Genomic DNA, 71,535 nt, shown 5'->3' with positions numbered 1-71,535 from the left:
CCCACAGGGGTCCATCCCTCACACAACTCCCATAGGGTCCCCCTCACACTCACTCCCCCCCTAGGGCCCCCCTCACACTCCTCCCCATAGGGTCCCCCCTCACACTCACCCCATAGGGTCCCCCTCACAGTCACTCCCCATAGGGCCCCCTCCCCACTCACTCCCCCATAGGGTCCCCCCCTCTCCTCCCACCCCAGGGTCCCCCCTCACACTCACTCCCACAGGGTCCACCCTCCACCTCCCACTCCCCCAGGGTCCCCCCCTCACACCACCCCATAGGGTCCCCCTCACACTCACTCCCACAGGGTCCATCCTCCCACTCACTCCCCATAGGATCCATCCCTCACCTCACTCCCAGGGTCCCCCTCACACTCCTCCCATAGACCCATCCCCACACCACCCCATAGTATCCACCCCCACACTCACCCCATAGGGTCCACCCCTCACACTCACTCCCCATAGGATCCATCCCCACACTCACCCCATAGGGTCCACCCCATACCTCCCCCCATAGGGTCCCCCTCCGGTCCCTCACACCTGCCCCATAGGATCCACCCCCTCACACTCACCCCACAGGGCCCCACCCACACCTCCCCCATAGGATCCACCCCTCACACTCACTCCCCAGGGTCCCCCTCACACCACCCCATAGACTCCATCCCTCACACCACCCCCATAGGGTCCACCCCTCCCACTCACTCCCATAGGGTCCACCCTCACACTCACTCCCATAGCATTCCTCCTCACACTCACCCCCATAGGGTCCACCCCTCCCACTCACTCCCATAGGGTCCACCCCTCACACTCACTCCCATAGGGTCCCCCCTCACACTCACTCCCATAGGGTCCCCCTCACACTCACTCCCATAGGGCCCCCCTCCCACTCACTCCCATAGGGTCCCCCCCCCACCACTCACTCCCATAGGTTCCACCCCTCACACTCACTCCCATAGGGTCCCCCCTCACACTCACTCCCCACAGGGTCCCCCTCCCACCACCCCCCCTCCCCCCCCATCACACCCACTCCCCATAGGGTCCACCCTCACACTCACCCCATAGAGTCCATCCCTCACACCTCACTCCCCATAGGGTCCCCCACACTCACTCCCCACAGGGTCCCCCCCACACTCACTCCCATAGGGTCCCCCCCACCCCTCCCCCATAGGGTCCACCTCACACTCCTCCCACAGGGTCCCCCTCACACTCACTCCCCACAGGGTCCCCCCCTCACACTCCCCCCCATAGGGTCCCCCCCTCACACTCACCTCCCATAGGGTCCCCCCTCACACTCACTCCCATAGGGTCCACCCCTCACACTCACTCCCATGGGGTCCACCCCTCACACTCACTCCCCATAGGGTCCAGCCTCACACTCACCCCAGGGTCCCCCCCCCACCTCACCCCACAGGGGCCCCCTCCCCACCCTCCCCAGGTCCCATAGGGTCCCCCCCCACAATCACCCCTATAGGCTCCCCCCTCCCACCCACTCCCATAGGGTCCATCCCTCACACTACCTCCCATAGGGTCCATTCCTCACCCCAGCTCCCATAGGATCCATCCCTCACCCTCCCTCCCATAGGGTCCCCCCTCACACTCACTCCCATAGGGTCCATCCCTCACACTCACTCCCATAGACTCCACCCCTCACACTCACTCCCATAGGGTCCATCCCCCATCCACACCCCCATAGCCCCCCCCCCCCCACACACTCCCATAGGCCCCACCCCCCACACTCACCCCCAGGCTCCACCCCCCACTCCCCCCTAGGATCCACCCCTCACACTCACTCCCATAGGGTCCCCCCCCCACACTCACTCCCATAGGGTTCCCCCCCCACACCCCCCCCATAAGGTCCACCCCTCACACCCCCCCTCCACTCGGGTCCCCCCCCCACCCCCCCTCCCCTCTCCCCCCCCCCACACCCCCCTCCCCATAGACTCCATCCCTCCCACCACCCCACAGGGTCCCCCTCCCACCCCTCACTCCCCCATGGTCCACCCCCACCACCCCCATAGGGTCCCCCCCCACACTCCCCCCACAGGGTCCATCCCTCCACTCACCCCATAGGATCCACCCCTCACACCACCCCATAGGGTCCCCCCACACCTCACCCCACAGACTCCATCCCTCACACTCACCCCCACAGGATCCCCCCACACCACTCCCACAGGGTCCACCCCTCACACTCACCCCACAGGGGTCCATCCTCACACCCTCACCCCATAGGGTCCATCCTCACACCCCGCCCCCCATAGGATCCCCCCCCACACTCACTCCCACAGGGTCCCTCCCTCACACTCCCCCCCATAGGGCCCCCCCCCACACTCACCCCCATAGGGTCCCCCCCTCACACTCACTCCCATAGGGTCCCCCCTCACACTCCCCCCTCACTCCTCCCATAGGGTCCCCCCTCACACTCACTCCCATAGGGTCCATCCCTCCCACTCACTCCCCATAGGATCCACCCCTCACACTCCACCTCCCACAGGGTCCCCCCACACTCACTCCCCATAGACCCATCCTCACACTCACCCCACAGGATCCACCCCCACACCACTCCCCAGGGTCCACCCCTCCACTCACTCCCATAGGATCCATCCCCACACTCACCCCATAGGGTCCACCCTCACACTCACTCCCATAGGGTCCATCCCTCACACTCACTCCCATAGGATCCACCCCTCACACTCACTCCCATAGGGCTCACCCCTCACACTCGCTCCCATAGGATCCACCCCTCACACTCACTCCCATAGGGTCCCCCCTCACACTCACTCCCATAGACTCCATCCCTCACACTCACTCCCATAGGGTCCACCCCTCCCACTCACTCCCATAGGGTCCACCATCACACTCCCTCCCATAGGCTCCCCCCCCCCCCTCTCTCCCCTAGATTCCCCCCCTCACACTCCCTCCCATAGGGTCCCCCCCTCATACTCACTCCCATAGGCTCCCCCTCACACTCACTCCCATAGGGCTCACCCCTCGCACTTATAGGGCCCATCCCCAAAGTTAAGAATATATGACATGAACCAGAAAAACCTTCGGAAGCACATTTTTATTTGCTAGCTAATGGGGCTGGGGGCAAGCTATGGCCTCTTTATGTCTCTGTAGCTGTGGGGAGACCCTTGGCAATCAACAAATGATTTTTAATAATAATAACAATCATATTCTGTCTGAGGGCAGTAAATACTGAGAATGCCCATTAACAGAAGCCTGCCACCCTCTCTTGAAATTGCCTTCTAGCCAGTTTCAAACTTGGCTCTATTAAACCATTAAATAAGAACAGAAGAGTCGGTGTCATAAAACGAGAGAGGGGATTGTGTTGAAGAGGAAGGTTGGAGGCTAAATTATAGTATCTACATTTTCTTAAAGCAATGATAAAATTTTATGACCCACAATCCATAAGTTATATGAAAAACACTTAGGCTGGATCACGCCAGCCAAAGGGATGATAAGCTAACATAAAATGCTTCGTCCTACTCCTTTTTATTTATTTATTGGCTTCCAGGGGTGTTGGCTTCTAGGATTTCTGTTTGTGGGTCTGAGACAGGGTCTCACTACATAGCCTTGGCTGACATGGAATCACTAGGTAGCCCAGGATGGGCTGGAACTCATAGAAATCCACCTACCTCTGCCTCTTAAGTGCCGGGATTAAAGGCATGCACTGCCTAGCTTCATTATTTTTTGAAACAAGGCTCTAGTCTACAGACCAGACTGGCATTGAGGCTTCTACGTAGTCGAGGCTAAACTTGAACTCATGTTATCCATGCTGGCCTCAAACACTCAGTAATCCTCCCTCCTCAACTCTGGGAAGGCTGAAATTACCGGTGTGCCTAGCTAATCTGATAGACTTTGACAAGGGGACGAAAGTCTGACAAAAAGTAGGAGGGTGGAGTTCTGTGAGAATCAATGTCTGATATTCCAGAAGCTGCTGACCGCAGGGGATGAGTGCTAAGGAGGGAAACACCCAAAGCCTACTACCAGAAAGTCCTCCACTCTCTTCTAATAGGTAGGACACAAAGGTCCATCAGAAAACCCAGCTCAGACACTTTCCTGAAGGTGGCCCAGGAAAAGTAAGGGCAGTTGTGCCATCTGGTCACGTCAGCGTGGAGAAGACCAATGGGAACGCTACAAGTGGGCGGGGCTTTGTTTCAGAGGAGAGCGTTCACGTGACATGATTCAGAAGCCGCTGAGAGTCTGAGGTTGAAGACAAAGGTGTCTTCACCGAGGTCCCCGAAAATAGCGTTAAGCCTTTGAACTGAGAAGATGGCAAAGGCAAGATTGGAGTGCTCCACAGTCCAAGAGTACAAAACAGAAACTATAAATTGTGCTGTGAAAATTCATCTATAAGGTAAATTGTGTGAAGAGAAAAAAAAAAAAAAAAGGTAGACGAGAGGACCGGGACATAGCTGTTGACAAAGCACTTGCCTGGCATGGATGAAAGTAAGACCCTAAGCTGGGCTCGGTGGTGCGTGCCTGTAATCTCAGGCAGGGGGATCAGAAGACGTTTGAGGTCACCTGAGTCTATACAGTGTGTTCCAGGCCAGCCTGGGTTATGTAAGACGCTATCTTTAAAAAAAAAAAAATCCGGGGTTGGGGATTTAGCTCAGTGGGAGGGCGCTTGCCTAGGAAGCGCAAGGCCCTGGGTTCGGCCCCCAGCTCCGAAAAAAAAACCCAAAAAAAAAAAAAAAAAAAATCACATCACACAAACAAACAAAACCAAAAAAAGACTAGTGGTGTCGAGATGGCTCGTCAATAAAAAGCAGAGAAATCTGGTTCATTCAGTTCCCAGAGCCCACATAATGGTTCACAACTGGCTGTAACTCCAGTTCTAGAGGATGTGATGCCCCCTTCTGGCATTCTAGGGTACTGCGTGCACATGTGGTACAAAACACCCATACCCAGAAAATAGAAATAAATACATCTAACTTTTAATAAAATAAAGGAACCAGAAAGATGGCTCAGTGGGTGAAAACACTTGCAAATCTGATGACCTAGGATCCACATGGTGGAAGGAAAGAGCTAGCTCCCACAACTTGCCCTCTGACCTCCATACATGTGCAACCATAAACACACACACACACACACACACACACACAAAATAATTTTAACTTTTTAAAAATACCTGGGCACTGTTGACACACATCTTTAATGCCAGCAATGGGAAGGCAAAAGTAAGTAGATCTTTGTGAGTTTGAGGCCAGCCAGATCTACAGAGTGAATTCTGCCTATAATTCTTTCCAGCATTCGGAAGGCTGAGGCAGAAGGTTCACTAGGCTACATATGAGGTTTAATACCAACCTGAGCTATATAGTAAGTTCTAGGCCAGCGTCTTAGTCAGTGTTCTAATGCCGTGAAGAAACATCATGCCCACAGCAGGTAACTCTTATAAAGTATTTAGTTAGGGCTGGCTTATAGTTCCAGAGGTTTAGTCCATTGTTACCATGGGGGGGGGGGTGGGGGGAGCATGATGGCCTGCAGGTAGAGAGAGAGCCACTGGGCCTGGTTTGGGCTTCTGAAACCTCAAGGCCCACCCCCAGTGACACACTTTCTCTACAAGGTCACACCCCCTAATCCTTCTAAGTAGTTCTATGCTCTGATGGTTGAGCATTCAAAATAGATGAGCCTATGCTTGGGCTACATTGTAAAGTCCAGGCCAACCTGAGTTACTTAGTGAGTCATTAACTCAAAAAATAAATAAAACAAAATTAGAACTTTTTAGTAGAATCAGACTATTTTTGGCGAAGGAGGAGGGGGGGAGGGGGAGGGGAAGGGGGAGGAGAAAGAAAGAAAGAAAAAGAAAGAAACAAAGAAAGAAATAAAGAAAGAAACAAAGAAAGAAAGATTGTCCTCAGTTATTTAACCTAGGCCCTTGTTTTACTCTTTATTGTTGGCAGTGCTGAGGTCCAGCTCAAGGCCACACATATTTGCTCTATCACCAAGTCACATCTGCAAATGGGAAAGGCCTTTAATATGAAAATGTGGCTGGGGAGATGGCTCCGTGGGAGAAGCACTTCCTACACAGATGTGAGGACTGGAGTTCAGATCTCCAGCCCCCTTGGCACACATCTGCAATCTCAGCACACTGGTGGTGAGAGATGAGGTGGAAGACATCAGCTCCAGGGGTTCAAGGCCAGCCTGAGGTGTGTGCATCGGGGAACTAGAAACTCTGCCTCTGACAAGGTGGACAGGAAGCTGGGAAGCCTGATGCCCAAGAGAGGCCTGGTACCCAAGGGGTGTCCACACACCAAATAATAAATAAATTAATGCATTTTAAAAATAAATAAAAACCTCAAGGCAGCCCATATATTTTGTCTCGTGAAAGGGACAAGTTCCCACAGATGTGACATTTCTTCTCCCACAGTAAAGGAATAACAGAATGAATACAGTCTAGTTTAACTTGCCATTCCAACCGCACACTGGGAACAGTGTGTGATGACTCTTGCAGGTAATCCCAGCACTTGGGATGTTGAGGAAGGAGGCTCGCCTTGTGTTTGAGGCCAGCCTGGGGCAAAGTATGAGAACTCATCGAAAATAAACCAAAAGAACAATTTAAAAAATAGTAAGAAAGTGTTATGGTGGCACCTGTAATCGCAGCACCGGGGAAGTGGAGGCTGGGAGATCAGAAGTTCCAGGCTAGCTCAGCTACATAGAGGCCAGCCTGGGCTACATGATACTTTGTAAAAGTAAGGAAATAAATATACTAGTAACAATAAATAAATAAATAAGTAAATAAATAATAAAAGTAACATGCTGTGATCCAGCACTTGAAAGGTCGAGGCAGGAGGATTCTGAGTTTGAGCATCAGCAGTTTGAGACCTTCTCTCAAAAAACAAACAAAACAGAACGACCCCCACCCTGGTTCATGCAAGTTCATCTTACTGAAAAGTTAGGTTACTTCTAACACCATAAAACAACTCAAAACGTGCCGAAGCGTTGTGCTTGCTTGGCTTGTTTGTTTTGTAGAATCATCCTAGCTGCAGGCATTGAACTGACAACCTAAGAGCAGTTTTAATTCCAAAAAGGCTTCAAGTCTGAAGCAATCTTGTAGGATTAAATATCAAACAGAAAGTCTGACATTTTAATGCCCAGAATTAATGAGTTTGAACTTACATGATCCTGAAGAATTTCAAATAGAATTCATTACAAAGTCTCTGAGACCTGGAAAGCTCGCACACATACTCGCCAGGAGAGACTGAGGTAGACACGCAGCTAGCTACCAAGGACACAGGAGGATGTTGGCTTGCCAATGACTGTGACAGGAGATCCTGGAGACCATCGAGATTTGAACCTCACAGCCAGTCACAGTGATATCACACACACAGGTCCTATTAAAACAAAAACAGGGGGGTTGGAGATTTAGCTCAGTGGTAGAGTGCTTGCCTAGCAAACGCAAGGCCCTGGGTTCGGTCCCCAGCTCCGAAAAAAAGAAAAAGAAAGAAACAAAAACAAAAACAGGATTCCAATGAAGCTGTTAGTGCTCCACAAGGAGCTTCCTGGGACAGCTAGTTAGCTCCAAAGGGAAGGTGAGAGCTTTCAGGAGAGCGAGCCAACAGGAGCTGCTGTTGTTAGCTTGCCTGCCTGGTTACCCTTCATCCTCCCTCACTCCCTTCTTCCTTCAGCATCTTTCCCTCCCTCCAACAACCTCCCGCCTTTCTTTCTCCTTTTACTTTTTCAGGGGTTGATCAGAACAAACAGAACTAAAGCTGCCCAGGGGCTGGCCTTGAACTGCCTGGTCTTCCTGTCTGCACCTCCCAAATGCTAGGACTACCCGTGTGGGCCTCCTGCTGAAGCTTCCGAGGAAAGCCTTGAGATCTGAGGATGAGGACAATAACAGTAGGCGTCTTGAAACAATGTAGCAGAGTCACCGGATCCAAAAGAAGAGAGGTATCAGGGTCCTCAAGGTGGCCCAGAGGGTAAAAGTGACTTCCACGCCATATAAGGCTGACAGCCTAAATTCAGGGCTCGCAGAGAGAAAGGGGAGAGAGAGAGGGAGAGAGGAGAGAGGAGAGAGAGGGAGAGAGAGAGAGAGAGAGAGAGAGAGAGAGAGAGAGAGAGAGAGAGAGAGAGCGAGCGCTTGGGTTGGAGAGACAGAACTGGCTGCAAGTTCACAAGCCAGATACTGTGGAACAGAAACAAGTTAGACCCAATTTAACTAATCTGACAAGAACCGACTGCTGATGCTTGCCGTCTTACCTCACAGACACACCTTGCTCCACCACACCTGCACACATGTATCATACACAGACACACATGTAACAATAACATGTGATAGACATCAGGCCAAGGCTACAGTTGCTGGGCAGATGTCTTTGTAGAACCTTTTCTTTTTAGCCAGGCATGGTGGCTCACACCATTAATCCCAGCACTCAGGAGGCAGAGGCAAGTGGATCTCTGTGTGAGACCAGCCTGCTCTACATGGTGAGTTTCAGGCCATCCAGGGCTACAAAGTTGTAATAACAACAACAACAATGTTTTAGAAAGAAGTGCTTCTTGGGCCTGAAAATGTAGGTGAGGGGTGGAGCACACACCAGTCATACACAAGACCTTGACTCTGGGCCCCGGCATAACAACAGAAGCTGATTTTATAGGTTACAGTGGTTCCAGGCCAGCTCATATCTAGCAGTCTTTTCTTTGTTTTGCTGTGTTGAGATGGAGTCCCATGTAGCCCAGGCTGGCCTCCAGTTTACTACTGAGCTCACAATGACCTTGAACTTCTATTTTTCCGGCCTCTCCCTCCGGAGTTCTTGGTGCCAGGTGTACAGCATCACACCAGGCCTCTCGGTCTTTTGAGATGTCTCACGATTACACAATCCCACAGAAACGCCCAGCTTTTTTTACTTCAGGGCTGGGCTGTTACATGCAACTCCCTTTCCAAGGCTGCTCTCAGAGCAGGGCCTGCACAGCAGGAAGTGGAAGACTGGACTTGGGCTCCTGCCGTTCCCCTCCAATCCTGCAAACAGGGTCTTAGTGAAATAGAGTCAGACCTCCAGAAGCAGAAGCCTGAAGTCAGGGAGAACAACAGAGACCAGAGGGACCGGTGACCCAGGACTCAAAGAGTCCAGCTTCATCTAGGCAGAACCTAGCCAGAGCCAGCCTCCTCCAGCCACGCCCATCCCAAGCCACCCTGGGGGACAGTGGCCAAACAGAGGGTGAGAGAGAACTGGAGTCAGTCTACACCAAGTGGGGTGGACAACCAGAAGTAATTCACTCACACCTTGAGTGTTGGGGAAGAGAATGATAGAAGTTGCCAAGAAGAAAAATGGAATTTCTTCTGTGAGAACGTGGCTCCTGTCACAGCGGTCGGGGCGGGGTGGGGGGGCTGTGATTACGTTGTGGTTCTCTATATTTTTTTCCAATTGCCGAAGGCTAGCCAGAAATACCGCGGTGCACGCATGCTTTCCCTCTATCCAAGGTGGTCGAATGTTTGCTTTTCTAATGTTTTTAAACCCTTGTTTATTGGTGCGGGGGACTGGATGGGCCACAGGCGCATACACCGTGCCACAGCTGTGGAGTCCACAGGATAATCTTCAGTGACTGGCTCTCTCCTTCCACGCCATGGGACCTGGGGATGGCACTCTCAGGTCCTCACGCCTGAGGGTGAAAACCACTTCACCCTCTGAGCCATCTCACCAGCCCAAGCAGTCTTCAGTGACTTCATCCTTGCCACCAGGAAGTGAGGATCTTTGTGTTTCCTTGTTCCTCCTCTGTGCTCCCCACCCCCACCCCTGCACAGGCTCTCACTGTGGAGCCCAGGCTGGGAACTGAACTCTGATCCTCTGCGCAAGTGGCGGGCACCTTTAACCAAAGAGCCACCCCTCGTGCCAGTGTTAAAGTGCAGTTGTAGACCCCAGCAGTGTTCTGTTAATATAAGCTGTCCACTGTGTATGCTAGCAGGAGCTATATAGCTCAGGCTGGCCTAGAACTCACAACCATCCTGTCTTCACCTCTCACCTACTGTAATCATAGATGAGTGCTATCACACCTGACTTTGTTGCAATTTTACACACACACACACACACACACACACACACACACACACACACACACTCTGTAAGCATTTTCTGCTGCTGAGTTGTTGGGAGTCCACTTTGTAACAGTAACACCCATTTTGGTTAGAGTTTCAAAGTCCTGGTCTCCTTCAAAGGTTGGGCAGAGGCATGTCCTAACTCCAGGGCGCACCCTGAACTCCAGATCTGACTTGGGTAATTTGTGGCCATCTGGTTCTCTGGCCCTCTCTCCTCCCTGCCCCCCTCTTATCTTAAGACCTAACGCTTGGTGTGCACCTCAGCTGATGTCCCCCCACCACCCACGCCCACACACAGAGTAGGACTTCAGAATTTATTGCTAGGAACTGAGGCTATCGCTCAGTGGGAAGGTACCTGTCTAGAGGGAGGCCCTCACTTCCATCCCATTCGTGAAAGCAAGTTTGTTGAATTGTATTTCTTAGTTTTATTACTATAGTTTTCCTTAGCATTGTGAAGCCCGCCCTCATCAAGAGAGGGCCATGGGCAGGGGCGAATGTGATCCATGTACCGCTGTGTCATAGTGCCTGCAGGATGCCATGGTACATACCTGTAACCCTAGTACCCAGGAGCCGGAGGCAGGTGATCTCTTCGAAGCCGAGGCCAGCCTGGTCTGTATAGCAGGTTCCAGGCCAAGTGGGGGTACATGGTGAAACCCTGAATGGACGGATAGACAGATAGGTAGGTAGGTAGGTAGATCATGAGTACACTGTCGCTGTCTTCAGACACCATGTGGTTGCTGGGATTTGAACTCAGGACCTCTGGTAGAGCAGTCAGTGCTCTTAACCGCTGAGCCATCTCTCCAGCCCTGTTCCTACCATTTTAAAACAGGGTCTCACTATGTCACCCTGACTGGCCTGGACTTCCTTACTTATGTAAAGCAGGCTGGCCTTGAACTCACAAAGTTTCTGCCTCTGCCTCCTGAGCGCTGGGATTAAATGTGTGCACCACCATGCCTCGCTCCTCTTCTTAGCATTCTCAATGAAATTTACTTCCATGGCTACTGGGCTACTGGAGGTGGGGTATGGCTCAGCCAAAGCACTCACCACAGATGCCGAGGGCCATGAGTCCAATCCCTAATGCTGCAGGCTGGAGATGGCAGCCTGCATTTCCAGCACGTGGGAGGTAGAAGCAGGAGTTCAAGGCCAGTCTTGGCTACATAGCAAGGTTGAAACCATTCTAGGCTACACGAGACCACGTTTCAAAACAAAACCAAGGGTGTAGAAATGGCTCTGTAAGAAGGGGTGCTTGCCGCACAAACATGAGGGGATGGGTTCAAATCCCTAGCACCCAGGTACAAAGTCAGGTGTGACCACACCCTCATATAACCTAGCACTGTAGGGGGCCTTGGGAGAATCGTCAGGCCTTGCTGGATGCCAGCCTCGTTCCAGGATTAGTAAGAGATCCTGTACCGTTTAGTTTTAAGTTAACTTGATACAAGCTCTAGTCATCCTAGAGGAGGGAACCCTAGATCCGGCTATGGGCAAGCCTATGGAGCATTTTCCTAATTAGTGATTGATGGGGAAGGACCCAGCCCATTCCTGGCGGGGCCATCCCTGCGCTGGTGGTCCTGGGTTCTATAGGAGAGCAGACTGAGCAGCCATAAGGGGGAAGCCAGTCATCGGCACCCTCCATGGCCTCTGCATCAGCTCCCGCCTCCAGGTTCCCGCCCTGCTAGAATTCCTGTCCTGACTTCCTTCAGCAGTGGGCTATGTTGTATATGCGCAAGCCAAATAAATGTTTTCCCCCTCAGGTTGTTTTTGGCCCTGGTGTTTTATCATACAGTAGTAACCCTGATTAGGACAGACCCTGGTCTCCTCCGGCCTCCTTATGCAAACTGCTGTATTCATGCAATACACATGTACATACATACATACATACATACATACATACATACCGTATTTAAAAGTTAAACACACGTGCATTTAACACAGAGCCCCACTGTGCAGTTAATGAGCAGCAGACAAAGCTCCAACCCACGATCAAGTCCTCTGCGTGTGACAAATCTCCAGACCTGAGCACGACCCACCCCATAATCAAAGCACCTTTCAGGCCTTAAAACTCAGCAGCTGCACAGCACCACCCGCTGAAACCAAAACGAGGGCCCGAGTCCGTAGGGCTCTGGGGAAGTCTCTACATGTACTAGCCTTGATTTTTAGCTTCTGAAATTCTGCTTCTGGCTAACTGATCTTGTTAGCTGAAGTATGTCAACCCAGAATATGGATTTTTTTTTTTTTTTTTTTTTTTTTTTTTCTTTAAAGCTCACCCTGAGAAAGGCTCAAGGCTACACCGGGATACCCAATACTAATAACGGTTTTCAATGGACTTAAACCTGCGTCCAAGTCATCTTCTCCGGTGGATACTTCACAGCATAACCGCTTTACCGGGGTGCTTCCAGCCAACAGACGTTCCCTTCTCCAGCCCGGTTTCTCAACTGTCAGCCTCTCCTCTAAATGACTGAGACCTCAAAGGTCTTCCTTGGTGACTTTCCTTGCCGCTGTGACCAAATAAATGCTCGATAAGAAGCAGCGTAAGGGAGGACAGCCTCTCCAGGCTCACAGTTCAAAGGGCTACAGTCCACTGTGGCCGGAGGATGATGCAGCTGGTCACACCCACTTGAGCAGTCAAGGTGCAGGGAGTTGACAGGGAATATCAAACTTCAAGGCCCATCCCAGTGACTGACTTCCTTCACTGGGGCAGCATTTCCTAAGGGTTCCACAACTTCACACAGTGTCACAGGCTGGGGATAAAGATCAAACACCAGGGTGAGCCCCTGGGCAGCTTTTGACAGTCAGTTCACAACACACGGTCTTCTCCCTCAAGCACCGTTAGTGCAGCTTGGCTCTTGTCCACACACCCCCAAGCCCCACACTACAGCCCCAAGAGCAGCAAGGCCCCCTGTAAAATGGCTGATCCGGTAGCTCTACTGTGGACCTGCACAGTGTGGAGTAGCACGGAGAGGGTCAGACATGTGGCTGGCACGCGTGCCCTCAAGTCTAGGGCCCGAGAAAACACAACCCATGCAAAGGACACAGCCCTCGCCATAGTCCAGATAATTGTTGGGTTTTGTTTTTGGTTTTTTTTTTAGCTGTTTTTTAGTGATGCAGTAAGATTCAAATATCTCATGGTGACATCAGGAGGTTAAAACCAATGACATTCAAAACTGTTCACCCAGATAATGCTTTTTTAACTTTTTAAAAAACGTCACTATGATCGTGTGGGTACAATGTGTGTAAGAAGCGCCATGGCTCATGCTTGGAGGTCAGAGTACAACCTGATGGAGCCAGTTCTCTCAAGCCAGCTTCATGTGGCTTCTGAGGATCGAACTCGGATCCTCAGGCTTGAGGGCTAAGTGTCTCTACCCACTGAACCATCTTCCATCTTCCTGGCCCCTGAAAGCTCGGCACCTGAGGAGACCCTGATTCTTGTGTGGAATGCTTGCTATCTAACTATTAGCAAACCTCAAGGTCACTGGGGACGGATCCCTCCTTGGAACCAGCTTTAAAGTCTAGGATTGGAAACTATGAGACTCTGATTACCCTTCAGGAGAAGGGGGTCAGGTCGTGGACCCTGGGTGGGGACATGACCTTCTGAATTGCCTGGAAATTCATTAATAATTATGCAAATAGCCTGATAAGATTGTGGTCTAGGAACTTCGAGATGCAAGTTTGATATGCAAGCATTTGACGCCAGTTCCATTCCCAGTAGCTACCAAAGCCTCTACTCCTAGCTCTGAAGATGGGTCAGACCGAGGGTCAGAAGTTTAAGGTCAGCCTCAGCTACAGAGTGAATTTGAGGCCAGCCTTGGCTACAAGATTACAATTAAGCCATTGTGATCGCCCTATGTCTGGCTTTATTTTCGGGGTGGGAGATTTTTATTCCACCCGTTTTGTGGGGAGAAAAGGGCAGAATGTGGAGAAGGCAGCTCGGTGGGTGAGAGCACGGCAGCAGGCGTGATCACGTGGGTGCCCTCCTCTCTGTCAGCTCGAGCTGCTGTGCACACAGCTGCAGACTGAGCATTCACAGCACAAGATCGGCCTGAGTCCCAGACTTGCCTCACTCTCCAGTGAGGTCCTCACAGGGAGGGACACTAGCCGATAGCAAGGCCTTTGATGTCTCTTTCCATAAGACAGGCAGTCAGTCTACGAGCCCTCTCCCCTCAGACCCTATTTCCTTTTGGAAGCCAGATCTCCAAGTACCACCACCCCGGGGAGCCCTGCTTAGGTGTTCCAGGCCTCCTCTGCCAAGGTGGCGGTGGCAGAGTTTGCTTTAGTTTGTGTTTCGAGCCAGGCTTCCTCATTCTTTTTCGCCCAGGCTGGACTTGAACTCAGTCTTCCTGGGGTTGAGATGGCCGCTGTGCGCTACCACACCCGCCTCCTGATTAATTCTCTTCAGAACTGAAGCCAGCATGGTGCGGAACCCTGCAGACATGAGCCATGGGCGCTGTTAGTGTGGCCGGACACCTGGGGACACACTAAGCATTTGCTGCCCTGTCCCTTTCACCTAGTTCCAGAGTAGAAGTGATATATGTCACTTCCTGTTGAAAACATTTAAGGGGCCAGTAACGGTGTGCTGCTGGGTAAGGAATATGGCTCAGGGAGAAAGGGTGCTTGCCACCAAGCATGACAACCTGAGTTCAACCCCCACAAGCTACCTGGAGGAAGGAAAAAACTGACTCTCGAAAGTTGTTCTCTGACCTCCACTTGTATACCAAGGCATAGATTGTTGATAAAATTCCTTCCCTGGGGAAGACACAAACATCTACCCCTCCCCCTACGGTCCCAAGTCAAACAGAAGCAGGATTCCGTCAACGGTACCTACACTCTGGTGAACTCATGGGTTTATGGGGCTTCCTTACAGAGTTGGGGTGACCCTCACAAAAGGCTGCACCCCAGCAGAGATGATGATTTTCCCATAGCAGCATAGGTGTGGCCCCTCACCCCACAAGAGGCCTGTTCACCCTAGCTCCTCCCTGAGAGCCCACACAGCTAGGCAGGCTCCTTACAAAGGGTGGAAGGGAGTGGCTGGAGACTGAATTGAGGGTCTCCTGACCCTCCCTCCTCCACGAGGGACATAAACAGTCATCAAGGCCCGTTGGAATGTTCCTTTGCAAGTGAGCGCAGCCGAATGACCCAAGGCGTTTATTTGGCTGAGAAGATGGTCCTGTACTGTGTAAGGGCCTTTTCCACTCTCCCACCACACCATTCGTAAAGAAATGAGTGCAATCCTTTAAAAACTTTTATTGACTTGTCCTCCTCCACGACCCCTTCCCAGCATTGCAAAACCGAGTTTGCAGTCCTGGATGAGGGAAACCAAATCCACCACCAGCCTTCAAAGTGTAGGTATCACGTGTTCTAAAGCAGCCACTGAGAACTCAGCAGAGCGAGGGGGATCTCTGTGAGTTCCAGGCCAGCCAGAGCTACGGAAGTGAGAGATAGGAAGGGAGGAAGGAAGGAAGGAAGGAAGGAAGGAAGGAAGGAAGGAAGGAAGGAAGGAGGAGGAGCCTTGAACTCAGAGATCTGCCCTACTGAGTCTCCCAAGTGCTGGGATTAGAGGCTGTGGCACCACCACCCAGCTTTTATTCCGACATTTTTACACATGTGTATCAAGTACTTTTCTAATATCAAATACCCTCCATTGCCATTAATCGGCTTCTGGGTCGCACCCCGTCCCACTCCTGCCCCTTTCGCTTTGCTTTAGATTATGCCGCTGGATTGAGCAGGAATTTATGATCCTCCTGGGTCAGCCTCCAAGAGGCTGAGATTATAGGCAGGAGCCTCCAGCCCTGGCTTTAGGGGTTTCTATTAGAAAGCCTCCACGTTCTTAGCCAAGTATGTAGTGCATAACTGTAATTCCAGCCCTCAGCTAACCCAGATAGGAGGAGCATGAATTTAAGGGCAGCCTGGGCTACATAGTAAGAACTTTTCATACTAATAATAATGATTAATAATGATGATTGCGATGGCCAGGGGAATGGTACACACACACACACACACACACACACACACACACACAGAGGGGGGGGCAGGGAGGGAAGGAGGGAGAGGAAGAAGGAGGGAAGGAGGGGGAGGGGGGAGAGGGAGGCAGGGGGAAGAAGAAGGAGGGAGGGAGGGGGGAGGGAGAAGGAGAGAGACTAACTTGGGGGGTTACAGGGGCTAGCAGATTTCTGAGAGTTGGAGGGGGTTGGATCCCCTGGACTGAAGTTAGGGATGATAGATGATTATGAACCAACATATGGGTCCTGAGAATCAAACCCAGGTCCTCTGCAAGAGCAACAAATGCTCTTAACCACTGAGGCATCTCTCAGTGGAGTCCAAATGCCTGCCTACTTCATGGCTAAGAAAACCTGTGTTCACAGTTGTAATCCCAGCACTTGGAAAGTGAAACCTGGAGGGTCGGAAGTTCAAGGCCACCCTTCACTACTTCACGGGTTCCAGGCCACCCTAGGTAACAGGAGGCTCTGATAGATACATACACAAATACATACATACATGAATGTTATAATGGTAGATTGTTTTGTTGTTGCTGTTGTTGGTTATTGGGGTTTATTTGTTTGTTTGTTTTTTAAGACAGAGTCTCACTGTGTAACCCTGGCTGACATGGAAATCACTATGTAGACACTCTGCTGGCCAGACTGGCCTTGAAGTCACAGAGCTCCGACTGCCTCTGCCTCCCAGTGGTGGATTTTTAAAAGCAAGGTATTTTATTATTATTTGTAGTAATGGGGATTGAACCTTATGCCTCCTGCTTGCTATATGCTCAGCCCTAAATTTTGATTTTACTTTTTATTATTCTTTTTTTTATATTTTTATTATGTTTATTTGTTTCAGGGGGGCACGAATATGTCATAGAATTTATGTGGAGTTCAAAGGACAACTTTCAGAAGTCCATTCCACCATGTAGGTTCTGGGGATCGAACTTAGGTCATTATCAAGCTTAGTCGCAAGCACCTTTACCTCTAAGCCATCTTGCCAGCCCCTGGAGTTTTGTTTTGTGATCCAATCTCTTTAGGTCCTTATGCTGGCCTTGAACTCACTCTTTAACCCAGGAAGCTCTTGGATTTGCCACTCTTCTGTCTCCTCCAAGGAGCTGGGACTCAAGCATTTCTTCAGGCCTGGCTCACCGTGAGGTTCTTCGTTGCTTAGTTTCTCAAGATATAAGTTTCTTTCACAGCCTGGGCTGGCGTCCTAGTTCAAGATGACCTTGAACTTTTTTTCCCCAGAGCTGAGGACCAAACCCAGGGCCTTGCGCTTGCTAGGCAAGTGCTCTACCACTGAACTAAATCCCCAACTCCTTGAACTTTCTTTTTTAATTTTTTTTTAACTTTCTTTTTTATTTTTTTGAACTTTTTTATTTTTTGAACTTTCTTTTCTTTCTTTTTTTTGGGGGGGGCAGTTTTTTTTTTTTTTTTCGGAACTGGGGCCCGAACCCAGGGCCTTGCGCTTGTTAGGCAAGCGCTCTTCCCCCGAGCTAAATCCCCAACTTTCTTTTTTAAAATGTTTATTTATGTTTATTTCATGTGCATTTGGTGCCCCGCTTCCATGTCTGCGTGAGGGAGTCACATCACGTGGGTGCGGGGAATTGAGCCCTCGTCCATTAGAAGAGCAGCCATGCTCCTAATGGCTGAGCCGTTTCTGCAGCCTCAACCTAGAATTCTTCTGCCCACATCTCCCACATGCTGGAACTACAGGCATGTGTCACCAGGGCCCATTTAACGGTATCGTTTTTATGTGAGTGTAGCTGTGGTCCATGTAGGCATGCATGTGGACATGTGCATATGTGTATGTGGACATGCGTGTATGCACGCATGCTCAAGAGTGTGCCGTACTCATAGACTGGAGGTAGATGTCCTCCGGTGTCTTCCTGAATTGTATTCCACCATTCCACCTTATTATCTTTTTAGATAGGGTTTCTCACAGAACATGAGCTCACTGATTTGGTTAGAGTGGCCACTGAGCAAGCCTGCTCTATCCCCAACGCTAGGGTACAGGTGTACCTGGCACTTGTGCCTCATCTTCACAGGGGTGTAGGGGTTTGAACTCAGGTCAAGATTCCTGTGCACTTAACCCGCTGAGCCTTGTCCTCAGCCTTGAGATATGCTATATTAGCTTTGTATTTTAAATCTCTCTCTCTCTCTCTCTCTCTCTCTCTCTCTCTCTCTCTCTCATTGAATAAAACCCCAGCCACAAACCACTTTGATAACTTAATGATTCTCGATGTCAGCAAATGACAGTTTGATGCGCTCCGCTGTTAAGTGTCCTGGGCTCTATTCGGTTCTCGTGAGCTGACAAACCTGCCTTTCATCCACTGCGTCTGTATTTCCCTCATGAAGGGAGATAAAAGCTCTTTAGAAGTTCCTAGGCATTGTTTCTTCAGCCAAAAAAAAAAAAAAAAATGTAATTGCTCATTGGACTGTCAAGAGCAATATTGAAGATAGGCAATCCCACTTGTAGCCTGCTGTACCACGAACGGAGATCACACCCTGTATGTGGGGCACGCTGACTCAAAAAGTGGCGGTGGCCGCGTGGCATTGAGAGTCCGTCACAGCTTCATTTCAACATCCTGTCCAAGGGGTTGGACAGACGCTCAGTCACTAAGGGCACTTGCTGCTCTTCCACAGGACAGTTCAGTTCCCCGTACCCATGTCAGTAGCTCCAAACCGCATAGAACTCCAGCTTCAGGGGGATTTGACGCCCTCTTTTGGCTTTCATGGTCATTGCACATGAGTGATGTGTATATACACACACACATACATATGCATGAAAATAATATAAACCTTAAAGCGGGGGGATAATAAGACTGGGGCAATGACATGGTGGGTAAAGTGCTTGCTCTGCAAGCCCGAGGACCCAAGTTCAAATCCCAAACAGCCACTTCAAAAGTCCTGCAGTCCCTATGTGTTGGAGTTAGAGGCAGGAGGATCCAAGGGACCTTGCTGGTCAGCCAGCTGTAAGTGAAAGACTTTGTGTCAAAAACTAGAGATGGGGGTTGGGGATTTAGCTCAGTGGTAGAGCACTTGCCTAGCAAACGCAAGGCCCTGGGTTTGGTCCTCAGCTCTGAAAACAACAACAACAACAACAAAAACAAAAACAAAAACAAAAACAAAAAAAACAAAAACAAAAGCAAACTAGAGATGGAAAGAAGAAGGCGCTTAATAATAACCTCAGGCCTGTACATGGCCACTCACTGCACACCAATACCAAATCAAATTAAAATAGGCAAATACTTTAGGGTAGACTGAGAATCTGGAGTGGTGGCTACATAGCTAAGTCTAACACACACACACACACACACACACACACACACACACACACACACACACGGCCTAAGAACGAACCCCAACACCACTGGAAAAAGAAAGAAGGAGAGAGAAAGGGGGGGGAGAGAGAGAGAGAGAGAAAGAGGAGAGAGAGAGAGAGAGAGAGAGAGAGAGAGAGAGAGAGAGAGAGAGAGAGACTCATGTTTTCTAATAATTCTGACCTCACGGAGAGCCCTTCACTCTGCAGTTTGAGTCCCAGCAGCCAAACTCACGACTTCACTGTCTATATCAACGCCTTCTGGAAGCACCCACTTCCGAAGGAAACAGACCTGAAGTGATCAACACCCAGGGCTGGGGCTGCCCACACGGACTTTCACTTCATCGTGACGGACGATCCTTTCCATCTCTTAGAAAATGGCCACTTTAGGTCACCGATGTCCCCGAACCCAGTGGGGAGCCCTCCTCCATGGCTCCTTTCTCACCCACTCGAGCTGCGGGAGGGGGAGAGGGTCTCCTGTGACCCCCCACTCCCGCGCCAGGCCGGCCTGGAACTCACTATTCGGCCACCATGCCCTTCTGATCTTCCTGCCTTCACATCCCAGGCACTGAGATTACAGTCCCCGCGTGCCATAAGTAACCACCTTTGCACTTTAAGAACTCAACTTACATCCCTGGGGGCTCTGATGGAATTGTGTGAGGTGTTGCCTAGACACAGGATTAATGGTTAACATGTAGCAGTTCGAGAATTCTAGGTCTGGTTTTCTATTTTCTTTCTTTCTTTCTTTCTTTCTTTCTTTCTTTCTTTTTTCTTTTCCTTCCTCCCTCCTCCCTCCTCCCTCCCTCCCTCCTCCCTCCCTCCCTTACTTCCTTCCCCCTTATTAGGGCAGAGCCTCACTGTGTAACCAAGCTATCTAGATCAGGGTGGCCTCCGATTCACAGAGACCTGCCCACTTGGGGATTAAAGGCCTATATCACCACACACACTTTGACTTAGGTTTTTGAGACGGTCCCAATATTTGGCCTTGGCTGACCTGGAACTTGCAATGTAGACTAGGCTGCCCTGGACTCATAGATACTAATTTGCTTCTGCTTCTAGAGTGCTAGAAATAAACCTATTTTAAAATTAAATTTATTTTAAACCAGGCATTGGTTAAATATATTTAACTTAATCCAGATAATTGCCTTTAATCCCAACATTTGGGAGGCAGAGGCAGGCACATCTCTTCTGAGTTCGAGGACAGCATGACCTATAAAATGAGTACTAGGCTGGCCTGGTCTTTAGCATGTTTCAGATCAGCCAGGGCTACACGGTGAGACGCTGTCTCAACAAATGTATCAAATGTAAACTGTTTTCGTTTACTGTTGTCAAGCTTGTGAGACAGGGGCACTTATATGGATTAGCATAGGGAGGGTTTGAGGACAACTACAGGGAGTTGGTTCTCTCCCTCCTCTGTGGGCTATGGAGATCTGACTCCAGTTCTTAGGGTTACACCTTTCCTTGCAAAACCAGCTCGTCCTCCCCACTCTTGTTTTTGCTTTGTGACAGGGTCTCATGTGACCCAGGTTGACCTCAAACTCACTGTGTAGCTAAGGATGACTTTGAACTGCCGATCCTCCTGACTCTACCTCCCTGGCGCTGAGATTACAATACATTCCACCATCTCTGTTTTCTGTCGCCTCGGCGTGCACATCTGCAATACAACAGCTTGGGTGGATATTTTGTGAGCAGAGGTCATTGAAGCTCTGGCAGGGACGGGAAAGAAGGATGTCCTGTCCTAAGAGTAACCATATGAGGGGACAGTTCAAGTTTCTGTTTTGACCCTGTGTAGGCAAGTTTTACATCCTGAAACACAAGGGTGCTGGCTTGTCTGAGACAAGGCGACAAGGTGGCCTCTCATTTTTATGCTGGTCAAAAATAACTTGGGACTTCAGATTCTCCACGTGCTGTGATTACAGGCCAGAGCCACCAGGCGCCGGGGATTGAACTCCCTGTGTTCCATCTAGCCCTCTACCAACTGAAATACGACCGCCACCCTTCTATAGCAGATACTACCAGATCTAGGGCAGAAGACATTAGATTAAAGCTCCAGGCTCGCTAGGAAATTCATAGGTGCCCGGACCTGTCCTGTTTAAACGAATTTGGCAACCGTTGTTAAAGCAGGTGCAGGCTCCGAGCCCAAATCTGGGTGAATTCACAGTCAACTATTTAGAGCTGTCTGGGCTCCACCCTTAAGTGACAGCTGTCCCTGCGCAGAGAGCAAATAGGTGACACTTCTATTGGTTGGGGCAGGCTTGCTCTGTCCCGGATAGTGACACACAGCAGTAGGACCTCAGGGATCCTGTCAGCGCAATAACATTGGCCTGCATGTGGCCCGCCTGGAACCGAAAGGGAGCCCGCTGGGAGAGGGACTACACATCCCAACATTCCTCGGGCAGGGGTGGGGCGACACCGGAGGCTGACCAAGCTACCAGCCCGGACCAGGCGTGCGCAGTGGTTCTTGGGAGTGGCGGGGCGGGGCGCATCCTCCGGGCTGTCAGCTGTGGCCCTAGGCGCCTAGGCGGGTGGCGGTGGCCATTGGCGGACAGGAGGGCGGGGCGGGGTCGCCCGGAGCGGCTATACTAGGCCGTTCCAGTGGAGGTGAGCAGCCGGCCCGGGAGGCACTGTGTGTGCTGCTGCGATCCGGCTTGCAGCAGCGATCCGGCTTGGCCCTGGGAGGAAGGCTGTGTACAGCAGCTACCCGGCTTGGCCATGGCAGCGGCGCCTCTGAAAGTGTGCATCGTGGGCTCCGGGAACTGGTGAGCAGAGGCGGGTGGGCGGCGCGGGCTCCGCCTCCAGGAAGCCCCGGTTCCGGGAGGGTCAGGACTGCTCGCTTGCTGCTTCAGCGTGGACACCAGGGCACCGCGGGTACGCAGAGAGGCGGGCCTGCGATCGCTTGTCCCGGTTGGGCACTGCACACACAGAGGCCACGCCGAGGCACCAGTGCACGAGGTGCCCGGCCAAGCTGGTCTGGGTGGCAGCGTGCACGGCGCCCGCGGGCACCTGTCTGCGCATTGGTAACCCTGCGGTTACGGCCACCTGCTCGCCATGCCCTGTTACTTAGCAAAACAACCTAAGGGCGTTCTCCATTCTCCCCTGCCGATCACCCCCGTGGAGGAATTTGCAGAGGCTCAGTTCTTACTGCAGTTTGGTGGGTGGGGAAACCGAGGCACAGAGAGTGATAAGGGTCCTTGCTACCTGGGGCAATGCTCTCCTTCAAGAGACAGTTCCCACTTCCTGTGGCGAGCGGTTCCCAATCCTGCTATCGAGAAGGGGCACCGAGTCCCCAGCGTCCTGGCTGCCGGAACATGAGGGTCCTAGGGAAAGGTGTTTGCAGAGCTTTGGGGTCACCACTGGGCTGGATTTGACTTCACTTATAAAGCGCTTGGTGCTTTGGGGGCTTTCAAGCTCCCAGTAGTTTCAATACCTTGGTGATCCTTAACACAGGAGAAGTTAGGGTCTCTGTGAGAAGGAGGCAGAATATGGTGTGTTCCCGCGGCCCAGGGGTAGGACAGTTGAGGGACATTCTCTTGGCTCCTGTCCCCTTCTGTTTTTCCGTGGTCTGACTCACACCACAGCTCAGGGTGCTAGAAGCCGTTCTGTCCAGGAGTCGTAGGAGCCACCTGACTGGTGTTTGAAGACTTGGCTCTGAAAGTCGTTTTGGAGGAAACCTTAGCTGGGTGTTCTTTTCCATTGCGGCTGGACCGGTGGCCTCTCCCCGGCCTCCTGTTGCTGACCCTTGCGTTGGCCTCATCTTTTAGTTGTCTGTCTCCTGGGAGCTCTCTCCTCGGGCCCAGTTCTTTACCTGGTGCCTGGCATGTACTAATTTTTTTTTTTTTTTCTGTGTGTGTGTGTGAGACAGGTCTTGTTTCAGCTCTGGCCTGATCTACTCACAGAGATCTGATTGTTGCTATTAAAAAGGGGATGCAAGGGCCTCATAGACCAGCTTTTTTTTTTTTCCCCTTTCCTTTTGGTGATGGAGATCGAACCCAGGGCCTCTTGAGTCATAATGAATGCTCTATCAATGAGAAGACACCCACACTCAACGTAAAACTACTCTGTTGCTAAGTTAATACATAGACTCCAAGCTGCTGTAGATCAAAACCCCGGGGCCTTGCTCCTCCTGGGAAGCAGCTCTACTCCCAGTCAGACTGCCCTGTGCTTTAAAAGCCAAGCGTTGGAGTAACGCCTGCCTGGAATTCCAGTCCTTAGGGCAGGCAGGGGAATCAGAAATTCAAAGTCATGCTTTTTGTATTTTTATTACAATTTGTTTAACTTTTATTCATATGGGTTTGAGTGTTTTGCCTGCATAAATATGCAAGTGCCCTCAGTGTGCCCTCAGTGCGCCCGGTGCCCCCAGAGGTCAGAAGAGTGCAGAGGATTTCCTGGAACTGAGTTACAGATGGTTGTGACCCGCCAGGCAGGTGCTGGGAAAGCCCTCTGCAAGAGCAACAAGTGCTCTTAACCATGGAGCCGTCTCTCTAGCCCCTATTTTATTTCTTTTTTTTGAGACTGGGTCTTGGTGCTTGCTATGTAGGGCCAGACTGGCCTTGAACTCAGAGATCTCACAGCCTCTGCTTCCTGAGTGCTGGGATTAAAGGCATGTGTCACCACATCTGTCTATTCCTTGTGTGTGTGTGTGTGTGTGTGTGAGAGAGAGAGAGAGAGAGAGAGAGAGAGAGAGAGAGAGAGATCCTGCAGAAGTCAGAGGACAACTTTTCAGAGTTCTTTTGTAAACTCTGGTGATCTAACTCAGGCCATCGGGTTTGTGCAGTGAGCACTCTTTTACCTGCTGTCCCACTATGTGCTTTTAGTGTGCTATTTGAAGCAACAGCGGAAAGCTCTGTACCACATTCAATAGTATTCCTATCTGTCATCCAGAGCTTCACATAGACCTTCAACTTGGCTTTACCACTTACATCAAGGTCACTGCAGAGAAATGTCAGCGGCCTTGCTGGTTCTGCCACTGGACAAGTGGGTGCCACGGTGCCCCCACTGAGCACGTTGTTGTTGTTGTAACAGGGTCCCATTTAGGCTGGGTTAGCCTTGTCCTAGTCGAGGATGGTTTTGAACTCCTGCTCCCCGTGCCTCCCACCCCCTGGTGCTAGGCTCACCGACAGCCTTTCCCTTTCCTGAACAACTCCACAGAGGGCAGCCCTTCTGCCAGTTTGTCGGGGGCAGGCAGGAGTGGCCATGCTAGACTGAACTGGAACAAGGGCTGTCAAGAGAGCGTCTCTGGCCTTTCATGGAGGCTTGGCTGCTGGCCCGAAGCATCTTCATTCTGATGTTCTTGGCTGCGCTCTTGGTCCGATCCAGCTTCGGGAGTGAGTAGAACTTGGCCCCGTGACACAGCGATTGAGAAATGTTTGGGAGGTTTGGGCTGGCTGCCTGCCTCCATTAAGTACGGGATCGGACAGACAATTGTTGGCTTCAGGCCATAGCCTTGGGTACAGAGTCACCCAGGTCCTAGACAGAGGATCTCCGCTTCCTGAGAACTTCCCCATGACAGGGACTGAAAACAGGGAAGGGCCAGAAGGGGGCAGAATGGCTGAGTCTGTAAGTGCTGCACATGAGGAGCTGAGACTGGAGGAACACTACAGCTAAGAGGCTAGCCTGGGCTACATAGTAAGTTCCAGATCAGCCAGAATACAATGAAATTATGTCTCAAAAAAATTAAAATAACCAGGGTGGAGATAGTGTTCAGCTCTGGACTGTATGTACTCCAGTGTTTGCCCCTGGTGGGTGCTATGTTCCTTAGGGTACTATGCCTTTTCAGGAACAGGACATGGTCTCTTAAGTGACTCTGATGTGAGATAAACAAGGGCATAGAAGATTCAAAGATACAAACTGTGAACTGGGGTCTGGCACAAGCCTACGTGTTACATTTTACACAGGGTAGTTTCTCTCTAGTTTCTCTCCCCCCTCCCCCCGCCTCTCTTGGAGGGGCTTTTATAGCCCAGGCTGGCTGTGAACTCAATACAAGGATGACCAAACTACTTTTTAAAAATATATCCTGTAGGGTTTAATTTATATAACTTTAAGAAAAGAGATTTATGTGTTTCGTGTGAGTGTTTTGCCTGTATGTATATCTGTATACCATACCATACGTGTGTCTGGTGCCCTTGGAGGCCAGAAGCAATCATTAGATCCTCTCTCTGGCTGGAGTTAGACAGCTGTGAGGCACCATGGGGTGCTGGGAATCAAACCCTAGTCCTCTGGAAGATTAGCGATGCTCTTAACCTCCTGAGCCATTTCCCCAGCCCCAACTTTGAACTTCTGATCTTTTTACCTCTACTTCCCCAGTGCCAAGACTACAGGGACGCCACACCATGTCGGGGGTTTCGTTGGTTGTTGGTTTGTTTTTGCGAGACAAAGATTCACTCTGAAGACCAGGCTAGACTTGAACTCAGAGTTCTGCCTCTCCTCCCCATGCGCAGCACGTGGCCGAGAGACTCCGTACACCAGGGTCGCCTCTGCAGCTAGTCTTGGTGAACTGCTCCTTAGAAAAGGGCAGATCTCCCCCTGAAAGGCCTTTTGCTCATTTTCAAACACAAGCCAGACCTTCCATCCAAATCTGGTCCTCGCCACAGGAATGTAAATATTACTCAAGCAGTCTTTACCACCAGTGATTTGAGTATTTATGTAAACAGAGGTGCAGTCACTTATAGCTAAGAGATGTAGCCATACCTTTCAGGTCAGGCCCATGTGTCTCCCCCATGTCACCTGATACCAGTGACTGTGAAGGTAGGCTAGGTAAGGTACTCTTGTCCTGGATGTGGGGTTTGGGGGCTGGGAGTGTAAGTCAACTAGATTGGTGACAGAGAGGCCAGAGGAGCCTTGAACCCCATTGGAACTGCGAGTGTGTGCAGGCAGGCACACGCGCGCGCACACACACACACACACACACACACACACACACACACACTCATTTCTAATCCCAGTGGAGGTTGGAGGATCATAAGCTCAAGGCCAGCCCGAGCTACACAGTGAGACCCTGTCTCAACATTTCTAGGGCTTTCCTAGCACATGCAAGAAATGAGCGTACTCCATAATTGTTCCAGGATATTTTAACCTGTTTATTGTTAGGGTGTGGGTCAGCCTTTAGCACACACCTTTAATCCCTCTGGCTAGAATGCAGACACTAAGTACACATCTTTAATCCCAAACAATGAAGGTAAAGTTAGTTTGTAGAAGGAAGCACCCATGTTTGATGTCTAATCGAGGGGCAGGCAAAGTGATGAATCAGAGATTTGACAGAATAGGGTATGCCCAGCTCTCAAGGAGAGGAAAGGGAAGCTATTTAAGGGGGAGACAGACGGTACAGGAGGAAGAGAACACAGCACAGGAATGCAGTAGAGTTCATGGAGAGAGCAGTGCAGTAGAGTGGAGGGGGAGAGTAGAGCGGCCCAGAGAGGGAGAAGGAGGCAGTGTTACCGGGAGAGTTTTACAGAGACAGATCGAAGAGAGAACAAGCTAGACACAGGTGAAGACAGAAAGTCAGAGGATGAGAAGAAGCCAAAACATTGGAAAAGATTGTTTAGTTTGAGGCCAAGCGGAACAAGTCAGAGGCTGAGAGAAAAGCCGATTGAACCAGTCAGTTGGGAGAGAGTTTGAACCAGAACAGCTGTGTTGACCAGCCATCAAGAGCTCAGAAAGAACAAGGAGAACAAGAACTCATTCGGCAGTAAATCTCAGAGGCTGGAAACAGTCTAGGCCTAGAGTAGATTGTATGGAGGCTCGAAGCTTCCAGAACTAGGCCTGGGTTAGCAGACTGAGGCGGTGAGCCTCCCAGACAACGATTACTACAGGAGAATGAAAGTTATATTTACACACAATACAGCAAAAAGTAAAGGAGGAGGAGGGGGGAGGAAGAAAGAAAAATAATAGTAAAATATATAATTTTAGTACTAATCAAGGGATGTAGGTAGAGAGACTGCCCAGAGTTTGAAACCAACTTGGGCTATATGGTTTTACATAGTGATTACCAGGCTAGCCTGGACTACATAACATTGTTTAAAAAAATAATATATATATACATATATATACATATATACATATACATATACATACATACATACATATATATATATATCTCCATCCAAAACCAAATACCAAAGCAAAACATGTCTGGTGCCTGCTTTTAGTCCAAGCCAATAGGAAGCAGAGGCCGGCAGATCTGTGAGTTCAAGGCCACCCAGAGCTACATAGTGAGGCAGTCTTGTGATGTACTGTGCAGCCAGTCAGGCTTCCGATTCTTGTTGGTCCTCCTGCCTCTGCCTCCCTGATGGCTGGGGTTACAAGCATGAGTCACTCCGCCCAACTTGGACGTGACCTTTAGTTGCTGATATTGGGCAGTTAAGGACTTCAGGATGGCCCTGGTCAAGGGCGTTGATCTGAGTGTCCTGGCTGCTGACACTGAGAGCTAGGACACCATGCTCTCCCTCCCATCCCTTCTGATGGCTCCCTAATTTCAGACACACCTCAGAATACCTTTGGAATCCAAGTAAGGATTATAGATGCGATTTGTCCAAAGCCTGCTGCGAAGCTCTAAGCTGCTCCTTAGGCTACCACCCTACCCTACTTGCATGGGAGGATACGGTGCGCTTTTGGACATATGTTCCCTTTCGCAGTGACCTGAGGTCATAGTTCACACTGTTCCTGAGGGATCTTCCCAAGGAGGTGGGGGATCTGGGAAGCTGGCTTTTGTTGGCAATTGGCTCTTAATATATTTTTTTAAAGATTCATTTATTTTATGTATGTGAGCACATTGTAGCTCTTCAGACACACCAGAAGAGGGCATCAGATCCACCATGAGGTTGAGCCACCATGTGGTTGCTGGGAATTGAACTCAGGACCTCTGGAAGAGCAGTCAGTGCTCTTAACCGCTGAGCCTTCTCCCTCCAGCCCTCGGTGTTGCTCTTGTGTGTGCCTGGAGAGGACGGATCCTCCCTCTCCTGGCAGCCACTAATTGCCCAGGTAGGACCTTGTGAGAGGTTCCCATCCAATTTAGGGTGTCAGTTGGTGTTGTCATTGTGCAGGCCTTGTTTATGTGACCGTATGTACAGGTCGTGTAGAAGAATGCTCCTGTGTTGACATAGTTAGTGTGCTGGGATGTGTGTGCTCACCACAGTCCATGAATGTTGTGCGTCAGAGGACAACTTTTGGGAATTGACTCTCTCCTTCCGCCTTGTGGATTCTGGGGATCCACCTCAGATATTCAGGCTCGGCCCCAAGTGCCTTCACCTACTGAACCATCTCTATGGCTTCTGTTTTCCTCCTTGTTGTGTTTGTTGCCTTGTCCTGGGCCCACAGCTCACTGAGTAGGTCCAGGCTGTCTGGCCAGCGAGTCTCGGGAGCCCACCTGCCTCCCCTGCTGTCCTGGGTTTAAACTCAGGTAAGCAGGGCAGCAGACAGCCATTGCCCCAGACCACTTTGCTTGCTTTTCAGGCTTGGAGTTTTGTTGTTGTCTTTGTGTTTCCGGGGGATTCTCACTATATCGGAGCCTGGCTTTGATCTTCCAGCCTTTTCTCCTGTGTGCTACACTGTGTCGGTTTATAGTCTCAGGCTTTCCTGGGTTCATGGTAGACCTGCGTTGCACCAACCTAGCCCTGGCCCAGACTCTTGGTTTCTAATTAACTAGCATCCAATGGCATCGTGCCCAGGAGCGTAACATACAACTGGAAACAAGTTTCTTTGCCCTGGTGTCAGTGGGTTGAGGAACTGGGCCCCTATTTCCCCTCTGTTTTAAGTCCCCGCCTCCTGCCAAACTTGAGAAATGCTGTCCCAGGGGGTGAAGTAGCTTCTCCCTCTCATCCTCTGGTTGCTTTTACCTGCTTTTCCCCAGTACTAGAAAAAGGAAGCGGTTTGCATGGGCTCAAAGCAACAAAACCAAAGAGTGCATTTCTTCAAGAATTCTGACCTAACAGCCCGAACTCTCTCTGGCCACGTGCACAGAAAAGCCTGAGTTCCGTCCTAAAACTCTAACCCCTCCTTCCTTTAAGACTAGGGGCATCCTCTGTAACTCATGGGGTCTTTTTCCTTTGTGTGTGTGTGTGTGTGTGTGTGTGTGTGTGTGTGTGTGTGTGTGCTTGTGCATCTGTATATGCATGTTTGCATGTGTGTACACATGCATGTTGAATCTTGAAGCTAGTGTCAGCCGTTGTCTTCTATCTCAGGGTTGCCATGCCTACGCCTAGAGATCACACATTTTGGTTTGTCTAGCTACCCAGCTTTCCCTGGGGTCCCGTCTCTGCCTCTCCTGAACTGGCCTGTCATGTGGTCACCTCCCCTTCCTGGCTGTACGTGGGTACTGGGAGGTCTGAACGCCAGTCCTCACACTGTGTGACAAGCTCTTCATCCATGAGCCGCCTCCCTTCTCCCCAGCCCTTCTCTGGGGTTTTTAGATGGCTTGATGCAGCCGTAGGAAGTATCTTACAAGAGTTGCGTCTCTGCTCTCCCGACACTGAGTGTCTGCTAAGAGTCTGTGTGTAGAGGACACTCAAGTGGTAGCGGGCTTGTCTAGTGTGCAGGAAACCCTGCACTGGGTTGGGATTTAGCTCAGTGGTGAGCGCTTGCCTAGGAAAAGGCCCTGGGTTCATCCCCAGCCCGAAAAAAAAAAAAAAAAAAAAAAAAGGAAACCCTGCACAAACCGGTGATCCTATCCCTGTGGAGACAGAAGAGCCGGAAGTTCAAGCTCATCCTCAAGTCGTGAGTTAGAGAGCAGCCTGGGCCATATGATACTCTGTTGCAAAAAGGGAGGGAGAGGAGGCTTAGCAGGTAAACGAACTTGCTGCTTAGAAACCCAGTTTGTGCTGTGCTGGGGTTTGGAACCAGGGCTTAGTGCTAGGGTACTTTATCAACTGAGCCACCTCCCCCGTGTGCTGTGCTGCCTTTTGTGGAGGGTATCCTCATGTGGTGCACAGTGAGCACTGCCCTGAGCAGTCACCAGAAGCCCTGTGGTCTCCTTGTCTTTTAAGTGAAGCGCTCACATTGATATCACCCTCCCTCCCCCGTCTCTGCTTTCCTCTTTTGGTTTTAAACTCGGAAAGCTTTTGTACAGAGACCAAATAAACATGGCGCAGAATTGAATCTAGTCTTAAAAGTCTTTGGTCTTTCACATTTGTATCTGAGTCTCTGGCACTCCGTTGCACTTTCAAGGCCTTTTAACTCAGAGAACCACAGGCGGTGTTAGTCATGGCTCTGCCTGGGTGGTGAGATGGGGTTGTTTATGTTTTGACCTCCTTCACGTATTGCTTTTAGGACTAAAGCCTAGACGTTGTTTAACAGAAACTCACCAATACCCCTGATTGCCCGGTGAACCTCAGCTCTGGGCAACCCTGGGAGGGGCAGGGGCTCAGGCCGTAGGAAGCATGGCCGACGCATTGTCCCCTCTCCCTTTCCTTGGTTAAAGGAGAAAGCAAGAGGCTGGGGGATGGCTCAGTTGGTATAAAAGTGCTACCGTGCACACAGGAGGGCCTGAGTTATGTCCCAGAGCCCAGTAGTAAACCCAGAGTGTGATAAAACCTCCCTTATATATTTACACACTTTTAAATTGCATTTAAAAGTTACCTTTACTGTGTGCGTGGGTGTGTTACGTACATTCTTCATGGAGGTCAGAAGAAGGCATCAGAGCCCTGGGGCTGGAGAGAACAGACAGTTGTGAGCCCCAGGTGAACACTGGGAACCAAACCCTGGTCCTCCGGAAGGAAGAGTAGCCAGGGCTCTTAGCACTCCGGCCATTAAATTGCATTTATTTATTTAGGGTGGGGAGGGGAACGCATCCCTCAAGTTGTCAGAGAACAACCTAGGAGCCAGTTCTCTCCTGCCACCACGTGGGTCCTGGGGATGGCTAAGATCACCACACTTGTGCCCACCCTGTAACACATCCCCTTTAGATGGAAAACTGAAGCCAAAGATCTGCCCTGTCCAATTCACACCCAGGGGTGGAGGGTGGGGGTCCTTCTGAATGGCACTTTTCCACCATGATCAGGTTGTTCAGGAACCCACTTTTATCAGTGACAGACATCCTCCCGCCTCAGCCTCCTAAATGCTGGGGTTACAGGGAGGAATTGCCACACCTACTTTCTTACCACACCGTATTCCCATACCTGAGCCCACACCATGGCTTTGTGTGTGGAGGCAATCACACTACTGACTGAACTACACCCCACACCCCAGCCTCCTGACTTATTTTTAAACTCTGTACCAAATGCTGCCATTTTCCCAATAACAGGGTTGGTTCAGGGGGGCATTTCCTATAAGAACAGAGTTTTCAGTGGCTGGAGGCTGATGTGCCTCTCACCTTGAGCGGACTCCTGTGGACTCAGAAAAATCAAAAACTCGAGACTTCTGCATTCCAGTCGAATGTTTTTTCTCTTCTCCGGCGAGCTTACGGTTTTTTGCTCTCCTCATTCCAGGGGATCGGCTGTTGCAAAAATCATCGGAAGCAATGTGAAGAACCTGCAGAAGTTCTCCTCCACGGTCAAGATGTGGGTCTTCGAAGAGACCGTGAACGGGAGGAAGTTGACGGACATCATCAACAATGACCACGAAAATGTGAAATATCTCCCGGGACACAAGCTGCCAGAAAATGTGGTAAGACTTGGCAGGGGTGGGGGCACATTCGGTTCTGTCTCCTGGCTGGCATTGAGTGGCACCAGGGTCTGTATGTGGTAAAGCGACCTTTGACTGGCTCTGATTTTCTTGGAATCAGGTTGGCTTGTTCTTTGAGATAGGGTCTGTGTGTTTCCTGTGGATACTGTTGTTACTGTGTTGCTGCTTCTTAAAATGAGTGTGTGTGTCCACGTGTGCTTGGAGCTCAGACATTGAATTCCTTGGAGCGGGAGTTACAGGAGGTTGTGCTGGGAACCGAACTCTGATCCTCCTGGAAGAGCCGCAAGCTCTCTTGACCATGTAGCCACCCCTCACCCCCTCATCACTGCCTCTTCCAAGGACAACCATATTGGATTAGAGCCCTCCCCACTCTCCCTGATGTTAGTTAACTGACAGTCTTTTCTTTTGCATTTTTAGGCCTCCCCACCCCCAGCCCCCAAGACAGTGTTGCCTGCATGTAGCCCAGGCTGGCCCCAAGCACACGTGGCACTGAACTTCGGGGTCTTTTTGCTCTTACCTGCCAGGCGTTAGTACCACAGCTTTAGGTCAGGCAGGGCTGAGAATCAAAACTCAGGGCTTCACCCCTGTTTACTGGGGCAGGGGAGTTAGGAGGTCACTGTCATACTCCTTTCTTTGTACCAGCAACAAGGAACTTGCTCCCCCTGTCTGCCCTGTGCCTGGAACTCTGGCTTTCTGCTTTTGACTTGCTAGGCATCCGGAGTAGCCACCCTGGTGCTTTTCCTTGTTGAGTCATGACCTCCCTAGGTTGCCTAGGTAGGGCTTAAACTAGCGATCCTACTGCCTCAACCCTCTGAGGAGCTGAGATTGGAAATCTGTGCACCGGGGCCAGGCAGCTTAATCCTGGGGACCATGAATCTGCCAAGTGGCTCTAAGAAGCAAGGGCCAATGCCCTGAGGGGGAAGGGAGGAAGCTCGCATGTCAGTGGGGGAGGGGCATCCTCACTGGCCACCTCCCTCCCCTGGCTGAATGTAGACAGGCGGAAGCCTACTCTCTGCTCAGCCTTGCTGTTCAATCCAAATGTGCATTTGGTCTCCGGAGTGGACATTTATGTGACCTCTCTTCTGGATAGCGCTCCCAGAAGCCACGCAGCCCTCCCCTCTGCAGCCCTCTCTTCTCCGGCTTCTCAGTTTTAGCGTCTGTCTTCTTGTGAATTCGAGAGGACACACAGGATCGCCAGCCATTTATTTATTAATTTCTTCACTATTTATTATAACTAATTTTCCAAAACTTACATATATATGCATGAGGATGGATGTCTTGCCTGCTTGTGTCTGTGCGTGGCATACATACCTGGTGCCTGTGGAAGTCCAAAGAGGGTGTGGATCCCGTGGAACTGGAGTTTGAGATGGCTGTGAGCCACTGTGTGGGTGCCTGGAATTGAACCCTGGTCCTCTGCAAGGGCAGGCAGTGAGTGAAAGCTCTTAGCAGCGGAACCAACTCTCTGGCATCCCTCAGCACTGCGTCCCCATCTTTTCCAGAGTGGCCTGAATTTGGTATGTAGCTGAGGATGAGTCAACAACTGATCTTCCTTGCCCCATCTCCCCATCCAGTTACCCCTGGTTCTGGGGAATCTAACTCAGGGCTTCCTGCATCCTAAGGAGGTTCTCTACCCACCCAGCCCCGTCCTCAGCTAAGCATTCCTAGGTATGTCTGTCGGTGAGGCTGAGACTTCGGAATCCAAGGCTACCTTGCATGGATCCTAAACCAACCACTGCATGCCTAAACCTGCCTGAGGCCCGCTCAGGAACCTTCCGTGACAGTGACTGCCGTTTCTCCGGCGGCTCTCTGAAAGCTGGCAGGTCAGAGTGTGTGGTGTTGACGGACCTGAATGGAGAGGAGAGTGGTTATTTCCCGCCCTTGCAGGAGCAGTGGCCCACCTGGCTTTCCGGCTCTTTCCCAGGGGCTCAGCAGGTGGAGAGAGGCTCTCCTGCTGTGGCGCTCTGACTTCAGCTGGCCCCAGCGTGACATGGGAGCCAGCATGGCTCCCTCTGGGATTCGTCTCATTGTCTCTCTCATCTTGGCCTGCTGAGCTGTCAGATTTTTCAGAAACACCGTTCTCGTTAAATCTGCACATCTACACTTGAGTGGGGTTTCGGTTTGGTTTCTGGCCTTCTGAAACAGTCTTGTGTAGCCAGGGCTGGTCTCAAACTTGCCAGGTGGCCAAAGGTAGCCTTGGACTCCTGATCCTTCTGCCTTAGCATCTTGGTATCTGGGACGAAAGAGGCTGAGGCAGAAGGATGGCGAGTTTGAGGCCAGCGTGGGCTACGTGGTGACTTCCAGGAGAGCCTGTATAGTAAAGGGCCATCCTGTCTCAAAAAAGCAGTGATTAAAAACAGCAGCAGAGCAGGTGAGATGCTCAGTGGCTAAAGGGGTCTGCACACAAGCATGATGTCCTGAGTTTGATTCCCAGGACCTACCTAGAGAAGGAGAGAGCCAGGCTGCCCTCTGACTTCCACACGCATGCATGCATGCCACACATACACACACACACGCACACGCACATGCACACGCACACCAGACATAATTAAGACATAATTTTTAAGATTTAGCAATAATTGATTAACAGGACACATCAGGGTCCGTCAGGAAGAGTGGGGGTGCGGATGGTGGCACCTCAAGGCAGTCCGTGTTTTGAAGGGGCGAGGGAACAGACTGGAATTTCTGCAGGGGTTATCGGTCTCCTCACTTCGTCGCAGGTCGCTGTCCCAAATCTCGGCGAAGCCGTGCAGGACGCAGACCTGCTGGTGTTCGTCATTCCCCACCAGTTCATTCACAAGATCTGCGATGAGATCACGGGCAGGGTGCCCAAGAAGGCCCTGGGAATCACCCTCATCAAGGTGAGTACCACGCGTGCGGAGCAGAGAAGGCTGGACTCGGTTCCTCCAGGGTTCGTGCCCTCTGTCCTCTGCTCGAGAAGTTCCTTTCCTGCTAAACACCTGACAGGAAGCAGCTTCAGTGGGGAGAGGGTTATGCTGGCTCCCTGTTTGGGGCAAGACAGTCCATTGTGGCCAGGGAGACCAGGCAGGCCTGGCTGTGGGCAGCTGCTAGCTCACAGACCGATAGGCAGAGACTGTGGAATCTGCTGGCTTGCCGAGTCTCCATTGTTTGGTTTTGTGCTGTGCTGCTGGAACTCATCACCTGGTGCATGCCGGGCAAGCACTTAGCACTGAGCTGTGTCCCCGGCCTCCTTGTCTTTCTTACTCAGTCTGGGACTCTGGTGGTGCTCCCATTTTCAGTTAATCTTCTCCGACACTCAGGTGGGCATTGCCTGAGACTAGCGCAATCGAGGTGACAGTTGAAACTAACTATCCATGGTGGGTGAGATGGCTTGGTGGGTCAGGGTGCCTGCTGTGAGTCCTGAAGATCTGAGTTCGATCCCCGGTACCATGCCTGGGAAGGATGCTGTGCAAACCTTAACACCTGAGTTCGATCCCCGGTACCATGCCTGGGAAGGATGCTGTGCAAACCTTAACACAGCTAGTGCTGGGGTCTGTCGTAGTGGTGGATTCTGAGCTCCTCATTTCGGAAGACCATGCATCAGGGGACAGAAAGGTCAACGTACATGTGTCCATGCATGTGAGTTTCTAACGTAGTTATGTAGCACCAGGCAGAGCGGTGTAGATGGACATTGTAGTGACATCTATCAACTTTCAAAATGGTGTCACATTATGGTGGGACAGTTACATGTGATAAGATGATGAAGAGAATCAGGGTGAACTGGACAGGTGGCTCAGTGGCTCTTGGATTAGGATTAAAATTTTGTGCCTAGCACTCACCAGGAGGCTCCCGTCTTTAACTCCAATTCCAGGGGACCTGATGCCCTCTTCTGGCCCTTTTGGGAACTGCACATACATGGTAGACGGACATACTCTCCAGGCAAAGCACTTATACATGACACATAAAATTAACTTAATAAAGGGAAATTGTGTGAGGCGTAGAAAACATTCAGGATGGCTGTTCTGTCAGATGGGAAAAGGGTGGGGAGAAGAAGAGAAACATAGAGAGACATACACACACACACACACACACACACACGTTATGGGAGGAGCTAATACAGTGGTTAGCTAAGATTTATTTTAGTATGTATGTGGTGGTGGTGGGGTCTGTGTCTGTGCGTGTGCATGTGTGTGCACAGATCTATCTCCTCAGCCCTAGAGAAAAGAATCTTTCTGTCCCATTCCGAATGGGCCAGCTGGTGTGGCACCAGCTTGTAGTGGGCTCCACACTCTGTGCAGCTAAGCCAGAGCCAGGGGACAGCACGACTGTCCCTCTTCACAGATGCCGAGCACTATTCACTGCTGATAATGGACAGAGCTAAACTGAGGTCTTCCTTGGTGCCTGAAGCTGACTTTGGGGGTGCTTATGACAGCAATTTCGATCTCCCCGACATCTGGTCCTTATCAATGGGAGCCACCAGAAGCCCTAGAAGGTGCCACTGGACCTGTGCGCTCTCGGAGCCTTCCGGGCCAGTGCCGCCATTCTGCAAAGTAACCAGTCTTGTGAGGAGTGGGGGTGGGGTCTCTGCAAACGCCTTGGCCAGCCGAATGTCGAGAGATAAAGAGATAACGGGACTCAGCGACAAGACTTGACTGTCAACTTTGTAAAGCACATGAGACATCTTCCATAAAGATGGATTCTATAGATTGGGAAAAACATGCTCATGATAAGGGTTTGGGTGAGGATCTGGTGTCACCTGGTGGATGCAAAGGTCACCGGGCTATTAACCACATCTGTTCCCAGACCTCTCGAGAGAAAACAGGTTCTATGTCTCGCTTTGAGACATCCCTGTGCATTTAATATTCCTGGTCCCCTAGTGCTTATCTCTGAGCACAAGCACCTCTGTGCCCCCCACATCATCTTACCCACATCGTTCTATCCTGTCAGTGCCTGATAGAGAGAGAGTCTCACTCTGTAGCCCAGGCTGACTTCCAACTTTCTATGTGGCCGAGGCTGGCCATGGACTCCACGCAGTCCTCCTGGATTACAGGTCTGGCGGGATCACGGGTTGTGAGCCACCACATTCAGCTAAGATTACTTACAGAACAACTGTCTCTTGCCTGTTTGATTTGCAAGTCTCCTGACTGGTGCGAATCCTTCTAGGGCATAGACGAGGGCCCGGACGGGCTGAAGCTCATCTCTGACATCATCCGGGAGAAGATGGGGATTGACATCAGTGTGCTGATGGGGGCCAACATCGCCAGCGAGGTCGCCGCGGAGAAGTTCTGCGAGACCACCATTGGTGAGGCCGCAGAGGGCCCTGGCTGTGTTGGGTGCTTAGGGAGTGCGGTTCCTGCCCCCACTTGGTTCTTCCCGGCTCTGCCTGGGGGCTCAGGGCCGCATTGCTACACATGGGGCGCCAGGGAGACGGTTCAGTTGGTGAAGTGTTTGCCTGCGGACCTGAGTTCAGATCCCTAGATCATGAAAAGCCAGCATCCGTTGCCTCTAATCCCTGTGCCAGGAGGGGCCAACCAGAAGATGCCAAGGGTTTGTTTGCTGGACAACTAGCCTACCTGGTCAGCGAGCTTCAGGTTCCATGAGGGACACTGACTGGAGAGATGGCTCAGCACTTGTTCTTGTAGAAGAGCCAGGTTTAATTCCCAACATCTACGTGGAGGCTCAGAAATGCCTGTAAGTTCAGTTCCGGGGGATCCAGTGCCCTCTCCTGGCCTCCATGGGCACTAGGTACATCCACGGTGCACATACAGACCCATAGACACAACACCCATACACGTTTATGAGAAGAGAAAACAAGTGCAGAGATGGTGAGATGGAGTGTGACTGAGGAAGATACCCAATATTGCCTTCCATCCTCCGCCTTTCAGATTGGTTTTCCCTGTACGTACCCGTGGAAGGGTTGTATGCACATAATGCAGCTGCCCCTAGAAGCCAGAGGTGTAGGATACCCCAGGAGCTGGACTTAGGGGCGGTTTTAAACCACCTGATGGCTTCTGGGAATTGAACTCGGTTCTCAGGAAGCGTTCAACTGCTGAGTCATCCCTTCAACTCACTTTATTATCTGATGGTGCGGGGCCCTGGGCATGCTAAGCGCTCCGTCACCAGGCTACAGCCCTTCCTCCTGGTCTCTGGGTTGATGACATTAAGGACCAGCTGCTGTTTAACTGTAAAGTCGGAAGTCTCTTGTCCCCGAGTGTGAATTCTCTGGAGGGGAAAATCACCATAATTTATAGAGCACCAGATGGAAATGCTGCCTTCGAGAATCTGCTGCCCCCTTGTGGTGAACATGATGCCTTCATGCTCCTGATTTTACAAAACCAGTGTTTAAGTCGTAGTGCTCTTTTAAGCAAATAGGACTCCATATTTATTTATTCATTCCTGCAAAGGCCACACACCTAGATATATAACATAGTTCCTGATGTATAGGTGATCTGGAAATAATATATGGAATCGGGGGATGGTATCAATGACCACCTCCATATGCCAACAGATGTCAGCTAGCTTCGTAATTGTGGGGCCCAAGCTCTGTTCCCACCAAGACTGTTTTCCTTCTGATTCTTACTTAACTTTGAAGCCATCCCGGGAAGGCCAAATGTTTCTTTCTCAGGAGGGAGCTGGAGGAGGTTAAATCAAAGAGCTACAAACTTGGCTTCTCTCCAAATCTCCTGGGGAGCCTCAAAAACTAGCCCTGCTGCTCCACTCCAGAGCTGTGGTTTAATAGAGCGGGGCTGTGGCCTGGTTCCGAGTGTTTTCAGAGCTCCCCGGTGGCAGCTTGTGCAGGCGGTCGTGAGAACAGCTGGCCTGGAGTCCTCGGGGGCCTTCTGGTGTCCTGATAGTTGCTGTTGGCTTGTGGGCAGGATTTACCTAGAAAGACTCAGAGTCCTGAGTTTAGAACCCAGGGAGGGGTTCACCAAAGCCACCTGCATTCTTGGCTACAGCAGATTTCACATCAGGCATTATGGGTAAGGTTTGGCTTTGGTTGCTCTTCCTTTGTTGCTGTCGTGTTTCCGTATTTCTGAGAGCCGTTTTCCCATGTAGTCCAGGCTAACCTGGAGCTCCTGGCTCTTGTCTCAGCTCCACAGATACCGTGATTACATGCAACATATCCGTCACCAGAACTGAATTCTTTTGGTCTGGTGTCTTCGTTAGGGTTTTACTGCTGTGAACAGACACCATGACTAAGGCAAGTCTTATACAGGACAACATTTCATTGGGGCTGGCTTACAGGTTCAGAGGTTCAGTCCTTTATCATCAAGGTGGGAGCATGGCAGCATCCAGGCAGGCATGGTGCAGGCAGAGCTGAGAGTTCTACATCTTCATCTGAAGGCTGCTAGCAGAAGACTGGCTTCCAGGCAGCTAGGGTGAGGGCCTTAATGCCCACACCTACTCCAACAAGGCCACACCTCCTAATAGTGCCGTTCCCTGGGCCATGCATACACAAACCATCCCATCTGGTTTATTTCATTTTCTGAGACACAGTCTCACTACATACATCAGGCTGGCCCCCTGATTCATAGAGGTCTACCTGCCTCTGCCTCCAGACTGCTGGGATTAAAGGCTTTCATCACACCTGGCTGCTTCAATCAAAGGTGTCCAAGACACGCAAAAGAAGAGTAGCTGGGGTATGAAAGCCAAGGGCCATCAAACACACCCCAGCCTGCTGCAGAGGAGGGGACCAAATACCTGTCCTACGGCATTTGCGGACAGCACACTGTAAAACACATGCAGTTCTGTTTTGAGAAAACCTTTTCGTGTTTAGTAAATTAAAAATGTATGGCTTAATTTTCTTTTCAAAATTAACTAATTATTATTGTGTAGAGCTAGGCGTTTTTTTGCCAAGCCCACATGTTAAGGTCAGAGGACAACTCTGGGGAGCTGGTTCTCTCCTTCCACCTTTACGTGGCCTTTCCTAAAAAAGCAAAACAAAACAAAACAAAAAACGTAATCACACCTGTGTTAAAGATGCCACAATTGACTTGATTGAACTCTGGAGAGTTGGGGTGGTACAGAGCCAAATTATCTTGGTCTATCTTTAGCCGCGTATTAACCACCCGTGTGTCTGTCTCTAACATCCTGTGACGACCACTTAAAACCTTTCGAAATGAGCCAACTTAACAGACTGCTGGTGTCTACCAAGCCAAGAGCTAAGGACCACACCAGGTGGCACCCGGAACCTGTAACAAAGCTTTCCCCGACTGTTGTGACTCCCTGATGCTCCCACCGGGGTGTATTTCAAAGGTGCTTTGACTCTTGACTTCTGGATCTAGAAAAGGCTCGGGAGCCTATTACCCTGGTGGAGCATGGGATTTGGGGCAGCCTGAACCTGTGCTCCAGGTCATAGTCACTCAGCTGTAACTCTCTTGTTCACTTAGAGGTGAGAGCTGAGGTTTTGTCTCCATAGCTGAGTGCCTTTTCTCTCGTGCGTGCGTGCGTGCGTGTGTGTGTGTGTGTGTGTGTGTGTGTGTGTGTGTGTGTGTGTGTGTGTGTGTGTGTCTGAGGGGACATCACTAATCTTTTTTTTTTTTTTTTTTTTTTTTTTTTTTGGCTCTCCTATAGGCAGCAAAGTGTTGCAGAACGGCCTTCTCTTCAAAGAGCTGCTGCAGACGCCCAACTTCAGAATCACGGTGGTGGACGATGCAGACACCGTGGAACTCTGCGGTGCTCTTAAGGTATCCCACCCGGGGGAGGAGGTGCTGAGGCTAGACTAGTGTAAGCAGTCTGATATCAGAGAGTGGGCTCTGTGTTTCGACTGGCTGGTGCGTTGGTTCAGCTGCGTGTGCGCCCACTCAGGTGTGTGTGTGTGTGTGTGTAGAAGTCAGAGGACCATCTACAGCGTGTGCCCCTGACTTCCTCTTTGTTTGAGACAGAGTCTCTTTGTCGCTCACCCTTAGGTACACCAGGCTAGCCCTCAAAGCCTTCTGGGATTCTTTTTCATCACCCCTCCCCCGGTTATAGCTTTCTCTTGCTGTGTCCAATTTGACCTGGGTCCTGGGGTTAAATTCAGTTGCCAGACTTGTGTGACTGGTACTTTCCCACTGGGCCGCCATCTGCACTTGTCGTAGGCTCCCATGAGAAAGAACAAGTCTTGGTCTTGGGTGACTGGTTGCCCCTTTCCTAGGTGGGGTCTCTTTCTCTCATTTCTTGTATTTATAAATATCAGTGAATTGTGGTGTTTTTTTTTAAATTGCTTTTTGATCATTTTTATTTGTGTGCATGTTTTGTTTGCACGCCCGCACCAATTAAATGCCTGTTCCCCAGCGAGGTCAGAAGACAGCATCGGGCCTTCTTGAAGTGGAGTTACGGGTGGTTGTGAACTGTGTCGGAGATTGGTTCTAACGCTTTGATTCAATCGGGAATCCGCATGTCCAAACCCTAAAGGTCCTTGTCTCCAGTTGGTTTTCTATTGATCAATAAAGATGCCAGGGGCCAATGGCTGGGCAAAGGGAGGTGGGGCGGGGCCCTTACAGTTGTGATGGCTAGGACACTGGGGAAGAGAATGTTGTGGGAGACGGATGATGTAGGAGCTGCAGGAGAGAGCCAATGAGCCATGTAAGAATTCAGGTAAGTGGCCGCTGGCCAGGCCACTTCTCCAATTGGGCCTAAGTTAGCAGGGGAAGGTTTAGGAGTACCCAGCCTTTGAGGTATCCAAGGCATTTTAAAATTAATTGGGGTGTCTCTGTGTGTGTTTGTCTGTCTGTTTGTCTGTCTGTTTGTCTGTCTGTCTGTCTGTCTGTCTGTGTCTTCCATTTGTGATGGGTCCTGGCTGGGTGCATGAGTGTGATCCATTGAGAGCCAAAGTGGTGTAGCCCAAACTCACTGCTACAGTTGTGTGGGTGCCGGGAACTGAGCCCAGGTCCTGTGCTAGAGTAGCCACCGCTTAGCACCCGGTCATCGTCTCTTTGGCCCCATATTGTAGTTTGTTTTCTGAAAACTTAAATAATTTTTCAGATTTTGTTCTTGTTCATTGTGTCCATCTGAGTATGAAGCCAGGGGGCAGCACTGGATCCCCCCAGAGCTAGAGTTTCAGGTGGTTGTGAGTCACCTGACAAGGGTGCTGGGAATCAGGCTCAAGTCCTCTGGAAGAGCAACAAGTGCTCTTAACCACTGAGCCGTCTCTCCAGCCCCCTTTTGATTTTTATTTGTGTGTATGAGTGTGTACCTGCAGGCTTGTCTGTGTACCCCATGCATACGGTGCCCTGGGACCAGAAGAGGACATTGGATGCTTTGCAACTAAAGTACGGAAGGTCGTGAGCGGCTTCATGTAGGCTGGGAATGGACCTCAGGTCATCTGCAAAAGCAGCCAGTGCTCCTAACCCTGGGCTGTCCCTCTAGCTCCCACATCTTGGAGATGAAGGCTTGGCAGTCCTTGTGTTTGGCTTCTCTGGGTCTCACCAGTCTCCTTCCTCACCCCGGTGTTCTCTTGAGTGGGAATCTGTTTCCTCTCTCTCCCCTACTCGGCTGGTTTCTCGTTCCTTTTCATGTGGAACAGTCGTCTCCTGCTGATGAGGTTTCTTCAGAGAACGGTTTATCTTTGTTCCCTACCGTGAAAAGAAGCGGTTTCGACTGGCCAGAGACCAGGGATTGTCAGGAGACAAATCGCAACAAATTTAATTACTTGGTAAATCGGCCTCTAGCCCCAAGTATGCAGAAGGCAGCTTGCATCTGCCAGGGGGAGCTATGTCCAGTCATGGGGGATTCGGTAAGGAGAGAAACAAGGAAACAGCAATGGAGCGAAGCTGATCCAAGTTACTGAGGGTTACCTCAGAACGGTGCAGTTGGTTTGGGGGTGTTGTTTGTTGGTTGATTGGTTGAGATAGGACATCAAGCAGCCCTGGCCGGGGTCCAACCCGATGTGTAGCTGAGGATAACCTTGAGATTCTGATCCCCCTGCCTCTACCCTCTAAGCACAGGCGTGTGCCACCTTGTCTGGTTTATGTGGTGCTGGGGACCAAACCCCAGGCATCATGTCTGCCAGGCAAACGCTCTGCCCACTGAGCCACACGCCCAGCCTCCTTCCCTTTGCTGAGTTCAGGGCCCTGCGCAAATCCAAGGCAGGCACTTCCTTCGCCACTGAGACACACCCCCGGCCTTTTTAGGTTTTATTTTGAAATAGCGCCGAACAAAAATGCCCAGAGTGGCTTTCAGCGTTTGCTGCAGCCCAGACTGACCGAAGTGCTTTTTTCTCTATCTTGAGTTCTTGCCTCCACGCTTAGCACTTTCTGTCAGGATGGACTCCTGTTTCCAGGAGAAGCTTCTCGATCTGGAGCTTCCCGGTGGTCAGTCCGAGGTTGCTGCCCCTGCTGAATGACCCCCTTCTGGCAAGGCTGGTCTGTGGGGTCTCGTGGAGGAGCGCTGCCCAGAGCAGCTCTCTTTATTAAGAGTGGGTCAAGGGAAATGTTTCTATATGTGTTTCTCTCTCCTGGGGGAGGAAGCTAAGGAAGGGGCTACAGCAGCTACGTCCATGATCTCTCTCCCCAGGAGTCAGGACTGGTTGACCCTGAGTATTGGGGGGTGCAACATGGAGGACGGGCCCGTAAGATGACTCAGTAAAGCCATCTCCCGCCAAGTCTGTCGACCTCAATTCGGAGCTTGTGACCCATGTGATGGGAGAACTCTTAGTTACCCTCAGACCTCCACACTCGTCCTGAAGTATGAATGCGCACTAAATATATACACAGTACATACGTGATTGTCGCGTCTTCCTGTTTGTATTTTTTTTTTTTTTGAGGCAAGGTTTCTCAGGGTAGCCCTGGCTGTCCCAGAACACCACATTTAGACCAGGCTGGCCTCACGGAGATCTGCCTCCAGAGTCCTGGGACTAAAGTTGTGTGCCACCACACCTGGCTCTGAAAAAGGCGATTTGGTAGCTCTCTTGGTAATTAAAATGCTTGCTCAGCATGCGGGAAGCCCTGGGTTCAAACCCCAGCACCACATAAGCAAGATAGGATGGAGCGGGCCTGTAGTTCGGCCCCGGGCAGGTGGAGGCAGGAGGATCAGAAGTTCAAGGTCACCCTTGCCTCACAGCAGCGTGTTAGGAACCAGTCTCCCTCTCCCTGTCACTTCTCAGTGTGAATTCCCTGTGTAATCCAAAACTGTTCCTGGAGTTGGAGCGGCTGGGAAGGGAGCCAGGCAGCTGACGTCCATCCTCCCGTTTCCAGTGAGACTCGCTGTGGGAGCACGGACAGGAAGGGGAGCACCCACCCCCCTCTTCCTCAGGAAGTCTACATCATCAAAATTTAAAACCGGCATTTTGGTTTAACACTGTGCGGTCACAGAATTCACTGCACATTTAAAGACTTCGAGCCAGCTAAGGGCTTGGGCTGCCAGGCGGCTCGTGTCTGCATCTCTGTGATGGGGGGACCCTCTTCCAGCTCTGTGCTGGCTTTGGCGTTACTTTGGGTGAGATTTTTTTTTTTTTTCAATATGGCCTTTAATCGTCGTCTATTAAGTAATGGCCACTCAGCAGCAGGGGGCGTCGCGGACGCCTGATTGCTCAGCGTTAGCCATAAGCTGCCCACAGCCGGTTTATTAAGCGGCTGGATATTTTGGGTTACCAAGTGGGGAGATGGTGTGAAATCCCACTCAGAATGGAAGGTGCTGGGTGAGAGGATTCTAGGTGGATGGCTCCAGAAAGCTTCTGTTACTGGGAGCTGCTGTGCTCCTGGCAGAGTGGCCGTCCTTGAGCCTGAGTCAGGACTGGGGATTTCAAAAACTGAGAAGCGGGGACTTTTCACTTAGTCTGGCCATGGTATCCCATCCCACAAATAAAGAGAGAGGAATCCAGAATGAGTGACCTCGGTGTCCTTTCTCTGTCCCCACTTCTGCCTCTCCGTCCCGGGTGGGTGCCCCTCCTCCTGGTGTTCACCCTTCCCTCTAGCAGAAGGGCTAAGGCTCAGACTCAGTCAGTGGGACCCATCCCGTCCCCAGTTTTCTATTTTTGTGGGAGGGTGAGAGTAGAAGAGTCCTGTCCACCTGACTCAAAGCACCATTGAAGACATTGTCCCTCTGGGTGGAGGGCTACTTCTGGGCCCTGCTGGGACCCGGGGAAGGGTTTAACACACCTGTCTTCCAAAAACCATAGCATTTTTAGCTGTGGCCGGTTTACAGCAGATTTGCTTGAACTGGTGGGTAATGACTGAGTGACCATGCTCTACCTGGCTGACTGTTTTTATTTTTAGGTTGGGTCCTATTAGAAGAGAGCTAGCCTACCCAAGCCCTCTGGTGGGGAAGTTAGTAACCCCTGGAAGCTTTGAGGTAGTCCAGACCCCAGAGTCTTGCTGGAGAGGAATCACAGCTCTGTTCCCCACTAGCCTGTTCCTTGTCTGCCGTTTTTCCAAGTGTGCAGCTGAAGAGCTGGGCCTGCTCATGCTGCCTGGCTTAGCCAGTTGACAGAAATCTCCTGCCAAATCTTTTTGGTTGAGCAGTTCTTACCGTGAGAAAGCCCTTGCCTGGACTCTGAGGGAGCTCTCTTGTGTCTTTTGCTCACTGGGCCTGCAGGTATGGTGTATCTCCTGGCAAGCTTCCTTTATCCTTCGCTGTGCGGGATAAAGAGACCTGTGAGACTCTGTGAGGTGCACATTGATTTTTTTAGTTTTTGCAACAGGGCCTTGCAGCTGCTAGGCAGGCACTGTAGCACTGAGCTCAGGTTGGCGTTGTCCGCCTGCCCTTTGACTCCCTCTGTCCCTGAGAAGCCATGGAGGCGTGTCCCTGTGACACAGAATGGCAGGGGTGTGAGGAAACCTCTCCAACCTGAGAGGAAGGAAGACAAGCATCCTAGGCATTGGATCAGTGACCCATGGGCCACACACACATCGTGTCCTGGGTGCAGCCTCAGGGGTGAGTTTCCTTCTTCCTTCTCTCAGCCAGGGGAGAAGGGTAAGCCCAGGCCTCAGAGTCATGACTGCAGAGGATCTGGTGTGACCCCACTTCATCTTGCAGCAAGAAAGAGCCTGTTCTCTTCAGTCATGGATAATTCCTAGGATTGGATCACCATGTCGTCATCCAAGAGACAGCAGAGAGGTTCAGAATTCCAATCATTCAGCCGAGAATCCCCTGTAAGACTCCATTCATTGACATGACTTCAAAAGAACCACTGGCCTGCTCATCCAACTTTGCAAAGGAAGGCTTAGTGACCACTGCATCAGATGGGACAGATATGAAACATCAGGATGTCCCAGCTTAGTGCCCTGAGCCTGGGTCTAACCTTGGACTTACTAGACTCTGATACGGGGCCTGACCTGCAAGCAGGATACAGCACCTTTGTTGAGGTTTGGTCTTGGCTATGTGGGTTTTAATGCTAAATGCTGGCCCCCGTGGCCTGGTACCTCCAAGGGACAAGAGACTCTGCAAGTACAGTGTGACCTTGCTCCTTAATCTAAAACTATTGGCCAAATAGAGATGCTGGTAGCCAATAGCTGGGAAGGAGAGGCATGGGTGGGGCTTGGGGTTCCCAGGAGAGCCATGAGGAGAGAGAAAGGTGCCCAGGAAGAAGCTGCCATGGGGGTAGGTGAGTCATGAAAACACGGCCATGAGGGATGGCCAGTTGGAGTTAGGAGCTGCCCAGATGGGACATGGCAAAGTCTAAAATGGGGTTGTTGATGGGGTTATTGATTCTAATAGCACAGAGGGTAGATACCTGCTCAGCCCTAGTGTTCAATAAGGCTTTTATAAAAATAAAAGTTGTAAGTTTTTTGTCTTGGAACAGAAGAGACTAAGGAGGATTGAGATTAAATGTTTTCTTTTTTGTTTTTTAAAGATTTATTTACTTATTATATGTAAGTACACTGTCGCTGCTATGCCTTCAAAAGAGGGCATCAGATCTTATTATAGATGGTAGTGAGCCAGCATGTGGTTGCTGGGATTTGAACTCAGAACCTCTGGAAGAGCAGTCAGTGCTCTTAACCACTGAGTGATCTCAGACCTCAATTAAATGTATTCTACACCCCTTGTCATTGGTGAGCCCACTGTTCAGACAGCATCACTTGAGGTCCACTAAGAGGTAGCCTCCAGAAAAATCAGACAGGGCTGTTGGACCTCCAGAAAGAAGGGGCCTGTCATTTGCACGCATTTTATTGTTCCTTTTATAACTGACAAGTTATTTTCCACGAGGACCAGATACAGGCCCACAAAGACTGTCATTCAGCCTGTGAAAGTCAAGTCATCCGCCATCAGTAGCTGGTGTGGACCGTGTCCTATAGAATGTGACTGACAAACACAGGCCTTAGGGTGATATCCTCTATCCCAGCTTATCCCCTGTGGAAAGGGAGCTCCGTATCTGGTTTGCGGGTGCCTAGGAGAGTTGATGCAATGAAATATACAGAGCAGCTGCCCCGGGAATATTCATGTGGAGATATTTAAAGGAGAGAAATGGCTGGGACTATAGTTGCATGCATGCTTACCTTGTGACCCTGCGAGCCAGCTCCTAGAGCATACCCGAGAGAACTGCCCACACCACAACAGACACCAGCCAGAGGCTCACTGTGATCTCTTATCTGCTGTAGTATTCTGATTTACCCTCCTTCCTGTCACTTTGCACTGGGGTGAATCTCAGTTTGAGGGCTTTTGTAAAATCATTAATTCTGAGGATCAAACTCAGATTTGTTTGCAAAGCGAGTATGATGCACTCGTGGTGCTTGCAGGGTCGGGGTGGACGGGGTGGGACGTGGTGCTTGTTTGGGACAGGGTTTGTAGCTCTGACGGAACTGGAATTCACTGTGTAGACCACACTGGCCTCAGAGTTGCTGCAATCCCAGACTAGCACTTAGTTTTGATTTAAAACAAACAAACAAACAAACAGGCAAACTAGTGGGCTGCAGAGATGGCTCAGTGGTTAAGAGCACTGACTGCTCTTCAAGAGGTCCTGAGTTCAAATCCCAGCAACTCCATGGTGACTCACAACCATCTGTAATGGGATCATTAGATTACATTTCCCATCCCTCTTCTGGTGTGTCTGAAGACAGCACAGTGTACTTATATACAATAAATCTTTCAAAAAAACATTAGAGGGCAAACTAGTTTGCCCAGAGAGAATGCACCCAAGGGCTGCTGTCAGCTGACCTGACTCTCGGGCTGACGCTCCGTACACCTGCGCCCACCTCCCATGCTGCTCCAAATCCTTTCAGGGCTGCGTGTGCTCCCCTGTCAGCTCCTGCCCTGTATTCTCTGCAGAACATTGTTGCTGTGGGAGCCGGCTTCTGCGATGGCCTCCGCTGTGGGGACAACACCAAGGCAGCCGTCATCCGCCTGGGCCTCATGGAAATGATCGCTTTTGCCAAGATCTTCTGTAAGGGCCAGGTGTCCACGGCCACCTTCTTGGAGAGCTGCGGGGTGGCCGACCTCATCACCACCTGCTACGGAGGGCGGAACCGCAAGGTGGCAGAGGCCTTCGCCAGGACTGGGAAGGTACCCCAAGCCTCAACCTGCTCTGCTTGATACTGGGACCCTCTTCGTCTGAGACCCCGACAGGGAAATGGCCGGTGCCCACGGAGATTCCCCATAACATCAACACCCACCTGTTCCGTCTTGACTGTGCTTACCTGACCTGTAATACCCTTTTCTTTTGCTTTAATCTTTTTTAAGGTTAGCATACAAAGTGACAGGCCTCCAATAGCATTTTCATGATACTTAATTTAGATTACTCCTCCCCTCAGCTTCCCTCTCCCCACCCCATCTCCGGTTCCGCCTTCTGTCCTTCCATCCCTATATCACATGCCTTCTCCCTCTTTTGCCCCTTCTGGGAGGGTGGGAACCCCTTCTGGTCTCTGGCCTCTCCCCACACCACTCCAGCATAAATACGCCGATATGAAGACTAGGCGCTAGGAGGCTGGGGAGATGGCTCAGCCACACAAACAGGAGGACCACCATGTTGGATTAGATCACCAGCACCCACGTAAAAATCGGGGTGCAGCCATACTGTAATGTCAGTGCTGGGGAGGCAGAGACTGCAGGATGCCCGGGCCTTCCTGGTCAGCGAGACCAGCTAAGTTGGTGAGCTTTGGGTTTAGGGAGGAAGGTAACTAAGAAGACACACGTCATCAACCTCTGACCTCTCTCACATATGCATACCATATGTGCATGGACATGAACACGCATGCACCCGCTCATGCATGTGCACACATACATACACGTGTGTGAGCACACACAATACACACACACAGGTACAGGCACACATAGGCGGTAAGAGCCTCACTTGAGAATTCACGCACTCCTTGTCTTTCTGAGCCCAGGTGACTTTATTTTATTTTTTTTTTTGGTTCTCCTTTCTTTCTGAGCCCGGGTGACTTTTATTTAACGTGACACTTGCCTGTAAATGTCACGGTTCCGTGTTTCCTCTCGAAACGTCCTTACCCTTTCCTTGCGTGCAGACAGGACATCTCAGCTCTCCTCTCCCTCTCTCAGAAGAAACAACTCTCAGGGGGATGCCTTCTTTATCCTTTCTTCTCAGACCATCGAAGAGCTGGAGAAGGAGCTGCTGAATGGACAGAAGCTCCAGGGACCCCAGACCTCCGCGGAGGTGTACCGCATCCTCAAGCAGAAGGGGCTGCTGGACAAGTGAGTCCCCCGTTGTCTGGGATGCCGGTCCTCAGACAGTCGCATCGGGCGGATGAGGGAGCTGCTCAGCCAGGGTACTTAGCACGCGACAGGATCCGTTGAGACTTCTGAGCGATGTGTGGGCATCTCTGGTGGGAAGTATCTGTTACACAAAATGTAACTCCGTTGAAAAGAACTTGACTCTAGATTAAGCATGGTATGGAATATGAAATTTTAGTTGAGTACACCCAACATTTTCAGGTTGTGACCTGACCTTGGCGTCTACGAGGTTCACACTTGAGAACCTCTCAGTTTAGTTAACAAAAAAATATTGCAAAAGAAAAAGCCTTAATGTCTTAAGACAACTCACGATTTCTTGTGTTGGGCTACGTTCACAGCATGGATGGTGCTATAGATACCTGCTAGGCTAGCTTTTGAAAAGGGGCCTCAGGGGTTGGGGATTTAGCTGAGTGGTAGAGCGCTTGCCTAGCAAGCGCAAGGCCCTGGGTTCGGTCCCCAGCTCCGAAAAAAAGAAAGAAAAAAAAGATGTGAAAAGGGGCCTCACCATAACCCTGATTGGCCTGGCACTCACTACACAGACCAGGGCAGCCTTGAACTCACAGAGAAATCTGACTGCTTCTGCCTCTCAACCGCCAGGATTTAAAGTGTGTGCCACTACACCCAGCTACTTTTGTTTTTTTGTGAAGAGATGGAAGTGTGGGCCTGGTGTGGTTCATGCCTGAAACTCCAGCTTTAGGGAAACCAAGACAGGAAGACTGATACAAGTTCGAGGCTAGGTTAGGCTACAGAGAGTTCAAAGTCAGCCTTGGCTAAAGAGTAAGACCATGTAGAGTTAAAGGGCAGGGGTTCTGGGCTTGGTGACACATGCCTGAAACCTTAGCACCCAGCAGCCTGAGGCAGGGGTATCAGGAACCCACTGCCAGCATTTGAAGCATTGGTAGCTCGTCGGCTGGTGACTACATTGGGAGTTCCGGATCCCAGTGCAGCCCTGAGCCTTTCTCAGGGTGATTGATCTTTTAAGCACAAAAACCAGATCCTAGGTAGATACACCTACGTTAGCAAGAAAAATTACCGAGAAGTGGGATTACAGGAGCCAAAAAAAGCAAAATCTGTACATTTGGGGACTTTGCCAGAACTATGGACTTTGAAAGACTGGGTCTTCTTGTTTGGTCAAGTTAGGCTGCCTATATCCTGGGTTATAAGGCCTGAATGATACTTCAGTCATGGCATTGCTTGTGCATTGTCTGTGGACCTATTACAACACACATGCATGCACACACACATATGTACACACACATGTACACATGCATGCACTCGTACACACACGCCTGAACATGCACATACACACATGTACCCACTCCAAGAGGCAAGGTGCACAGCCTAACATGTCCTTCCCACTTCCCACTCCTAGGTTTCCCCTCTTCACTGCCGTGTATCAGATCTGCTATGAAGGCAGACCTGTCACCCAGATGCTGTCCTGCCTGCAGAGCCACCCGGAGCACATCTGAAGGAAGTCAGGCAGCCCTGTGGGAAGGGCTCTGCCTTGCCCATGGAGGACCACCCAGAAAACCAGGGCGTGGCAGTGAGATCCTGCTGAACTGTACTCTGATCTGAACACATACAAATTGTCACAGCTTTGTCTCTGTGCCAGGAAGAGGCACAGCTACAGAGGCACATGCACATGAGTGAGAGTGTGTGTGTGTGTGTGTGTGTGCGCACCAGTGTGCACCTTTTCTCATTCTGTGAGTGTTTCTCTGAATCCAAATCAGGTGTCTATTTTAATGATCACATTTTAAATTTTCCCTCCAGGGCAGCTTGTGAGATTAGAACTAACTCAGCTAGATTTTATGGCCTTGACTTGTATGCAAGTGAAGGGAAGAACTGTTTGATTTTTCCCTCTGAAAACAGTTATCCTGGTGTATGCGGGTATGTGTGCTTGATGACCTCCACACTTTACTTTTAAACAGCATCTCAGAGCCAGCAGCACGAGCTCCTGGATTATGGTTTGATAGCTTAACAATCAGGTGTTTTAATCAGATCCTCCACATACACTTCTCTTCTTGATACGACACCACATTTCTTGCCTCCTCTTCATTCGCTGCTAGAATGGGTTTTTATACAGGCCCAGCAAGGCAGAGAAAGGAGGCATCCTGCAGTGGCTGACATTTCCTCCTGGGGAAACTATCATGCTCTTTGCTAGGTGTGACTTCTGCAACATTGTCTCTCCGGGCTCGTGGAACCGTGAAGGGTGCCACTGTCACTTCTCATGTAAGAAGCCATTGCTGTACCTGATCGTCCAAGGACATTCCTCCTTGCCTCCAGGACAGGACCTGCTGGGATGTCACTGGGCCTCCCCGACCTGGCTGTTTATAGGAATGGTATCTATGTGCAGCCTTTCCTGAGGCCGCAGGAGGGCTTCCCGACTTGGGGATTTGTGTGGCAGAGAGCCGGAAGGTCACCACTGAGTGATGTCCCCAATTGGCCGGGTCATTGCACTCTTAAGAAAGAGGGTTCCCGGGCCTCAAGAATGGCCCTTGTGTTTCAATATGCCTTTCATGCATTTCTGATGGTCACTACATTTTGAGAGCCACTGCATTTGAGAATTTACAGCCTTTGCCGAACAATGTTCTATAAATACAAGTGTCCTGTAGTCTCCTGGCTACGCCAAGTGGACCCTGGAATGGCCAGGTGAGTTTGGCCATTACAGTTGCCTGCCTGTCACACACTAGAGGGGGGAGCCTGGATGCTGGGCACCTGCTAAGCTAATAAGTCCCAAACACATTAGACTATGAGAGATTATTATTATTTTTTTTACTAGAACATTAACCAACGTTTCTAGAGAATACTGCTATAGAGTGAGGCGCCCCTCACTCTCCAGAGGAAATCAGGATGACTAACTTCCTGTGAGGGTTTGTTCTATGTAGCCTGGGTTTTGCAGTTTTTGACCTTTCTGACTCCCTGAGGAAGCTTCCAGGAGGCAGGGTCGGGCACAGACAAGTCAATGTGGACCTCACTGAAACGCACACTGTATGGAGTGAGTGCTTTGGATGCTGGAATTAGGACACAAATGATTTTATCTTTATTTAAAAACCAGGCATCCCATGGGAGCGGGAAGAGCGTACAGATGCCGTTGTCCTGCGCTTATGAGAGTTTCTACTTCCTCTCCCTCATCCTGGGTTTGGTATCCCCCACCCTACTCTGCATCCCCTATATAACCGAAAATGATTGTAAAATAAATTTTTATGGGAATTTTTAAAACTATCCAAGAAGACTTTTGGAGCATTGTAAAGTCCCATACCTGAAACGCACAGCAGGCTGAATATTTCAGTTTTCATAATGATGTTGTCAATCAATTTTTTTCTTGTCTCCTAGTAAGTCTTTTTTTTAAAACTCTGTACCTATGTAACGAATAGTTGCTTTTTAAGATATCCAAAGGGCTGTGAGCAACCCCATGGTGTCTACAAAGTAGCACAGTGCAGGATTGTTAACGTTTGTGTTTTGTGTCCTCATTTAATTCACCTCTCTGGCCTTGTACTTCCGGGTCCTTCCTTTCCCTCATGAACGACCCTTCCTGACTGATGCCCCCCTGAAGTCAGCTGATGTTGTTATCATAGTCCACCCATGATGAAAACAGGCAAATTCCTTGTTTGCTTTGACGGCCAGAGGCTTTACTCTGAGTTACCTATTTCTGTAACCACCTGCTGATTGCTGTTTCTTGTGGCCATAGGGACACTTGGATTAGAAGCTTCACCTGTGAATGTAACTAAGTAAGCTCTTGCCTTGCTCCTCTCCACGGCAGTTTCTGATGAATCTCTGGAGATCCACCCCTGGGGCCTAAGCCTGCCTTCTGTTGTTTTTCACAGCTGGCCTAAGGAGGTCGCTGTGGTGAGATTGCAGTGTCTGAACAGAATTGTTTCTCTGCCACTTCTGATGGGCTAGCCTCCTACTTCCAAATGTACTGTATTTGTTTACGGACTGTAGGTGGATGCGTAGTGCAAAGGCTCGACGTAATAAACACAACCTCTCAAACCTGTGCCGGGGAGCCGAGTTTTCTTTTCCTTTCATATGTTTACATAAATTATCATTTTATGTTGGGGTATGCTGTGCGAAGTTGGGTTTCTGTTCTTACCTAAGGCATTCTTTGATTGGCTTTAATAAAAAAATCCGGTGGCCAATTAGCTGGGCAGGAAGTGGAAGGTGGGACTTCCTGGGAATGAGAAAGGAACTCTGGGAAGAAGGAGGCATGAAAGGACACACGTGACTGTGGTAGCCACGTGGCTGTTGTGTTAACTTAGATGAGTTAGTTGAGAGTCTGTCCCAGCTTAGGCCTAAAGCTTTGAAATAATAAAAAGTCTCTGTGTGATTATTTGGGGAAAATTGGATAAGGAATAATTGCTGTCATATTCCAGCATTATTAATAAAAACAATTTAAAGTATTTTACACTACAACTTTATTAAATTTTATGTGTATGGATGTGTTTGGCCTGCATGTACACTATGAGTGTCCCTGGTGCCCACAGAGGCTAGAAAAGGGCACTGGATCCCTTGGAACTGGTGTTACGGGTGCTTTCAAACCTAGGTCTTCTGGAAGAACAGTCAGTGCCAAGCCATCTCTCTGACCGCTCTTTGGTTTTATGAGTTAAGATTTCATGTGACTCAGGCTAGTCTCAAACTTGCAGGTGGCTTCCACCTCCTGTCCTCTAAGGTGAGCACCAACCATGCCCAGCTCTCTTTGTTTTCTTCTTCCTCTTCCTTCTTTTCAGTGTTTATAATGTGGGGAGTGAGGAGGGGGACGGGACATGGGCCACAGTGAATATGGAGCTCAGAGGCCGACCTGTAGCAGTAGTTTTTTTCCTTCCCCTGTGAGTTCTAAAGAGTGAACGCAGATTGTTAGGATTGTATAGCAAATATACACTTTAATCCACTGAGCCCTCTCCATAGCCCCGTTTTCCTTCCTCTCTCCCCAACCCTCCTGATATAAAGCCTATGTAGATCAGGGTAGCCTCAAACAGAAATATGTTCCCTCTGGTTCCTGAACACTCGAGTTGGATACTTGGTTATTTACTTATTTTTAATCCATTTAGGTCAGCCTTTCTTTTAAAAAGCTGAATCGTGTTGCATATCTAAAACTTAAAGACACTTTTTAAAAGAGAAATATTTCAGCCAAGCCTGACGGCTGATTCCTGTAACCCCCAAACTCAGGAGGCCGAGGAAGTCAGCCTGGGAGTCAGTTCCCCTTCCACCATGTGTGTTAGGAATCAAACTGAAGTCTCTCACCCAATTTAATAATAAATCTTTTTTAAAAATGGGGCATGTCTAAGGGATTTCTAGACTGGGTTAGTTAAGGGAGGAAGACTGACCCTGAGTGGGCAGCAGCACCATTCTATGGCTGGGGCTTGGACTGAGGATGCCAGGTGACCAGCTGCCTGCCAGCAAGCCTCCCCTGCCTTGCTGGACTGCATCCCTTGGACTAGGAGCTGAAAATAAACCCTTACTCCCCAAACTTGCTTTTCATGGAGTCGGCCAGAAAGGTAAGCACTTCAGGGAGTTGAGTGAGCAGGAGAAAGGCGCTTTGCAAGGAACGAAGACAATGCGTGGCCAGGCTTGCAAGGGCAGAGTCCAGACGGCCAGGAAAGAAGGAGGGACATAGTATGAAGGGAGATGGGGACCAGGACCCTGTTCCTAGTCTCTGTTGACTTTCACAGCAAGGTCATACCCATCTCCTTCCCAGAACTAACCAACGGATCTCACCTCTCCTCCAGCGGGTAGGTGGAGTCTCTTCCTGCTTATTTTGCCTGCACATGTCCTGGCCTCCCAGATGGAGTGGGTCTCTCAGAACAGAGGCTCGATCCGTCCCTCACTGTGTCCTTTGTATCCACCCAAAGATGACAACCAAAGGCAGGCCATGCCAGCCCAGAAAGAGCCATGAAGACAGTGAGACAGCGGGTCTCTGTCACAGCCCCAGTTCTTCACTCTTCCCCGATCTGTGTATGAGGCTTTACAGAGTCTCTCCCAGCCATGCAGATCGACACCCGGCCCTGTGACTTGCCCAGCCAATACAATATGACAGTGACGCTGGCAGGAATGAGCAGTAACTGCCTTGCGTTTATGGGGCTGGCTCTCCCACCCATCCCACCCTACTAAGGACTCATGAAGCCCAGGCTGGCCTCAAACTCAACTTCTGATCCTCTTGCCTCTGCATCTCAAGTGTTGAGATTATAGGAGTTGACCCCACGCCTAGTTTATGTGCTGCCGGGTGCAACCTAGGGCTTTGTGCCTGCCAAGGAAGCTCTCTAGGAACCGAGCTACGACCCCACCCTGTCCTTCACTCTCCTTAATGTGTCATTTCTAGGAAACAAAACATGGCTCATACTTTAAGGGTTTTTAATGCATATGATAGTCTGCCTATGTATTTGACAGTCCTGGGCATTGAAACCATGACCTTGTATGTTCCAGGTAAACGGTCTATCAACTGATCTATGTCCTTAGCCCGAGCTCAGTTTTTTCTGTTATCTAAATTTCCATTGTACCAATAAACTCCAATAATCCACTACACCGTTGCTGAGGTTTAAATTGTCTATTGTCTTGCACTGATACACAAACACACACACACACACACACACACACACACACATACACACTCACACGTGCGCATGTGCACAAAACCATTTCTATGCCTGCCTGCCTCCCACATCCATGGGCAAAACTTCTCTCAACTTCAAATTTACCAAAAAACTGACAAAAACAAACACCCCTCCCCCACACACAAAGCTTTCTTTAGTCCTCTGTGCGGTCCTAAGCTGTGAGAACTGTCCCTTCTGGGCCTGGCTGTCACCTTGCATTCTCCAGTTCTGTAGCCTTTTGTCAGCCCAGGCTGACCTCAAATTCATGATCTGTGGGGAGCTGAGGAAGCCCTGAATAGATCCTTCTGAGTGAATGTATGCTATTGAAAGGAGCTAGCTACGTCCAGGACCCCAGCCTCATGGGAAAAGAGCAAAGCCTTCCTTCCCTTCTGGTCCACGTGTGGATGTTGATGGTGTGTGTAGAAAATGTCTACTATAGTTGTCTAACTGATGTTTACAGCCCAACACTGCTCCCCTACAGAGATCGCTGCTACTTAGTTTAGTTAAGCCTGTCTCCCTGTTCAACGGTATATAATAAATAATGCTACTCCCTTGTTTATCTGTGTGTGATAACCTGACTCCTTATCCAGACATATGCAATGACCTCAACTCTGTCCAATTCTATATAATAAACACGCTGAGCTGGGATACAGAGGTTTCCTATCACAGAGCCCAGTTCACCCCATTCCCAGCTATTTGTGTCCTTCTAACTGCCTGTCTTTTCTTCATTCCTTTGCTGCCCAGTCAAGACTGTCCCTGGGACCAAGCTGGGTGTGTCAAAGATCCCCCTGCCTCAGCCTCCATAAATGCCAGTGTTACAGGCAAGTACCACCACACCTACAAAGATGTTTCCACCCCAATGATCAAAAAGCTTTGAGGAACATTCTACTGCTGAGGCCCTGGTCCAACCAGTCCCCAGAACTACAGAAGTCAACCCAAGACCCTGCCTGCTATGCTGAAGTTTCCCATCTAGGTCTAAAACACGCAGTCACCAATGCTCACACCTGCTCCAGAACGGCTACTGATCTCTTAGACATCTCTGACTCAATCCACTTGGAAGACCTGGTTTTTCGCACCATTTCTCACACACACTGCTCCGTACAGAAGTCACCTAGGAGAATTTATGAACAGGGCCAATGGTCAATGCCTTAGTCTTTTCTGTTGCTATGATAAAATACCCTGACAAAAGCAATTTAAGGGAGAAAGGATTTATTTACGTTAATAGTTCCAGGTTACAGTCCAGTACAGCAGAGGCCTGAGAGTGGCAGAAACCAGAGAGAACTGTTACATCCACAGTCAAGAGCAGAGTGCACAGTTCAGAACCCCTGCCCAGAGAATGGGCCACCCTCAGTGGGCAGCACATCTCGCTTCAATTAGCACAACTAAAATAATCTACAGACACGCCTACAGGCCAGCCGGATCAATTCTTCACTGCAACTCTCTTCTTAGTGATTCTAGATTGTGACAAGTTGGCAATTAAAACTAAACACCATGCTGGGCTCACACCCAGGAGACAGAGACAGGTAAATCTCTGTGAGTTTGAGGCCAGCCTGTCTACAGAGCTCCAGGATAGCCAGGCTGTTACATAGAAAAACCTTTTGTCTCAAAAAACAAACAAAAAGGGGGTTGGGGATTTAGCTCAGCGGTAGAGCGCTTGCCTAGCAAACGCAAGGCGCTGGGTTCCGTCCCCAGCTCCGAGAAAAAAAAGAAAAAGAAAAAAAAAACCAAACAAACAAAAAGAATATTCAGTCTGTGTGTTCATCTACTGGCTCTGGAATTCGTTTATCGAGGCTTAACTATCCAAGCAGGGAAAACAGGGTGTGGCGCATTCCTGTGATCACAGCATTGGGGAAACTGAGGCAGAGGGATTACTGCAAATTTGAGGGCAGCCTAGGCTACGTAGCTAGACAGTCTCAAAAATAAATAAATAAATAAATAAATAAATAAATAAATAAATAAGCCCAAGCTGAGGACGTAGCTCATTTGGTAAGGTACTTGCTTGGCATGCCCGGAGACCCGGATTTAATCCTCAGAACCACATACCACAGGCCCAGTCGTGTACGCCTAATCCCATCAAGAGGGACAGAAATTCAAGGTCAAGGTGGAAGACTGCTCCGTGGGTAAGGTCACATGACTGGAGTTTAATTCCCGGGACCCACCTACTCGAAGTTGTCCTCTGACCTCCATAGACTTGCACACGATGTAGAAATAAAAGTTTCTCTGCGGTGTAGAGCAAGTTCAGGGCCAGCCTGGGCTGTGACCCTATCTCAAAACATGAAGTAAAAGACCTGATTAAAGCCTCCTGGAGGAGTCACGTGTCCTTTAGTAAAGAGCCAGAGATGATGGTACTTTTCTACCTTCCGACCCTGACCTCTGCTGGTGAATGGGTGCTTGGGGTTCTGTTGACAAAGATGGCTGTGTTTCCAAGAAAATACAGCTGGGGCCTTGGATAAGCAGCTTGTGAAGATATGCTAGGATGTTTGCTTTTTGTTTTGGGGGGTTCTGTTGTTGTTGTTGTTGTTGTTGTTGTTGTTTTATTTTTAGTAGCTAGTTCACATACGTGCTCTGTGAGGTATGGCTACTACACTTAGCAGTGTTTACCCAGAACGACTTCCCTGGCTCCTGCTAATAGATCACACACAATAGGAACAAACGTCTTAGGTAGACACCCCAGTTTGTCTCTTTAAACAACCCCCAGACCGATCTTATCTCTACTACGGGAAGGATTGCAGCCACCGGCTGTCTGTCAAACTATTTCCCGGTCTTCCCATCGCTGCCAGACTTGTCTTTAGGGGTGGGAGTAGACTGGGGTATGTGCGCGACACACTGAGCAGTGCGGTCCTCTTCCTGGGGAACCAGTGAGTTTCTCAGGCTCACTCTCAGAACAGTGGGCGCCGGCTCTGTGCAGGAATGTGGACGACTCTAAAGCAGCCTTACCAGCAGATCGGTACCCAGAGTGGCAGTGGCTGCCCCGTGGCTGTGTAAAGGAGCCCCTTCTCCTAATCTCTCCCAGCCTAGATCCCTTAGTCCCTCCTGAGACCCTGAGGTCATGCGCGATGAGGACAGAATTTCATACAACCAGTTGGGAGTTGTGTCTGAATCCTCAAGCGAGCGTCCCATGACCCTCTCTGTCACTTCTGTACATGAGCGATGTGGGAGCAGGGGCGGGAAGTGGAGGGGTAAATGGAACCGGAGTCCACGACCATGCCCGGGATTCAGACTCTGGAGACCAGCATCAGAGCGCACAGCAAACTTTATTGTTTATTTACATGAGCTTAAATATAGCTTTTTTAGCCAGCGAGGGTATGTTTATGTATTCAAGGGCAAATCAGGGTGCAACCTGTGTTGTTTAGCAGCATCTGACTCGAGGGTCCACGAACCTACTCAGGAGCCTGTAGGGGAGGGGCCAATCCCCCGTGGAAATTTCCATGCAGACAAGGGAAGCAGCCATCACTCTGGCCTTGGGTCCTTTGTGTTGTCTCAACCCTCTGCAGGGAGCACGTCAAAGCCACTGTACACAGTGGATCAGGACTCTTCAAGGAGTCGCAGGAGCCCTGTAGCGCCTCACTCTCTGTCCCATTTCCACGTCCACCAGGGTTAGCTCCGCATTCCCCACCGAGAGAAGGTAAATGCAATTAACCCAGCTGTGATGATCATTTGCAAGCGGGCTGAACTCATGAAGATGTCAGCCGGTTCAGCCAGGAGGATAGGGTTGTGTAACACCATCTCTCTGCCCTTGGAATCCAGAGAAGATCATCGGATTTCTCTAACTGGAGTTATAGATGGTTTTGGCCTGCCATGTCGGTGCTGGGAATCGAACCTGGATCCTCTGGAGGAGCAGTCTTAACCACTGAGCCATCTCTCCAGTCCCTCTGAAGATTTTTTTCCCAGTGTACTTGTGTGTGTGTGTGTGTGTGTGTGTGTGTGTGTGCACACTCTGTGTGTCTGTCTGTCTGTCGGTCCTCTAACCTGTCCTTGAGACCTTACAGCAGTAGCTACTGTAACCGCCTCACAGACAGGAGTGCCTCCCTCTCGCGAGGTGTTTATCTCTATCCCCTTATCACTTAGAAACCTGCTCTCTATGCATCAAGGGTGATATCATAGCCTGCCCAAGCACCGCAGTTGCATCCAATTTTCAGAATTAGAGGAATCTGGAGCATAAATGTCTCATATGTGATGTTTAATCTCAATTTGCAGCTTGATGAGATCAGACCCACTTGAAGGATGCTCCTGGCCTCTAAGGTTCCCTCTTGCTCGGGTTATAGGAACCCACAACCCTAAAATTATTTTCTTTGCTACTTTGTAACTGTCATTTTGCTACTGTTATGAATCATAATGAAAATATCTGTGTTTTTCGATGATCTTAAGTGACCCCTGCAAAAGGTCACAAGCCTAAGAGGATACAGGGGGCTAAAGAGGGAAGAAAGGCAAGACAAGGAAGGGCAGGGAACTGTGGGGGATGTGCTTAGCAGGCAATGCATACAAGAATGGAGACTTAAAAAGTAAACGTCGCACTTACAAGACAAAGAAAGAAACCCAGCTTTGTATTGATCTGAGGATCAACTTTGAGATGCTCACGTACACATAAAATAAAATAAAATAAAAACTTTGAGATGTTTAAGAATACCCCCTGCCAAATGCAAATCAAAACAACCCTGTGTGATTTCACCACACACCAGTGAGAATGGCTAAGATCAAAAACTCAGGTGACAGCAAATGCTGGCGAGGATGCGGAGAAAGAGGAACACTCCTCCATTGGTGGGGTTGCAGACTGGTACAACCATTCTGGAAATCAGTCTGGAGGTTCCTCAGAAAATTGGACATTGAACTGCCTGAGGATCCAGCTATACCTCTCTTGGGCATATACCCAAAAGATGCCCCAACATATAAAAAAGACACATGCTCCACTATGTTCATCGCAGCCTTATTTATAATAGCCAGAAGCTGGAAAGAACCCAGATGCTCTTCAACAGAGGAATGGATACAGAAAATGTGGTACATCTACACAATGGAATATTACTCAGCTATCGAAAACAATGACTTTATGAAATTCATAGGCAAATGGTTGGAACTGGAAAATATCATCCTGAGTGAGCTAACCCAATCACAGAAAGACACACATGGTATGCACTCATTGATAAGTGGCCATTAGCCCAAATGCTTGAATTACCCTAGATGCCTAGAACAAATGAAACTCAAGACGGATGATCAAAATGTGAATGCTTCACTCCTTCTTTAAAAGGGGAACAAGAATACCCTTGGCAGGGAAGAGAGAGGCAAAGATTAAAACAGAGACTGAAGGAACATCCATTCAGAGCCTGCCCCACAGGTGGCCCATATATATACAGCCATCCAATTAGACAAGATGGATGAAGCAAAGAAGTGCAGAAGGAGCCGGATGTAGATTGCTCCTGAGAGACACAGCCAGAATACAGCAAATACAGAGGCGAATGCCAGCAGCAAACCACTGAACTGAGAATAGGACCCCCGTTGAAGGAATCAGAGAAAGAACTTGAAGAGCTTGAAGGAGCTCGAGACCCCTTATGAACAACAATGCCAAGCAACCAGAGCTTCCAGGGACTAAGCCACTACCTAAAGACTATACATGGACTGACCCTGGACTCTGACCTCATAGGTAGTAAGATCACCAGAAGGGGAAGCCCTTGGTCCTGCTAAGACTGAACCCCCAGTGAACGTGATTGTTGGGGGGAGGGTGGCAATGGGGGGAGGATGGGGAGGGGAACACCCATAAAGAAGGGGAGAGGGAGGGAAGGATTAGGGGGATGTTTGCCTGGAAACCGGGAAAGGGAATAACACTCGAAATGTAAATAAGAAATACTCAAGTTAAAAAAAAAAAAAAAAGAATACCCCCTGCCAGGTAGGGTGGCACACATCATTTATCCCAGCACTCAGGATGCAGAAGCAGGTGGATCACCAGGAGTTGAGGTCAACCTGGTCTAAAGAGGGTGATCCTGGCCAGCCAAGGCTACATACAAAGCTCATTGGTTAAAAGCACTGGCTGCTCTTCCAGAGGACCTGAGTTCAATTCCCAGTACCCATATGATGGTTCACTACTGTCTTGACTGAAATTCCAAGGAATCCAACACCCTCTTCAGGCTTCTGTGCAAATGCTACATGCAGGACATACATTGAGAAAAAATATACATGAAATAATTTAAGAGTTAAAAAGTAACAAGTAAGGGAGCTGGAGAGATGGCTCAGTGGTTAAGAGCACCGGCTGCTCTTCCAGAGGTCCTGAGTTCAATCCCAGCAACCATGGTGGCTCACAACCATCTGTAATGGGATCTGATGCCCTCTCCTGGTGTGTCTGAAGACAGTGTACTCATATACATTAGATAAATAAGTTTTTTTTTAAGTAACAAATAAAATAAATTGGAGGGAAATGTATTTGGTTTTTGCATGCTGGTCCTTACTGGCTCAAGCCACGCTCTCTGCTGTGGTGTTCCAAGTCACCTCTATAGCTGAGCTGCGTCCCCCTGACTTGGAGAACCAGTGACCACTAAGAATCAGAGGCGCAGAGGTCACTGAAATCCACACCGCAGAGGTCACTGAAATCCACACCAGGGAGGGCGCTCTCAGGTGTCTGATAACCTCTCGGGTTCCTGTCAGCAGCGCCTGGTGACTGGGCCACGCACTTGATCTAGATCTCTCTTCTGGGGTTTAGGAGCCCAGCTTTATTTCCCAGACACCAAGTGTTAGTTCTCCTGTGTTTGTGGCACCTGCTGACTCCTCAATCTGAGGTCTGTTCTTCTCACTTCAAGCGGGTTCTGTGCAATCCAAGATAGGCCACTCCACGTAAAGGGGAAGACCCTCGGTTGCCTGGCAGCTCACGACCCTCTCCAGGGGCTGAACTCTGATCAGTGGCAGCCAGCCAGGCCTCTCATTGATAGGCATCGCACTCAAATGTGTGTACCTGTGTCTGTGCATATGCCTGTCTGTGTGCCTGAGGGGGCAGAGGTTAGCATCAGTGTCTTCTTCTACCTCTCTGTACCTTATTTTTCATGTAATTATTATTGTTTATTATTATTACTGATGATGATGGTGATGGTGATGATGATGATGATGGTGATGGTGATGATGGTGATGATGATGGTGATGATGGTGATGGTGATGATGGTGACGGTGATGATGGTGATAATGATGGTGATGATGATGGTGGTGATGATGATGGTGGTGATGATTACTGCATTGAGATGTGTTTGTGTGTGACTGAAAGATGTTTAGGAGCCATTCTCTTCTTCCATGTTGGGCTGTCAGGTTTGTGTGGCATCTGCTCTTACCTGCTGAGCCATCTCCCAGGCCTTAGTTTTTAGGATCTGGCTTCTCACTGAACCTGGCGCTCACTGATGACTAGACTGGCTGGCCAGTGAGATCTGACTCTCTCTGCTAGCAATGTAGGTACAACAATCACAATGGTCTCTCCAGATGTGCTGGGGCTCTGACCGCAGGCCCTCATGCTTGCTCAGAAAGGACTTTACCCCTGCCCCTGCCTTTAACTATTGCTAAAGGCTTGCCCAAGCCCCGGGTGTAGCTTAGTTGGTGAAGTGTACCCAGCATGCATGAAGTCCTGGTTCCATCCCCAACGCTGCATAAACCCAGGTGTCATGGAGTGATCTCAACAGCTGAGAGGGACAGGCTACAGGAGATCCCGTCTCAAAACAAACGAACAAATAATAAACACTTTTGCGTGACGTGCTGGCCCTCTGTCTTCCGATCATTCCAGGTCTGGACCGCGCGTGCTTGCTCATGCCTGGTACAAATGACAGACTGCGACCTCTGCCGCGGGTCCTTGCCTGCTCCTCTACCCTCCCTTTTAATGGCTTTAAACCAGGCCATTCTTCCAAATTAAAACTCTAATAATTCGGTTCCCCTGCCTGATGTCCCCGCCTCCTGGAGGTAGGAGTCCACACACCACGCACGGCCTGCGAGGGTTCCACAGAAGCCTTCCTTCTGCAACAAGCTCGCTTCCGGTTTAGACCAGCTGAAGTCTGCATGTTGCTGAGTGGGCTCAGCGGACGGACCGGATATGACTGGTTTTCTTCAACCGCAGCAAACATGGTGCTAAAGAGTTTGTTCTTGGGGGTTTTGGCGGTTCTGAGAGCTGACCGCCACGACGACGACGGTTTCTACCACAGCACTTTCTTAGACAACGGACTCCCTATGTGTGTGTGTGTGTGGGGGGGTGTTTCATCTTTAGTTCTAGGTTTCTGTGTCAGCCTGTCCGTCTCTCTGTCTGTCTTTCCTGTCTCTCCCATCTGCTATGCCTGCCCTTCTTACTCCTTCTTTTAAAAGTGACAACAGAAGCTTTTAAATTCGACATAGCCCAGGCTGGCCTTGAAATCTCTATATACCCAAGGATGCTGAGATTACAGGGAAAATACCATATCTAGCTTAAAGGGGGGTGGTGGGGCTCACACACCTGTGCGCACACACAGTTTTGATATATTTATTTTCATTTTATGTGTATGCGTTTGCCATTGAACTTAGAGCCTCTGGAAGAGTAGCCAGTGCTTTTAGTAACTGCTGATCCATCTCTCCAGTCTGATATATCTATATATAATGTTTTTTTTTTGAGCAGGATTTCTCTGTGTAGCTCTGGCTGTCCTGAAACTTGCCCCCTAGACCAGCTTGGCCTCAAACTCCCAATGAGCCCCCTGCCCCCGCCTCCTGACTGCTGTGATTAAAGACTTAAAGCTATTTTTAGGTTTATTTGTTTTATTGTTTGTGTATAAGCATTTTGCCTGTGTGTGCGCCTAGTGCTAGAGGAGGTCGCAGAGGCTGTCAATCCCTGGAACTGAAATTATAAATGGTCGAGAACCGCCGTGTGGCGCTGGGGGCTGAACCCTGGTCCTCAGCTAGAGCAGCAAATGCTCTTCCGACCACATCTCAAGGGTATATTTTTTTTAAATATTTATTTATTATGTATATGATGTTCTACCTGCATGTCTGCCTGCAGGCCAGAAGAGGGCACCAGATCCCATTAGAGATGGTTGTGAGCCACCATGTGTTTGCTGGGAATTGAACTCAGGGCCTCAGGATCCCAGTGCTTTTAACCTCTGAACCATCTCTCCAACCTCTCAAGGGTGTATTCTTTAAAGAGTCAATAAATATGACCAAATCCCTACCAGCTAAATGCAAGCATCCTGCCCATATACCTAACGTGGAACTATGCTAGAAAAATAACATTTTACCCAATTAATAAGTGAAAGTGTATCTTAAATGTTTTGACTTGGACTGGAGAGATGGCTCAGTGTTAAGAGCACTGGCTGCTCTTCCAGAGGTCCTGAGTTCAATTCCCAGCAACCACATGGTGGCTCACAACCATCTGTAATGAGATCTGATGCCCTCTTCTGGTGTGTCTGAGGACAGCTACAGTGTATTCATAAATGAATAAATAACTTTTTTAAAAGAATGTTTTAGGCTGTTTGTTAGTTTGAGATAGTGTCTCTCTATATAGCTTTGGCTGTCCTGGAACTCACTCTGTAGACCAGGCTGGACTTGAACTCACAGAGATCTGCCTGACTCTTCTTCCCAAGTGCTGGGATAAAGACATGTGCCACCATGCCCAGCTTGACATTTTAATTTAAATTTAATTATCAGTGAGTTGGAGGTTCAAAGCTAAAGAGACGAGAGCTGTGAAAGGAACTGCTCATCCAATTAAAAACACACCAGGTCATTAAAGCCAAACACCACAGGACGCCTGAGGTGACCAGCCACGACACATGTGTTGAAGCCTTTATAGCCAGGTGCGCTTGGCTTCAGACAGTTCAGTCCCCCAAAGCCAGGGGTTGATCTGCAGAAACTGCTCCAGATTCTTTACTTAGGGACCTAGACTAGAGACTCGGAGTGTCTGTTTTCCTCTTGCGTAGAATTTAAAGGAGGCAGGAGATGGCACAGCCCAAGACTGCTGTGTAGACAGAATGTTCATTTCTTTTTATATGCGTCTTTTTGCTCTGTTTGACTTTATAGGTGTTTTATTTATTTATTTATTTATTCTTTTATGAGTACACTGTCTTCAGACACACCAGAAGAGGGCATCAGATCTCATTATAGATGGTTGTGAGCCACCATGTGGTTGCTGGGATTTGAACTCAGGACCTCTGGAAGAGCAGTCAGTGTTCTTAACCACTGAGCCATCTCTCCAGCCCCTATAGGTATTTTTTTTCTTTTTTTCGGGGCTGGGGAATCGAACCCAGGGCCTTGCGCTTCCTAGGCAAGGGCTCTACCACTGAGCCAAATCCCCAACCCCCCTATAGGTATTTTTAATTGGTCTATTTTTATGTGCATGGGTGTTTTGCTTACATCTATGTCTGTGTACCATGTGCCCAGTACTCATGTAGTCCTGAAGAGGTCACTGGATCCACTGGAACTGGAGTTACAGACAGTTACGAGCCACCACATGGGTGCTGGGAATCAGTCTGGCTCTTCTGGAAGAACAGCCAGCGCTCCTATTCTCTGAGCCATCTCTCCAGCCCCTGCTTTGGTTTGGTTTTGGTGGGCTGGTTGCTTGGTTTTGTTGGTTTTTGTTTGTTTCTTTGGTTGTTTGGTTTTTAAGATAGCATCTCACTCTGTAAGCCTGTCTGGCCTAGAACTTATGTACCCCAGGCTGGTCTCAAATTCTCCTGCCCCAGCTTTTTCAGTCCTGGAATTAAAGGTGTATGCTACCATGCCTAGTCCAAAAATATTTTCAAAACATGTAACTGTTAAAATATTGTAACTGGGGCTGGAGAGATGGCTCAGTGGCTAAGATCACAGGCTGTTCTTCCAGAGGTCCTGAGTTCGATTCCCAGCAGCCACATGGTGGCTCACAACCATCTGTAATGGGATCTGATGCCCTCTTCTGGTGTGTCTGAAGTCAGCTGCAGTGTACTCATATATTATAAATAAATAAATCTTTAAAAACCTGCTGTACATTGCTGGCAGGACATAAATGCCATGTAGCCACCATGGAAAATGTTTAGTGATCCTCAAACAAAAATAAGGACACCAGGGAGGGGGCTGGCCTGAAAGGGGACGGGGAGAGTAGAACACCATGTGTAAGTAGAGCGTGGTGGTGAGGGGAGGCGAGGCTGGAGGAAAGGCAAGCAGGGATGGGGAATGGCGACGAAGAGGAGCTGGGAAGAGAATCAGCCAAAAGTGAAGGTGCACTAAAGGTTAACTGAAACCCACCACTCTGTGACGTAAGTGAGGAATATCCAATCTGGCCTGGCTTGGAGGTGCATGCCTTCAACCTTTAAACCCTGGCCATGGAAGGCAGCAACAGGCAGCCAGAGAGACCCTGCCTCAAACAAACAAACAAACAAACTGTATCTGTGTTTTGTGTGTATACATATGTGCATATATACACACACACACACACACACACACACACACACACATATATATATATATATATATATATATATATATATATATATACACTACAACCTGTGTACACTTTTTTGAGGCATTAAAGAGAGGAGCCCCACATGGGAGGATAATGCTGTCCCCAGAAGGCATGGTGCCCTATCAATTGTTGAAGGAAAGCTCCAGAGGCCCCCCAAAATAATACAGCCCATTGCCATTGCTCTTGGGTGCCTCCCAAACCAGGTGGTAAGGCCCTGTTGCTTAAGACACCACACACACTCCGGTGCAAGGCAAAGAGAAATCAAGGGGCATCTGTCTTGGATAGTACATCCCTGATGCGTTCATAGTGCCAGAGACGCTATGTAGGCCACTGGGGGATAAAACGTTATCAGAGGGTCTTACACTCTGATGTAAGACTCTGTGTGCTACAAAAGGGAACTGTCAGGCGAGATGTGCCTACAGGTGCAATAGTGCCATGGCTGTGACAGAGGCAACGAGCTGTTTTCTTTTCTTCTGTTTGTTTATTTATTTACTGTTTTGACACAGGTTTCTCTGTATAGCTCTGGCTGTCTTGGAACATGCTAGATACAGCAGACTAGCCATGAACTCAGAGGTTTGCCTGTCCCTGCCTCTTAAATTCTGGAATTTAAAACATCTCCCATGCCAGGCTTCTTCCTTTTATTATTATTATTATTATTTTTTGAGACAGGGTTTCTCTATGTAGTCCTGGCTGTCCTGGAACTCACTTTATAGTCCAGGCTGGCCTCAAATTCATAGAGATCCACCTGCCTCAGCCTCCTGAGTGCAGGGAATAAAGATGGGTGGCACCACCCAGCTACTTTTTATTTTTATTAATGGAGATTTTATTTGTTTTTTATATGTCTGAGTGTTTTATGAATGTGTATCTTTGCATCACGTGCAGGTAGTACCTGTGTAGGTCAAAAGAGAACAATGTGTCCCCTGGAACTGAATTACAGACTGTAGTGAGTGCCCATGTGGGTGTTAGGAATTGAACCTCGGTCCTCTAGAAGAGCGCCAGGCTCTGAATAGACATCTCTCTATCCCCTTTTTTCTTTTTTTCTTTCGGAGCTGGGGACCGAACCCAGGGCCTTGTGTTTGCTAGGCAAGCGCTCTACCACTGAGCTAAATCCCTAACCCCCCCCCCACTTTTTTCTTTAAAAATAAAATAAATAGTAGTTATGAAGGCTAGCCATGGGGACACACAGCTTTAATCCCAGCACCCAAGAGGCAGAGGCAGATGGATCTCTGTGAGTTTGAGGTCAGCCTGATCTACACAGTTCTCAGGATGTGCTGGTAGGAAAAGCAGGAGTTCCAGGTCATTCTTAGTTACTTAGATGCAAACTCAGTGCAAGTTTGAATACAGCCTGGGCTACAAGAGATCACGTCTTAAGAACGGAACAAGATAAATACATAAATAAAAACAGGATATGAATTAGGAAGTCTAGAATGTAAGCTGGGCAGGACAGCGGTCTGCAAATCATCTTGGCTCTTTGTTCAGTTATTCCTTCACCCTTTTCTCCCTCAGCCTCTGCTCCGCCTACCCCTAGCCTGGGACACATTGTAACTTGTCAGCAGATCCTAAGCCTGCCCCCCCTTTCTCACAATGGTCCAATCAGCCGGGGAGGAGCGGGAGCGGGCACCCCACCAGCGTGGAGGAGGCGGGGAGGAGGGGGCGGGGAGGAGGGGGCGGGGTTTGTGCCAAGTGGCAGCTCTCACTCAGACCTGTGCACACATCTGGTTCACCTAGCAGCTTTCTCTTTTTAAAGTGCTCACGGCTGGGTCTCTCCACCACAGTCTCTGGTTTAGGGTTTGGGGATGAGCAGGACTTTTACTTTCCAGACAACTTGTGCCATCTTCCCACTCACAGGCAAAGTCACCTGCTGCTTGCTGCCTGTGACGCCCTGGGAATGGCCAGCAGGTGTGGGCAGCCAGCTTGCTCAGGGAGTATCAGTTACCAGGCAGAGAAAGAAAAACAGGCTTTTCTTGTTCTTGGTTTTGAGTGTGCACTGTTGTTTGTCTTTTCCACAAACCTCAAAGAATCTGCGAGTTAGAAGAAGAGACCTTGGCAAGGACCTGGCGTGCTGCATTCATCAGCAAATGTGAAGGAGACAGACCATTCACAGGCTTGGCCTCAAGGTCCTGTAGTGCTCAAGGGAAATTCATTCGTTCAGACAATAGGGGGCTGGTTACCCTACAGAAACACTCTTGTCTCTGTCTCACTGTCTCTCTGTCTCTCTCTCCTCTCTTATAGACACATACACACACACACACACACTACACACACACCCCACACTCTCTTCCCCTCCCTGACCTAACTGCTTCCACCCGACCAGAGACTTTGCAGCTATGGTTACACATACTATGGAGAGTTCTTGTGAATGAAATCAGACAGCACCTGTACATACGTGTAGAGGACAGAGTGGGCATGGGGTGTCCTGCTGGATCATATCCTCTCCACCTAATTCCTTTGAGACAGAAGTCTGTCTTACGGAATATTCTCTGAACCTGGGGTTGGGATGGCAGAGAGCAAGCCCCAGGGGTCCTATGTCACCCCTGCCTCCAGTACCAGGGTTCAGAGATGTGCAGCCTTGCCCAGTCTTACATGGCTGCCAAGCTATCCCCCTTCCCTCTTTGTTTTCTTTTGAGACAGGTTCTCTCTACAGCCCTAGCTAGGTAGATATGCAGATCAGGCTGGCCTCAAACTCAGAGATCCAGCAGCCTCTGCCTCCTGAGTGCTGAATTAAAGCTATGTGCCACCATGCCTAGATTATTGTTTCATTCGATTGGGTCAACCTCCCTCCCCCTCTTCATCTCTTTTTCTGTTTCCCTTCCATACCTCTCCCCATCGGTTCTCACTGCAGTACAGAATTTCCTTAAATATAAACTCACCCTATGAAATTTAGAGAACTGTTTAATGTATGAACGAACATTGGCGAGATGCGTGCAACTAGCATCCAACTTTTAGCTGCCCAGAAACACTTTGGCTCTCTGGGGTTGCAATGGCTTCTGGTCATGTGATCAGTGATTTAAAGTATGTTTTCATGATGTGTCCGGATTATTACCTGCCTTTAATCCACTGCTTCTGGCTGTCCCTAGGTCCCCATGACCTGTCTTTAATAACACACTTATCTAGTCCCCTAGCACCAGGCACCAGGCACATAGGTCATTCCCGAGCCCTCTTTTGTGTAGGATTCCTGCCATCGGTTTTCTTCTCCATGTGTTCTCAAAGGTCTGGAGAGCTTCTCTGAGGCACATGTGTAGTGGGGAGTGTTGTGCTGACAGACACGCATTTGATGTCCCTCAGCATTTTCTTCTCTCCTCACCACCTCCTGTTTTGCCATCTTCTTTTTAATGATAGAAACAAACAAATGAACAAACAAAGCACCTCCCATGTCTAGCTGCATCTCAAACTTGACTTTGGCCTCTGTGGCTGTTTGAATAGCAACGGCCCTCATAGGCTCACATGTTTGAATGTGTATGTTTGAGAGTGGCACTACTTGAGAAGGATTAGGAGGTGTGGCCTTGTTGGAGTGGGTGTGGCCTTGTTGGAGGAGGCGTGTCACTATGGAATTTCGGGCTTTGAGGTTTCAAAAGCCCAAGTCAGGCCCAGTGTCATCTTTCCCTTTCTGGGGCCATTGGATCAGGATGTAACTCTCAGCTACTGTTCCAAGGACATGTGAGACACCACACTACCACCATGATGATTTGATGATTGTGGACTAAACTAAAGCAAATCCCCAATTAAAAAAAAAAAAAAATATATATATATATATATATATATATATATATATATATATATCACCTTAGAGTCTCTCCTCACAGTGATAGAACAGTGACTAAGTCAGGGTCCCATCGAGCCTTGCACATCAGAACTGGGTCTCTAAGGACACCTTCATTGAAGACAATTTTGTTCAAGGTCCATGAGGTGATTATAACTTTCATAAAAGAGATGACCTGTGACCTCTCAGCGATCTCCTTGTCCATGGCAGTGTTACTTTGCAGGACAGCAGACAATTCCAGCCACCAGAACACTGTTATGGGGTAGTCTAGGGGGCCATCTGT

General features: G+C 49.6%; 1 protein-coding gene across 1 annotated transcript; it reads left to right on the top strand.

Moving 5' to 3' along the window:
- Positions 1-21,917: 21,917 nt before the first annotated feature.
- On the top strand, positions 21,918-53,495 carry Gpd1l (glycerol-3-phosphate dehydrogenase 1 like). Its single transcript, XM_032911020.1, has 8 exons — positions 21,918-22,083; positions 31,741-31,918; positions 34,654-34,794; positions 37,058-37,196; positions 40,469-40,581; positions 48,080-48,313; positions 49,356-49,462; positions 50,874-53,495. The coding sequence occupies exons 1-8, from the start codon at positions 22,037-22,039 to the stop codon at positions 50,968-50,970; spliced, it is 1,056 nt and encodes a 351-aa protein (XP_032766911.1). The 5' UTR covers positions 21,918-22,036; the 3' UTR covers positions 50,971-53,495.
- Positions 53,496-71,535: the final 18,040 nt, after the last annotated feature.

Source organism: Rattus rattus, chromosome 8, assembly GCF_011064425.1.
Source record: "Rattus rattus isolate New Zealand chromosome 8, Rrattus_CSIRO_v1, whole genome shotgun sequence".
Lineage (NCBI taxonomy): Eukaryota > Metazoa > Chordata > Mammalia > Rodentia > Muridae > Rattus > Rattus rattus.
Note: the sequence above shows the minus strand (reverse complement) of the source record. Positions and strands in the feature narration are given on the sequence as shown.

What these genes read in the sequence shown, in the direction of transcription:
- Gpd1l (XM_032911020.1), top strand. Translation starts at nt 22,037, where the DNA reads ATGGCAGCGGCGCCTCTGAAAGTGTGCATCGTGGGCTCCGGGAACTG. An exon ending in ATCGTGGGCTCCGGGAACTG is followed by an intron (nt 22,084 to 31,740) that starts GTGAGCAGAGGC and finishes TCCTCATTCCAG; the next exon opens with GGGATCGGCTGTTGCAAAAA. An exon ending in TGGGAATCACCCTCATCAAG is followed by an intron (nt 34,795 to 37,057) that starts GTGAGTACCACG and finishes GAATCCTTCTAG; the next exon opens with GGCATAGACGAGGGCCCGGA.